We start from the raw sequence: 72,089 nt of genomic DNA, 5'->3' as shown, positions 1-72,089 counted from the left end.
TTTTTGTCATTTTAATCTTTTGTAATATAGTTGTCAATATCTAAATATTTCAAAGACATTTTTTATAGTTTGCTCTTATTATATTTTGAAAAGCCTATCCAAACTCTTGGGAGAATCCGACTTATTTCCAAAAAAAAAAAATAAGTAAGGAGGTAGTATAACAAAAATCATTTTTAATGACAAATTTTTTAGTGGCAATAATATAATGGTCACTATTTATTTTATTTAATTTGTTTTTTGGCCACAATTGTATATTTATTGTTATTACTATATTTTACAATGACAATAATATACTTTTTGCAGTCATTAAAATGGTTTTTATCGACAATTGCATAATTTTTGCTATAATCTTTTCGCGACAAAGCATAAGACGACTAATCTTTAATTTTCAGTAAATATATTAACGCTTAATTTTATTGTTGCTAAAAGTGATTTTTCTAGTAATAAATATAGCGGTCCTAAAAGTCTAAAGGCTAAATTCTAAAGCTTAAATTGATCGAAAAAATATATAAACCTTAAACTCTGAATCCTAGATTATAAATTTTAAACTCCAAATCTGAACTATTTATCACTAATTAAAATTTCTATTGAATACAATATTTAAAATAATATTGGTATAAAAAAGGATAGACCGTATCATTTTAAAAAAAGACAAGTTAAATGCTACCACTTTTATAACCCATTAAACGAATATTTGAACGTTGTGACAAAAGCTCAATCAAAATATACTTAAATAAATAAGATGTACTTAGTTGTACTTAGTTGTATTAGCAAGAGTTACAAATAGAAAATAAATGGAGATCACAGTTTTTTATTATTAGCAAAGGTTCTAAAAGGACAAAAACAAATATTTTTAGAGTATACTCTTCATCATCAAATCCAAAAAAAAAAAGAAACTAATGAAGTTGACGTAGATTTTTCAGTTCGTCCAATAAGTACTAAAGCGATGAAGAAGAAGGATAAGGGAAAACTAAAAGTGCAAGAGAAACAATTCCAATTTACTGTTATAACTTGGTGAAATTAAGTCTAATATTTCTAGAAAATTAGAATTTGTTGGGAACTTTAAGATTACTGAGGAAAGGAAAATAGCGGCAAGAAAAAAAATTGGTAGCTGCAAAGGAGATGGAAATAGAAATGCAAATCCTTAATGCGGATACATTTTAAATAACTAAACAATGTCGAACCATTCATGGTAAGATAGTGGAAAGAATTCGTGCAAATTATTTTTAGGTTATTGCGTTTACTAGCTTATTTTTAACTGTCATGTTTGTTTTTTCTGTTCATGTATTATTTATTTTGTTATTTGAGTGTCGTTGTAATTTTTAATTTATTTTAATATTTTAATTATGTAATGTTGGTGATAATTTGTTAAGTTATTTTGTTAAATCTTTTTCTATTTAAAAATTATCTATTTGAAATATTTGTTAAGTACTAGCAGTTTGATATTAGTCGTTAAATACTAGTTGTTTGAAACAAATCATTAAAAAGTGGTTATTGAAAACTAGTTAAAGCTAGCCATTACAAACACCAATATAAATATAAATATGAGACAAGTCCTCAATATATGTGCTCATACTTTTTTGTCTGACTTTTACAGTTCTTTGATCATATCTACTCCTATTATCTCCTTTTAAAATATTCTTTTATTTTCTATATTCATTCAAGTTTCAGTCGTTAACCATGGATGGGAACTATAATGATTTCGATGACAAATCTTTGGATGACTTGGCTGAGGAAATTGTGTTCACTGACTCAGACGATTCTGATTGAATGAATATGAGTGATTAGATTAGAAAATTTTAGTTTGATGACTCAAATGAACGCCAACTTGAAATTGTTTTGTAATTGTACGAAGAAGGGTTCTTCGCTGAAAACTCGTAGAAGGAAGATAGAGGTCGTGAAGATGGACATGAACGACTTTTCAATGATTACTTTGCACCTGACCTGGTACACTCTGTTGATATATTTCGACAAAAATTTCGAATGGAAAAATATATCTTACTTCACATTGTGGAAGCCCTTTCTAAAGTAGATCTATATTTCCTTCAAAGAGTCTCGGCTAATATTGTTGACGACCACGTGTGAATAGGTGAAAGCACTGCAATTGAATGTTTGAAAAAATTTGTTGAAGATGTAGTTTCAGTTTTTGAGTGTGAATACTTATGTACTCCAAACTCGAATGATGTATAATGCCCTCTAAAGATAAGAGAGTACTGTGGCTTTCTGAGCATGATGGGAAGCATTGACTGCATGCATTGGAAGTGAAAAATTTTATCCAAAAACTTGGAAAAGTATGTTTCTAAATGGTTACCGTGAAGTTTTCACTGTTGTACTTGAAGTTATTGTATCTTCTAACCTTTGGATATGACATACTTTCTTTGGAGTAGCTGGTTCCAATAATGATATCAATGTGTTAAATCGTTCACCGGTATTTCACGATATTTTACAAGGTTGCGCTCCAGAGATAAATTACACTATAACTAGTAACTTGTACAATATTGGATACTATTTATCAGATAGTATATACCCTAAATGGGTAACGTTTGTTAAAACAATATCCCGATCACAAGGAAATAAATGAAAATTGTTGGCACAATATCAAGAAAGGCAATAGAAGGATGTACAATGAGCATTTAGAGTGTTGCAAGCACGTTTCGTAATCATTCGTAGCCTAACAAGATTTTGGGATAAAGAAAAGCTTAGATAGATAATGAGAGCTTGCATCATATTGCTTAAACATAGGGGTAGTTTCACTTAAGATTCTCTCAAACTCCTCCCAAGGAGAGGGAAGCACCACTTGATGGAGTTGTAACCTTATCGTCATCTTTGCCATGATGTCCGCCACCATGTTTGCATCTATCACTACAAGAAAATGGAATATTTGTAACAAAAATTTTGTATCAAATTTAAAATTGTTACAAAAAATATTTTTTTGTAATAATAATTAGTAATTGTTACAAAAGAATAATTTTTTGTAATAACATTACAAGTTATTACAAAACATGCTAATATTTTGTAACAACCTAATTTTTGTTGTTACAAATTATGTTAGTTTTTCTAACGAACCTTTGTTTTGTTACGAAATATTATAATATTTTGTAACAAAAAACAAACAAGTTGTAAAAATTTGTAATATTTTGTAACAAAATATCTTTTTGTTTCAAAACTCTAATTGTTTTGTAACAAAAAATTAATTTGTCACAAATTCAACATTATTTATAATAAGTTATTTGTTTATCACAAAATGTAAATATATTTTATAACAATTTTTTTTTCAAAATGTTAAACACGCTAAAAAAAATTGTTTATATAATTTTTTCCGAATAATTTTATTTTATTTCAAAACTAAATTTTTTTACATATTGTTCATATTCATTAATTTTTATTCATAATAAGATTTTTAATGTTAACTTAAAATTAATTTGTGAAAGCATACAAAAATTTAGAATTATATTTATAAAGAATAATAATTAAATATAAAAGAAAAAAACTAAGACACTAAGTTAGCTTAATGTAAAAAGTAATAGGGTGAAGCAGTAAAAAAACTTTAATTGCTCACCCTCTAACTCGCGTCTCACTCATCTCTGCGCCGTCTATTCCACCAAGCACAATATGTAAGACTCCTAATTTTAAAAAGTTATTAATTAATTATTTATGATCTATTATATTTATTTAAAATTATATTTTTAGAAATTTTTATATATAAGTTGAGTAAATTTTTATTTATTATTTAGAATTTTTATAAAAGAAAATAAATAAATAAATAAATAATGAATATTTTATATATTTTACTTTTAAATATTTAGATTTTTAATCTTATTTTATAAATAAAAAAAAATTAATTTAATTATTATAAATTTTTATTAAATTAATATTTATTCGAAGATAGATTTCAAGTTAGTAATTAAACGGCATTTGAAAGATAATTACTTTATATTTAATTTAGTTTTAAATTATTACTTTATTTTATTATTTTATTAATAATTTTATTCTAAACAAAACTTTAATTTACATTCCCAAAACACTAAACCCTAACTTAATCCCAATTTTACTTAAACCTAATTTTCTACCATAACCCTCTGACACACAAACAGCAGCCACACAGCGGCTACACCCCTCACTCACTCACCCACGGTCACACACTCACACTCAATACACACAAAAAGAAACCTAACAGCAATTAGAAAAGAAATAAAAGAAAGAAAGGGGAAGAGGGGAAGCACGAAGAGGGAGAAAGGGGAGAGAGAAGAAAGGAGATCCGACGATGAGAGAGGACTGCGCTGCTGCCACCGCCAGAACCGCGAGGAGAGGGAGTCGCGCCGTCAGCCGTGTCGCCATCCGTTAAGCCATCGCAGTCCGTGAAGCCATCGCCGTCATCCGCGTCGTTACTGTCGTCGCCGATTTTCACCACGCTTCGTCACCACCGCCGCGCCGTGCTCCATGACGTTGCCGCCACTGTTCTGTAAAACCTGGTTAATTAACGGCTAACCCATAAATGAGAGTTTATTCTTGAAAGCCCTAAATGCGATTTTTATGGCTAGATGTGATAGAGGAGATTGAGACGAGAATTTCGGTACCAATTTTATAGAATTCGGACCAAAATTGGACCGAACGGGCCAAACCGGGCCAACCGGACCCAAAGTGGGCCCTTGGCCCAACTAAACTAAACCAAAACCCTAGTTTTCAGCACTCTCTCTCCTCACATAACACTCTTACACGCTGAAATTGGAGGCACAATGGGGAAAAACACTCTCTCAAACTTCTATCTCTCACTTGATCTTCAAACCACCATAACTTTTGATCTAGAGCTCCGATTGCCGCTCTGTTTGCGGCCACGCGTTCACCACAAAGAGCTCTACAAAACCCATATAATTAATCTTGAGGTAAGTCACGTTTTGCTCTTCGAATTTTCAGCTTTAATTTCGAGTTTCATGAGCAAAAATGTTGAGATTTTGGGCTCTTTGATGTTATAGGACCCAACTCTCTTGAAGGAGAAGGTTAATCTTGTCTCCTTGGACCTTGGGTGTGGTAAGATTCTCAACCCTAGTGTAATTTGTGGATCTATGATGTTTAGGTATTGAGATGTTGTGTATGGGTATGATGATTGTGGCTTAGGTTGTGTATATGTGAATATTGGAGCTTGATTGGTGATATTGAAAAGCTTGAAAAGGGTTTAGTGGTAAAAAATCTGTTCTTGGAGGTGTTGAGACCTTGAGAGCTTGGGGAAAAGTGGTTTGGAAGTACTCCGGTTGAGCTTGGAAAATCGGCTAAGGTATGGTTTCGATTTTTCGTATCTAATATGTAATGTGGTAGGAAATACTTAGGCTAGAGGCCCTAAGATAGACATTGAATTGTTGATGTTGTTGGATGGTTAAAATATATGATGTGGTCATATATGTGATGATGATTATTGATGCCTTGATGGTATGATGTATGAGAAATATGCATGTTGTGATATATGCTTGATGATTGGTTATGGTTGAATTGTGGATTGAACCATGTTGATGGTGAGCATGATATTGATTGTGTACAAGGATGATTTATTGGAATTGGTGTTGTTGAAAATTAGCATGAGGAAGAGTATATGATATGTCAATGTGTTTGGGTTCGAGCCACTTGGGTGAAGTGGGTTAAAATGATGGGATAGTGATTTTTGTGAATTGTGGTAAAGTGTCAATGTGTGAGTTGAGGAGGCTTGATGTTGAATTTGATATATTTTGATTGATTTCAAAGAAAAAGGATGAAATTGGCATGTTTTGATTGATTTTGAAAAGAGTTGAAAATGGCTTGTTTTGAAAATGGCATGTTGTGGTTTTGTATGAAAAACATGGTTTTTGGGTATACTTTGACGGGACATAACTTGGACTACGGATCTCTGTTTTGTGCCAAATCTGTTTAGAAATGAAATTTGATCCGGGATGTCCACGCCATTCGAAGAACGGGTGAAAAACGATTTAAAATGAGGAAGTTATGTCCGTCGGAAGATTGGGGTTTGAATCTGTGAATTCTGCAGCTTTTAACTTAGAAAATTTTTAGCAGAACGACCCCTCGCGCGTAGGCGCACTTGGCGCGTACGCGCCGTTCTTCCAGAAAGCGCCATCCACGCGTGCGCGTGGTGTGTGCGGGCGCGCCGATGTGCTGCACCCAATGCCCAGCCATTTTCCAGAAAGTTGTGCCAAAACTGTGCCAGATTTGTGCCTGGGGTACGAGAGTACCCACGCGTACGCGTGGCTGACGCGTGCACGTCGATTGGCTAATTTTCAATCCACGCGTTAGCGTTCATGACGCATACGCGTCGATGAGTTTTGTGGCCATCCATGCGTGCGCGTGGAGTACGCGTACGCGTGGCCCTGTTTTCATCCCAAAGTTAATTTTTGAGTTTTAAAAGCCAAATCTCATACTTCTAAGCCTCCGATCTCACCATTTATGTCTTAAGTCATCATGATATGCCTAGCAATGGGAAGAGGAGCTAGGGGATGTGGTAACTTGCGAGTGAAGCAAGGGAAAAATGAATTATCAATGAGGATCAAAGATGATTATGTGAGAGGCGGAGGGTGGTGGTGGAAGTGCTTGTTATGCCATGGGCCGAAAGGCGGTAATTGTTAATGAAACGGCTGGTTATGGATTTAACCATGAGCCGGATGGCTAGATTATTGCCGTGTTACGGCGGAGCCATGATTATGGCCAAGTATAATGCATATATATGCTGTTGAATGAATTGTGAATGTTGCACTTTTATTATCAGAGATGAGAGTTTCCCTGGGAGAAAGCAGTGGCTAGCCACCACGTGCTCCAGGTTGAGACTTGAAGCTCTTTTGACCCTATGTCGTCAGGGTGGCTGGGCAGTGTGAAAGCCCCGGATGAGCTCACCCCCATAAATATTCACCAGTGAGGGTGATGGATATGGATCATGATTATGATCAAGTTTATATTGAGTATAACTCGAGTTGGGGAGACACGACAGAGGGACAGTCCAATGGTTAGCTACCAGGACTTGTCGGGTTGGCTCTATAACCGACAGATGATATCATCAGCCACTAGGGACAGGCATTCATCATATGCATACTATATGAATTGTTTGAGATTGCCTATTTGACTGCATATTATTTGCTAATTGTCTAAATGCCTTAATTGTTCCTATTTTTATATTTCTTGTTTGATATAACTGTGTTTGCTACATTATACTTCTGCTGGTGGTTGGGAGGTCTGAAAGAATTGGAAAGGGAAGTATTAGTTAGACTGAAGAAGCTTTAATCAGTCGCCACTTATGGTTTAGCTTGTTTATAAGCTTTGAATTATCTGGAGGAAGTTCTAGGATTGCCTTTGGCTTTCCTCTATTATTATGTATTATATATGTGGAAGCTGTTACCATGCTGAGGACCTCTGGTTCTCACCCATGCGGATTTTGTGGTTTTCAGATGCAGGACGTGAGGTTTCCCGCTGAGGCATGCTGGAGACTTCTAGATTTGCGAAGATCCTTTGTTCTTGGGACTATGAATTGGTTTATATGTTTTGATTAGATACTTTTATCTCCATTAAATAATACAAACTGTGATGACTCCTCTTATGGGAGATTTTGGAGAATAGGTTTTCTGTATTTGTGTCCCTTTGGGTTTCCTTTGGGGTTTTCCTTATTTTATCATATGTATATATTGCTATGCTCGGACCGGTTATCTTTGCAGCCGGATTTTGAGTCTTGATATTCCTATTTTTGACACTCCCTTGTATATATATAATCTCACGTTGGTTATCCTTGTTTGTTACGTTATCGATCGGAGTGTTGCGCTTTCGAGTTGCGATTTTTGTTTACCCCTTTTTTCTACAAAGGCTCCTAGTTATAATCAATCATTCATACTACTATATTTCTAAATTTTTATTTTAGAGGTCGTAATACATTGCCATCTCTGAATTATGACTTAAGCATAAGACTCTGTATGGTAGGGTGTTACATGTTCTGTCACAAGAGAAGGACGCACGAGGGAGGAAACGGAACCGCGAGGGAGCTCAGCCACGGAGAGAGAAGACGCGCGTCAGATCTATCGCCACCGGTCTGCCCATCTCCAAACCACATAGCCGTCTGTGAAGCTGTCTCCGTCGCCGCTGCCGGAGGTCGCCATCAGAGCCGCCGCTCCACTTCTGTCATTCTTCTTTTTACAGTGAGTTGTCCGCGCCTTGAACCGTGTTTTCTTTTTGTAGTTCCACCTTGTCCTAGGTTCCCAGCAGTAATGTCTGTGTTGTTTTTCATGCTTGGTTTTTGGAACAAAGAGCTTCCAACAGTTGCTCTAGTTCTTAGTCTTAATCTTACTATATTTTTCTGCTGCCGTCTAAAATTAGAACAATCGGATGATTAGTATTTTAAATCTTTTTTGTATATATAGTAATATGGACTGGTAACTGGCAATATCGCAGGGCTTATGTTTTATTGGGTAAACTTTCAGTTTTTGCATTGTTGACGAGGAAATCTTAGGTTCATTTTAAATTTTTAACCATGGAACATCAAGATTTAGTGGATAAGAATGAAGAGAGCGTTCAATCGATCGAAAAGGTTAGCAATACTGAAGTTCGGGATAAGATGAATGAGGTTGAAGGTGTGAAATCTGAGTTAATGTTGATGAGAGCAAGGATTTGCAATTTGAAACTAGTTCTATTCAAGAAGTGCAAAGGAGTAATTCCAAGGGATTTGAAGCTGAAATTAAAGTCAATACTAATGCACAAGAGTACTCTGGTGATAAAGAGGGTGCCAATGGAGATTGTGAGCCTGAAAGACTATAGCCAAATCTGGATAAAGATTGATGAACTTGCAGTAATTGTCCGCAAAATGGTAGAGTTTATTCCTGGGAAGGACAAATTTCACAAAATGCGCAGGTTCACTAATTGTTTTCTTGAGTCAGAAGTTGTAGATTTCTTGTCTGAAGGTCAGTATCTAGAAAGCCCAGAGGTATGGATTGAATTACCCTATATACAACTAAAACCCATGCAGAAATCCTCATATGTAGTCATTGTTTCATATTCTTTGATCATTTTATATTTGTTAATCATATGATCAGACAAATCTGCTGAATATTTTAATTGATTATCTTGGTACAATTCTTAGGTGTCATTACTATATATCTTTATCTTTGTGATTGTTGTCTGGTGGTGTAGGCTGTTGAGTTTGGAAGAAAGCTTGCTAGCAAACTCTTCTTTTATAATGTTCTTGAGTATGTTCAAGCATTTTATTTGACGCTTTCAATTTCTATTGTTTCAATTATGTTTTATCATAAAGTTGACAATTCTATGGTGCCTTATTATTTTACTCTAGTGCATTATTATTTTGATTCTATTTTTTACATTTTTTTGGTGATTTTGATACTTTTGTTTTCTTAAATTTTTGTGTTTTTAGGTAACTACATCATCATTATTAACATAGAAATATTAATTCAATTTTGTTATTGATTTTGTGTTTTTTACAATGCATTGAATTAGGATAGTTTGTATTGTGGAGTTATAGAGAGCCGCCTTGGAATTTAGTTTACATAGAGCCCTTTGAAAGTGATAGTCATTGTGATGCTAGGTTATGGCATCAAGGCTTAGAAATCTAAGTTAAGGATTCAAGTACAACTTCAAGAGGCAATGCAAGACTGTGAGGAGCTAACAAAGGAAATAGATGTGCTCAAAGAAAAACTTAAAAAGCAACAAACACGCCAAAAGGAAGAATAAGCTCGAGTGAAAGCTCAATTAGAAGCTCAACAAGCTGTTCTGAACTCTCTCATAGCGCGCTTTGACAATGAAACAAACTAGACCCTAAAGGTACTCCTAAAGTTGCTTATGGTTTTAATAAATTTTCGTAGATGATTTCCATTTTATATTAGTATACTTTAATTTGTATATGAATCTATTTATCACATTTTACTTGTGTCATGGTTGAAAAATGACAAATGTCCTATTATTTGGTTTGATAAATTTGGTTGGGTATGACTGAGACATAAGTTGTGAATTGGTTGTGTTTGTTGGAACTATGGACGGTGGAAATATCCAAGTTTTAGGGGAGGTTTTGCCGAAATATTTCTAAACATTTTGGATAAAACTTAGTGAAAAAATTATAATTAGTGTTATATCTTGTTTCTAACTTTTTTGTTTCGGTTTTTCTTATTTATAAGAGTGCTGAAATGGTGACCATATACTACCTTGAGGGCTCAAGAATATTTTGATGCATAGAGACACTAATCTATGTTAGAACTTTTATCTTTTGGTTGAACTTTTATGTTAGAACTTTTATGTTTTGGTTGAACTAGTCAATGTACTCACTAGCTAATGTTATTTTGTTTCAAGACAATTTTAGCTAAAAGGATCTTGTTTGACTTATGTATGTTTTTGCATATTATATACATGTAAACTTGCTTATTAAAATTGTTAATATATTAGTTAATTTAAAAAATAATTTAGTAAATTATGCATGTAATTTGTAATAAAAAAAAGTTGTTACAAAATAATTAATTTGCTTTCGTAACTAAAGAAAAAAAATGTTACAAAATTATGTTACATTTTGTAACAAAATTTTTTGATAGGAAAAAAATTGACTGTCACGAAAAATACCTTCAAGATCAAAATTTGTTACCACTTTTGTAACGGCTTCTGGTTTTTTGTATCAGAAAAAATTGTTACAAAATATGGTATTGAATTGTAACAGTTCCATTTTTCGTTACAAAAACTTTTTGTAACGGGACTTACTGCAATGGACCCTTTTTTTGTTACAAAAAACTTTTGTTTCAAAATTTCGACGTTTTGTAACAATATTTTTTGTTACAAATGCGCCTTTTTCTTGTAGTGTATCATAATCAAATAAAATTCAACACGCCAATTCCAATTCATGATATCCCTTATTTTGAACATCAACGGATCAATAAACCCAAAATCATCTTGATGATTAGTAACAAGATTAAACACCTCCACACAATCCGTCTCACAAATAATATCTCATTGACCCACATCCCAAGCTAAGAGATAACCTCTCCAAATAGCAAATAATTCTCCTTGAAGTATACTATTACTCTCAGTCATTCTCAAACACCCCCTTTGCCAATACCCATTACAATATATGATAACACAAGCAAAACCAATACTATCACCAGAACCAGGATAACAAGCATCACATCTAATCTTGAAAGTACCTATGGATGGAGGATTCTAAGAACTACTTAAAATAGAGGGGAGGGACATATGTTGTAATTCAAAAACACTCTTAGGCTCTTTTTCTGAAGCTAAAGCCAAACAAATCACATTTTTCGGAGGCCAAGTCTCATGAGAATTAAAGATGTCATTATTCCTTTCTCACCATATCCACCAAAGTCCCAAAAAGGACATATGTTGTAATTCAAAAACACTCTTAAGCCCTTTTTCTGAAGCTAAAGCCAGACACATCACCTTTTTCGGAGGCCAAGTCTCATGAGAATTAAAGATGTCATTATTTCTTACTCGCCATATCCACCAAAGTCTCGAAAAGAACCTGAACGGATGCTCTATGCTATGATACAAGAACTAGTTCTTCAAATCCATAGGATGACAAGAAATATCCAACATGTGCCATACAAGCTGAGCTTTTGGACAATCCTAAATATAATGTAAAATTGATTCCTAGCTAGAAAGACATCTTGGGTACCTATCCGATGATGACATCCATCTTCTGAAACGAAAATTTGCAATAAGAAGAGCCTTCCTAAGACACATTCAAGTAAACATTTGTGCTTTTTCGGAACAAGTTGGCGCCAAAGCCAAGGCCAATTTTCCCGCTCCTCCCATCTAAAAAGTTGCTTACACAACCATAATTAACTATTGCATGAGTTATAAACTTTGGATGTAACCCCAGACCAATACCAACCCACCCCCAAATCTGTTTGCACATTTGAGTAAAGTGCTTTAAACTTCTCCACATTAATCTTCATCCCAGATGTTTTGCAAAAATTCTCCAAAACTACCATTATATTTTGCACTTGTCTCTTTGTAGTTTAACAGAATAAAAACAAATCATTCGCAAACATTAAGTGGGATATTCTTGGTCCCCCTCTAGAAACAGCAACCGACTCCCGCAAGCCCAGATCAACCTAATGACTAAAATAGTATGCCAATCTCTTTATACACAACAAAAAAAAGATAAGGTGATATAGGGTCTCCTTACCTAAGACCCCGACTAAGAGTCAAATCATTCATACGATTCCCATTCTAAAGAATAGACAAGCAGAAAGTAGTGACATAATTCATAATCAAATTAATTGTAGGACTGAAAAAACTAAAGTTCTGAAGGGTATGGGCAAAAAATCTCCAGTCAACTCTGTCATAAATTTTCTCCAAATCAATCTTAAAGGTCAAGGTGCCTTTCTTGGATTTAGTCTTCTTTATAAAGTGGAGAACTTCTTGCGCAATAATGATGTTGTCAGGAGTTCCTCGTTTCGGAATAAACCCGTCTTGAAGCGGGCCAACAATCTCCATAAGATGAGGGCGTAGCTTATTAACAAGGACTTTCATGATGATCTTGTAAATCACATTGCAGAGACGAATCTGCCTGAAGTCCTTCATAGATACCGACTTTTTAACCTTCGAAATAAGAACCAGTAGAGTCTCCATCATCCTTGTATCAAGAACAATACCGGAGAACGCCTGCTTAATCATATTCCAAACATCAGGACCAATGATCTCCCAATATTCTTTGAAGACAAAAGCTTGAAACCTATCAGGACTCTAAACTTCAAAAGAATTTATGTGAAAGCACAATATGATTGTTGAAGAGAAAAGAGACACGTATTTTGGTAACTTCACTGAATTCCTTACTAATGACGATGTTGAGAATGACATCTTACAGCCGGAGTTAGGCGAAGAGCTTTTTACTCCTAAGAAATACATTTAAAGAAATGTCAAACTTCGTGATAGATAAAAATATCATAACTACAAGCAGACTTGGTTGAGCATATCTAGTAGTTCACAATGCTTAATAAGTTAAGTTTAGGATTTTATATATATTATGTTGTATTTGTTATTATTTTATTTATGTAATATCTCAAATATGCTATGTATTTTTTAATGTTGTTATGCTTGATTAGATAATATATTTAAAGTCTATTTTATTAGTGCGTAATATCTTTTATATATAGTACATAATTATTAATTCGAATAAATGACCATTTGTACCCATGAGAGATGAAAACACAGACATTTGTACCCGTGAAAGCTAGAAACTAATCTTGTACCCATGATAGATGCTGTCCGTCTGACAAAAGTACCCTGACTTGGATCTGAGCTTGGTTCGTGGATTTTTGAACCTACGTGGCACTCCCACCCCCACCCCCAAAGCCATATCTGAGCCAACCATTCACCATCATCATCTTCATCTTCTTCACCATCATCCCCATCCATCACTGTCTCTTCCCAGCCACCATAACCTCCATCACCATCACCTCAGCACCGCCACAGCCACCTCCCTTCACCACAACCTCCGGCGACAACCCACACTGCCGCGCCCTTTTCTCTTCTTCCCCTCTTCTCACCTCCGCTAAGCCTAGAAACCACAGCGCCAGCTCCTCCTCTCCACCAAAGCCCAGAGTGGCAGCGGCCACCTTCTCCATTCCTGGGTCTCCTCTCGTCTGCCACCAAACAGTCGCGACACCCAACCTTTTTCGCAGCGTCCTTACGGCGTTCCAACCCGTCACCACTCCCCTGTCCGAACCCTAGCCCCGCCATCCATCACCGTCGGCCTCTACGAGCCACCGCAACCCTCTTTCCTTTTCTCCCCTTTGCGTGTTCTTTGTCTTCCTCAGCCACACCAACGAACCGGCCACCTTCTCCTCCCTCTCTCTCACTGGCCGAACCGCCGCACCGTCGACGAGCCACAGCGACACCGACGATGAGCCCCTTTTCCCCTTTCTTCTTCCTTCTCTGTCATCCCATCTCACCATCGCGAACCAGCCTAGCACCTTCGCAATTCCAACCCCGTTTCCCGTTCTCCCATGGAACGACCAAAACAGGGTGCAGCCCCTGTGTCTTCCATCCCCTCCATTTTTCCCTGTTTCATGGCTGCGTTCACTCTCCACTACTGCAATTGAAGCAGTGCCACTACCAGGCCAGCGCTTCTGTTTGTTTTGATTTAGGTTTGTTTTGATTCATGCTACTGTTTGAAAAGTTTGCTGTTTTGATTCTGCTGTTTGAAAATTTTGGCTTGTCTGATGCTGCTGGGAGCTTTGGTGGGGTGGGAGTGCCACATAGGTTCGAAAACCCACGAACCAAACTCAGATCCAAGCCAGGGTATTTTTGTCAGACGGACAGCATCTATCATGGGTACAAGATTAGTTTCGAGCTTTCATGGATACAAATGTCAGTGTTTTCATCTCTCATGAGTACAAATGGCCATTTATTCTTATTAATTCTGTAATTTTATATTTTTATTTTAGTTAAGTTTTTGTAATTTAATTAAAATTATTTGATTTAATTAAAAATAATATAAATTTTAAATTAAAACAAGATCGAATATTAAAATGACAAATTTTATAGAGTTTAAAATTAATTTTTATAATATATAATTTTATAAATATTTATGTAATATTTTATGCGACTTAAAATAAAATTGAATTAAAATTGAACATTAAAGATGTTTTAAAAATGACCTTCAAACTCTATTTATTCTTCTAATCTGTTTTCATATAGTTTTTTTTCCCTTAGAGGTTAATGGAAGGTCTAATTATAAGTAAAACACTAAAAGAATACTAAAAGTAAAAGAAGTGTGTGGAGGCAAAGAATTTTAGTTTAGTGCAAGATCTACTTATAAGTAAAACGATTAAAAATTAATCGTAAAAGAAGTGTGCGGAGGGGATTTAGATTTTTTAAAATTTAAATTTTATTTTATAGAGTAAAGTGTAATTTTTTATCTTTGAATAATTTTTTTTTAATATTTATTTTTGGTCCCACCTATAAAATTAGTGATAAAAAATCACACTTTACTTTATAAAGTAAAATTCAAATTTTAAAGGTCATGCAGAAATCGGAAAAAAAATCCTTAGTCGCTTAGTTCCATGGAGAGGAAAAAGATATTCTCTTGCGAGCATTATTATTATTATTATTGGAAGAGTCCAAGTTTGACTATTGCACTGTTTTTTTCTGGGGCTCAAATACGTACCCAAACCAAGAAAAGAAATTAACGCCAAATATGTCATGTACAAAGAAAAGGCGCGTTTTCTTGTTTGGATGCAGAAAGAAAGACAAGAGGAAAATGATGATAGGGGTAAAGAAAACGAATATGAATTTTGATTTTGGTACTTCAGAGTGGTTAAGATGTGTTTACAACTTTTTATTAGCCAAGCTTGACCAGGCAACGTCAATAATGCATGAACCTATTCTAAGTAACCACAATTTAGTGGATACCAATTTCCGTGTAAGACAATGTGGTTCCGCGTCACTCGTTATCGTAGATTAATAGTTACGATAACCGAATGGATAATTGATCTGATCGTATAATTGGATTATTGGAATTTGGATCACTGATTTATTCGCTTGATGGGGTTATAATTTAATAAAAATGTAAAATTTAAAAAATAAATTTAAAAATAAATATTAGAATACATCCCTTTACAATAAAACATATTAGTAAAATTCAAGTATTACTATTTAGATATAATTGGTAAAAAAAATAATAAATTAGTCATTAATATAAAATATTTTCTCAATTTAAATGAATAAGAGATAACAAAAGATAACATAATCGATTTCTAAATGTATTTGTGATGAAGATATTTTCAAATTAAAATTCTAGCAAAAAAAAAAGAAAAATTCATCTAAAAAATTTTTAACAACAAATTCAACAACAAAATTTAACTCAATGATGATTTAAAAAAAAAAGTTTAGCTAAGTGATTATTTCAGCAAGTCAACAACAGGTTCCAGATTTAGTGATGATAATGAGTAATAAATTCAACGTTAATGATTTTTAGCAACAAACTCAATGTTCAATCACTAATAAATTCAAGCTTCAACCACTAACAAATATTTAACTAAGTGATTCTTCAGTAAGACAGCAACAAAAGTTCAATCACTAACGAATTCAACTTAGTGATGATTTTCAGCAATAATAAAAAACTAGCTCAGTAATATTTTTGGTAACAAATTATTCAAGGTAACAATTCATGTCAGTGATGATTTTCAACAAAAAAACTAATTCAGTGATATTTTTAGCAATAAATACACCTTTCAGCAACAAAATCAAAGTGCAGTGATAAATTATAGCAACAAAACTAAAACAGAAAGAACAGGAAAATTTTTTGGAACTCACTAAATTGGGTTCTGGTTGTGTGAAGGAAGCTGACGGCGGGGAGGAAGCTGGCAGTGAGGAGGAAGCTGACGGCGAGACTCGTAGCGAGAAGACGACAACGGCAACCAGTCCCGAAACCTGCTGCTTCTGCTTCTGGAGATGACAGCGCAAGGAAGGTGCGCGATTGAGTGCGAAACGGTGACGAGACAGAGAGCGACAAAAACGACCAATCCTGAGACCTACTTCTTCTGCTGCGGGCAACGATGAGCGCAGGGAAGATGCGCTAGCACGACCCAGTGCGACAAGGTGACGATTGACAACACAAAGACTGATGACGAGCTTGAGGGGAGACTGGAGACGAGAGAGGAAGAGAGCTTGAGTGCGAGAGCCAGTGAGCCATAGTGAAAGAAATGAGAGAGCTCGAGCTTCAGGCCTCAAGGAGAGTGCGATGAGACGAAGGAGGAGAGGGCTAGGTTAAAAGCGTTTGAACTTTTGATGAAGGAAAACGGCTTCATTTTCGAAATTTTTAAAAAAAGAATTAAGCATGACCTGGTCTGGATTATGTAAACCGACCATATCACCGATTTTGATGAAAACCACATGGGTCAAACTGATTTTAACTAGGTCTGTTGCTTGGATAGTTCGAAGGGTGACTTGACCTAACTAGATAATCGGGTGATCGGGTTTTCAGTCGAACCGATTGGGTTGGGCTAGATTTGATAACTATGCTCCTAATTACACTTATACTTTTTTAAAGAAAGTACAAGAGCAACTCCATAGGTAGAAATAGATAAGGTCTTGCCACACTTTACTCTTAACATATAAGTCTGTAAGTCTAGTATATAGTTCGTTATAAATTATGTTTTAAATATTAAATTTGGCTTGTTATTGAATTTAACCTAACTTAAAGTCTATTAAAAAGTTTGATATATACAATTTTTTATTAAAAATAAAATAAAATTAAAAGTTTTATTTTTAATTTTAAAAAATTATTTATATGCACTACCATCGTGGTATCACGATCGAACGACTTAGACTACACATGTTGAAATAATATGTTAAATCAAGTAGTAGTGACATTATATTTCAAAGACAAATGAACTAAATAACAAAATGAAACAAGTCATATACCAGCCTGGCCTTTGTTTTCATCAAAGTCGCTGACCCATTAGTATACTTCGATGACCTGGGTGATGCCTTGTTGGCTCTGTTTGTGAGATGACAATACCTGAATCCGTCATCAGTCTCCCAATGGACGTACAATTCCTTCTTAATGTTTGGAGGGAGCCAAATAGTAAGGTGGTCACGCCTCTCACGTACGTTCTCCATCATCTACTGAAGTCGCCTAACCATATGATGGTCGAAGATCTTTTTCATTATGGTATCGTGAGTCTTGTCCCATGTAAAATTTTCATGTTCAAAGAAGTATTTATCACTAGTTAATCGAAGTATACCGTATTAAACAAAATAGAAGATGTAAAGTAGCTAAGGCTTAAATATGTTGAGTTCTCACCGTCTACTTCTGAAACCATCGCTCTCTGGTCTTAGCAGGAATTTTTTTGTAGCTCGGTCATGGGTGGTCGTACATCAACTTAATGACATTGGTTCACTCCTGTGTACATGCATTATTATTTGGCATAAACCTATCAATGAAAAACTTAAGATTAGTAGTTTAACTGAAATTTGAACTTCAATCATATTTAGAATTTTTAGAAATTTCGACAGAGTTTCGTCTATAATTAGAAGGCGCCTGCAACTTTATCCGTTAAAAATTCTCTTAAACAATTCACAAACAAACCATTATGGTAATATACAACACAAAATCATCAGCAATATCCATCAATAATCAGGAATTCTCACACTTTCAGAAGTTTAAACCTACTAACATAAATCGAACCTATCTTAACAACCTAAATCCATTAAAATTAGAAAATTGAATCTAACTAAAGTAAACTAACTACACTGTATTTAAGACACATTAAAAGAATACACAAGCCATCAAAACGTCAGGCCAAATCGTCATCCATACTACAGGTGGTGGTAGAGGCAAATCTGGCTGGGATCCGTGAGACAAATCTGGCACTGTGATGTCGATCGCTGGAGGTGTCATCGCCATCGAAGTCATGGGCTGCTGAGCGGATGGAGGTGGTTGAGGAGTCCACACTAGTGAATTTGTCGGACAACTTCCTAGTGGTGGGGTGGCGCAGCAGAAGGAGCCATGTAGTTGGGGTTAGGGACCAGGATGAATGGCTGATCATGTGGCCCCATTACCTGTGACATCCCAAGGATAGTTGGCGTAAAGGACAATGACCGAGAAGTCCTGAAGGTACCAGTAGACACCCTCCCTCTACCCCCAACCACAAGGTCGATTCGTGACACATCTACCTGTCGTCATGTCTATAAAGAATTGGAAAAACAAAAATAATAACGAACAAAAATAATATAAAGGAAAAACAAGAACATTCGCAAGTTAAAACAAACAAAGAAGTCAACAAAAAGTAAAACGAAATTCATGCATCATAATCGAGTGTTTGTGAAGTGGAGTGATGAATGACAAACAAAGAAGTATATCAAAGCAAAGTGCACAAACTTAATAATCAAAGCAATAATCAATACGAACAAGTATCACCATGTATTGGTGTTCATACATCAATAGTATCAAAGGAGTACAATATTCATTTGATTTAATTTTAAAACAAACTTACATAGCATAAAGTACAAATTTTGGGTACACTTAACAAATTATGAATATGTGTTAGCTGAGTTTATAAAATAAACAAATTGCAATAAACATCCAAAAGCATGAGCATTTGTCATTCACTATAAATTTTGACAATTTAATTCTCAAATCCAATTTTATGTGGACCTATTATGACTACTTAGCTCTTATCCAACAAAAGCTAATCAACATATAACGAGAGATAAGGACATTTTTTACCATAAAAAGGACACGTAGATTATTATTCATTGACATTTCAACTCTAGCCCTTCCCTAATCTACAAAAAACACTTATAAAGAACCCCGACAAGAATAAAGGAACCATGTGAAAACCAAGTTCACAGATCCTAAATCTTAACTCATTCATTAATTAAAATCGTGTCAACAAGAACACCGTAACAATAGAAAATAATATATAATATAAAGAGGAAACAAGAAAATCTAAAAGCAGAAAAACAAAAGTGAAAAACGAATACCTAAAATGACAAGGGGTACTCTGGATGAGCGTGATGTCGCTACCGTTCTTGGAGGTGTAGGAGGTGAATGTTGGACAGTCACCACGACTATTCCTTCTGATGTCGTTGATGCAAGACGCTCACTGTCGAAGTTTCATCGAAGCTCGCCTGAGAGGGGGTTGCCGAATGAGGGGACTGCTATCGGAAATAGGAGAGGCGAGAGGGTTAGAGAGAGTGAGAAACGAAAGGGTGAGAAAAGATAGTCTAATTCAAAATCAGTGGGAGAGGAGGTTACTGGAGGGGGCTGCAGGAGATGGGGGAGAGAGAGAGAGAGAGAGAGAGAGAGAGATTGTAATTCAAAATGAGGGGGAGGGGGGAGAGGGTTCCCGACTCAAATTCAGCGAGTGACCAAAACACAACAATCCATTAATTAGGTTTACCATCGGAAAAAACTGACGGTAATTATCGTGCCAATTTTTCTTTTTTTTCCTCCCTCTATTACGGACAAATTTGCCATCGAAAACTCGAATTCGTCGGTAATTGTTTGCCTAATGAATTTATTGTCAAAATTTTCGATAAATCTACCGCTAACTTGTGACACTAAATCCTACTATACTCAGCGTTATTGTAACACCCTCTCTATCAGAAGTCACGCTTCCGGCTGCGCTACTCTAATAGCAAGAAGTATTACGACCACTTTACATACTAAATAATAAAATAGGAGCCTGTGATTCGACACTATATCGTTGATTTCTTTGAAAACCATAAATAAATACTTTATCTTAAGAAAAATACAAAACAGGCATACATTCATATACAAGACTCCTTACATAATAGTTCAATATATTATACATATAAAACATACAATTCCTATCCCTCTTACAAACTTGTAATAACAAAGACGAGGGAAGAAAAATAATCTAATCAATACAACAGCATATAAACCAAACGCAGTATAACTCTTCTTAATGCTTCTTCACCCGGTTCCTGAAAAGGTAAACCTGTAGGGGGTGAGAACCTAACCACACGGTCTCACCACGGAGTTTCAAAGTTGTCATAAGAAGATATTCAATAAGAAAGCTGTTTTTAAGCTCAGTGATTATCATTGCCTTATGAATCTTTTAAAAACCAATGAATAATCGTTCATAACCTTTTCAAAGAAATAACTTTTAATCTTTTAGAAATCCGAAACCTTTCCTTTCCTATAAGAGAATCTCAATCAAAAACCAAACACACAATCAAACAGCACAATCAATAATTCAGCACCAAAGTTCATTCTCAAATGTAGCACGGCAGAACAAACACAGGCAAAACAGACAAGGAAAACACAAGTAGGTAGCAATTACAGCAAATAGTTCAAGTAACAGTTAAGAACAGTTTAGCAATTAGGCAAACCAAAACAAGTTCAAACTCAAGCAAAGCATACAAATGCATATGATGCATGCCTGTCCTATGGCTGATGAGGCTCATCTGTCGGTTATCCAGCCAACCCGACAAGTCTGAATTGTCCTTAGACTGTCCCCCGACGTGCATCCCCAAGAGTCTATGCATAGCTTTTTCTCAAATAACCAATATTGCTCAATGGGGGTAACATTCCCGGGAATTTATATAGTGCCCGGTCACACTTACGTCGTAGGGTCAACAGAGTATCGAATTTTCTACCTGGTACACATGGTGGCAAGCCACAGCACTTTATCCAGGGAAACTCGTGTCTCAGATATTTCAATTTCATAAGCCATATAAATAATTCATTCAACATTCATCAATGTCTAAGTCATTCTCAACATCATTATCATTCATCAATCATACCTCATTTCCAATTTTATCGGATTTCATTCAAAATCATATTTCAAAGAAAATCCTCATCGTCCTTCTTTCCATTCCGTTCACTAACAATTCCCAATTCAAACATAACTTTTCCTTTGATAAATAAAGTAATCTTAAACTATATAATGCTTAAAATTAAACCTTTTTAAAATAACTAATTCAAATAAAACTTCTATTTTTATAAAATTTCGGCAGCATCTCCTCTAAAACTCGGACACTGCCACCCTTTCCGGGTCCCAACCAAACCAAACCAAGTGCCTGTTAATCATTCAAATCATTTCTAATAACCATTTTCACAACCATACTGAAATCCAAGAAAACTGTAAAATCCAAAATCCAATCAATGATTAAGAACTCTCGGTTTTCTCAAACAGTTTCAAACCAAACCATTCCTCAAACCTTGTTCGCACCTTTTTCAAAATAGTAAATTATTCTCAGTAAACAAGCCATTTTCAAATATCAGGTCCTTTCCAAATTTGTTTTTAAAATCAGATTCCGGCATCAAATCAGATTTCAATATTCAATCTTTTCTAAAATCAAACCTTTTCTAAAGTTAAACTAAATGCCAATAATAAATCTCATCCGATAATTCAAGAAAAACCACTTTAACAATATCATTCAACTAATCAAAACACCCAATTTTCTCAATCGATCAATCTGTCAATCAAATTAATAATCTCGTTCATTCAAAACAGCTCAATCCAATTCATAAGACTTACGAAATCACAGAAATGTATTTCACGCATTAATATCGATTTATCACAACTCTGAAAAGGAAAACAAATTTAAGAAAGACATCCCTACCTCAACTAGCTGAGTTCGCGTAATTTATCGTGGTAATTCCCTTTTCTTTCAATTCATGGCGACAGTGACAACAATAACCCCCATGGAAATAACAACAGCCCGACACCTCTTATAACAACCGTGTCAATATGAATTGCAATGACAGTGATGCAGCTACAGAGAAACAGAACGGTGGAGCCACAAGAAGCAGAAATTAGACCAGGAAACCCGTTCTGGCGGCAGTAGCATTAATCTGAGTGTTTAAGGCAGCAGAGAGCATTAATCGGTGAATCTAGCCTGGAAGGCAGCAGCGTAGGCAAGGTTTTCCCTTGGCGGTGAGAAGCGGCGGTGGCATGCGGCGGTGGCAGCTCTAGCGATGACAAGGTGTGGCGGTGGCTGCACAGTAAAGAACGGCGGCGCAACACCTTTCTCTCTCACATGCAACTCTCTTTCTCTCACTTGTGAGCTCGACGGCAACGACCATGGAAGCTTCTCGGACGGCGATAGAGGCGCGAATGGCGGCGATAGGCTTCGGTGGCGACGTCTTGACTCAGCAGCGGCGCAGGAAACGATGGTGCTGGTTGCGGCAAAGCGCGGCGGCTCCTCTTCCTCGCATCTCCTGGGTGCTTCCCTCAGTCACGTGTTTTCCCCCTCCATCAATCGGCGACGGCGAGGCAATAACAGCAGCGGCGCCTCCTCTCCCTCGCAACGGCGTAGCAGCTCCCTCTGACTCTCTCTCTCTCAGACGCCTCACTCTCTCTCTCCCCTCGGTTCTTTCCTGCGCTGGTGATGTGGTCAGCCCTCCCCTTTTCTTCTTCTTTCTTTTGGTTCTTTTTTTTTATTATTTTGGAGTTACGTTGGGTACTTGGGTATTGCTGGGTATTGGGAAAAAGAGTGTGGCGGTGGAGGGTAAGCTTAGAAGGGGTTAGGGTTTTGTTTAGCGTGAAAAGGAAAAGGGAAGAAGTGAGTGATAATTAACTCCCAATCTTTTCTTAGTTAAAATCAGAACCAGAATTGCTAAATCTAGTTATCATAACAATTATTAAATAAAATAAAGTGCTATGTCTTGTTTATATTTCCAAAGCAGCAGCATTAAAGCATTCAAATAATTTCCTTACGGTTGAATAAAGTTTTATAAAACAAGCTATTTATGATTTAAATAAAAAGTAGGATAATAATAGAAATCAAATTAAATATAAATATCCATCTTTAAAAATGTCTTCTAATTAATAATTTTTAAATAATTTTCAGTTAAATACTAATTTAGTAAAAATTAGAGATAAGTAAATTAATTCTCTTTTATTTATAAAATAAGGTTAAAAATCTATATATTAAAATTAAGGCATATAAACTATTCATTATTTTTCAATTATAAGAACTCTAAATAATAAATAAGGGTTTACTCAACTTTTATATAAAAATCTCTAAAAATATAATCTTAAATAAATATAATATATCATAAATAATTTATTAATAATTTTTAAAAATTTAGGAGTCTTACATCCTACCCCACTTATAAAAATTTTCGTCCTCGAAAATTAACTTAATACTTAAAATACTAAAACAGTTTTGAATACTTTACTTTTGTATATTTTAGAAAAGCAGAGGTCATGGCGTATTCATGTATATAATTTTCTAAATACCAAATATTTTGCAAAACTTAGGTGTAAAGAAAGAAAAAAAAAGTGTGGTCTAAAGCAAAAGTTACAAGATGGTTCAAAACAAAGATGTCACAAGAAGTGCAAGTGTCCTAGTTAGGCCTTTGTTAAAATAAAGGGGTATCTAGAAGGCAAAAGTTTGAAAATAGGCTGACGTAAACAAACAAACAAGATAACGTCTGCGCACGGACCTCGTACCAATTCAAAACTTCCGCTTCCTAACTCCATCAGTCACTTCACAACTCCCTGACCGACGATAAGCCTAACATCTGCAAACCCTTCCGCGAGAAAGGAAATTTTCACAACTCCTCACAACGTCGTACACTTACCACTTCACCTTCCATATCCATAAACACATCTTAAGGAACAAACGTATCGTATTACTATACTTAAAGGTCGCACGTGACATTAAAACAATTTTCGAGTTTATTCAGAAGAACACAAAACCTTAGAAAAGAAGGACAACATTCATAAGAGTTTGAAAGAATTGTTGAGACCACAAGTAAACAAGGATATACAAGCAATGAAGGGTGCTAAAAAGAGAATCAACTGACAACTACAAGGGTAACTCTTGAATCAAAGGAATTCGATAAGACCAATAAGATGAAACCCAATGCAGTATTTTGAAACGAATTCAAGCTAAATCAAGAGATATGAGGTTTACAGAAGAAGGATATCCAAACCAAAGACAGTGTATAGAACTCAAGAGTATGGTTTAAAAATATTCTCGAATGCATTGTTCGTAAAGAATGGAAAACTTAAGGAGAAATCATTTCATGTTCTAAAAGAGAAAATGGGTAACAAACATCCTTCAAAAGATTAATAAAAGCGTAAATGTGACATTATTTCAATATAAATTAAAGTGGAAATAGATTACACAAACTTTGTAAATAAAAAGATTAATTTGGCCAAGAGCAAAATTGTATTTTCTCTTCTTTTTCAAGCATGTATGAAAACTACAATCTTGTTGGAAGAAAACCTAAGATAAAGTTTTACTCATAAAAGGAAAAGATGATACACTATAATCGAACGATTTAAATCACATACAGAATTTTTCAGAGTATAAGGTAAAGGAGTATAAGCTGAATTGAAAGCGATTTTATTAAAACTTCAATAGACGGTTATATCGTCTCAAAACAAGTTCAAATCACATCAAAGAGAGACACTGTTCAAGTAAAGCAATTCAAAGTCAGGGACAACTTTGCATAAGAATAACTCAAAACTTGTTTAAAAAGGTTTAAAACAAAACTCCAATAATATACTTGAATTCACAACCTTATAAAGATGTTCAATAATATTAAGATGTGAAAAAGGAAACTAACTCATTTTAAGAAAGGAACTTAAATCAAAGGATTTCGGTTAGGATTCATAAAGCATGTCACTCATAGAAACGAAAAGCTTAAGAAGGAACTCAGCAACTTAAAAAGTCGATTCAAAACTTAAATTTCTTTAAAAGAACTCAAAACTTCGTCAAAATGGTCCAGAACAAAATTTTGAGAGTATACTTAGAATAACCACCTCGCAAAATCATTTAAGAAAATTATGGTGCGCTTAAAAGGAAATTAGTCCATGGAAGAAAGAATCTTCAAATCAAGAGAATTCAACAAGAACTCACTAGATATGGATTATTAAATGAGTTTTCAATTGGTCCAAAGGAATACAAAACGCGTCAGGAAAGGTAACTTAATCAATAGAAAATTCTCAAGAAAGAATCTTTGACTAAAGAAAGACAAATAAAAGGACAAATGGTGCATCAGATGGAAACGAATTCAAGTTGACTCGGATGAGCATGAGATTCATAAGAAATGAAAAACTAAGACTAATGATGATGTTCAAAAAAAAAGGTAAGAGAGTAATTAAAAACAGAATCAAATATGACATTCTCAGAAACGAAAAGCTTAAGAAAGAAATTGGTCTATTCACAAGAAGAAAGACATGAGTCCAACATTTTTTTTCTAAACGAACAACAATTGTATAAACAATGTAATATGCTAAATCAAATTCAAATTAAAAATAAATTAGGTGAAGTTTACCAAACAAAAACCAACTAGGAAGAGATAAAAATCTTTCTTTAAAAAAAATATCTACATATATAGTCTAATAAGGATATTTGTAAAAACAGTAATAAAATTGTTAGAAAATCAAATTGCATTTAAAGTATATTTACATTTCCATAAATCAGTGAAAAAACAGGCAAGGTATTGGAAACAATTAATTTTTTAAACTGTATAAGAAACTTTCAATGTTTAAATAAAGAAGTATATATCAAATTAAAAGAGGTTGTATATTTCAAATCAAAAGTGGTTTTATTAAGATTTAAAGAATGACTGTAATTATCATCAAATAAGAGGAAAACTAAATTACAATTTGTTTACAAAGGACTCGAAATATGAACTTAAAAAGGTGTACTGCATCAAACAGATTCAAAGCTATATAAAAAAAATACATGATTCAAAAGGAAGTGCTTAAATAAAGAAGGTAAATACACCAAGGATTTTAAACAGGCATAGGCAGTTAGGATCAAACAAGAGCGTACGTGAACAAGAGTAGGATTGAAAGATAATCTGATCACTTTTCAAGAAAAGTATCGCAGACAAGAACCTTAGAGCATACAAAGCAGGAATAAGATACGTGATATTCGCAGAGTTCAAGACACTTAACCGCGTAACTTCGAGAAATAATCTCTAACATTCACAAAACCCGCGACTCACGTTATCTATGACTCCATATCGTCTATGATAAACCATTGGTGCTTCCATATACATAATTTACTAGTGTTAAGCCGGCCAAACTTAATACCAGGAATTATGCAATGCGAGACTAATGGCATTAATCAATAGACCGTCATGTACTTAAAGCTCTATTCTCGTTATTCAAACAAGACCTACTACATGACAGACTCTCAGAATATGCAATTGAAGCATAGTCGGTTCATTCCTCAGGCTCTACAGGAAAGACCGCTCTGATACCATAATGTAACACCCTCTCTATCAGAAGTCACGCTTCCGGCTGCGCTACTCTAATAGCAAGAAGTATTACGACCACTTTACATACTAAATAATAAAATAGGAGCCTGTGATTCGACACTATATCGTTGATTTCTTTGAAAACCATAAATAAATACTTTATCTTAAGAAAAATACAAAACAGGCATACATTCATATACAAGACTCCTTACATAATAGTTCAATATATTATACATATAAAACATACAATTCCTATCCCTCTTACAAACTTGTAATAACAAAGACGAGGGAAGAAAAATAATCTAATCAATACAACAGCATATAAACCAAACGCAGTATAACTCTTCTTAATGCTTCTTCACCCGGTTCCTGAAAAGGTAAACCTGTAGGGGGGTGAGAACCTAACCACACGGTCTCACCACGGAGTTTCAAAGTTTTCATAAGAAGATATTCAATAAGAAAGCTGTTTTTAAGCTCAGTGATTATCATTGCCTTATGAATCTTTTAAAAACCAATGAATAATCGTTCAGAACCTTTTCAAAGAAATAACTTTTAATCTTTTAGAAATCCGAAACCTTTCCTTTCCTATAAGAGAATCTCAATCAAAAACCAAACACACAATCAAACAGCACAATCAATAATTCAGCACCAAAGTTCATTCTCAAATGTAGCACGGCAGAACAAACACAGGCAAAACAGACAAGGAAAACACAAGTAGGTAGCAATTACAGCAAATAGTTCAAGTAACAGTTAAGAACAGTTTAGCAATTAGGCAAACCAAAACAAGTTCAAACTCAAGCAAAGCATACAAATGCATATGATGCATGCCTGTCCTATGGCTGATGAGACTCATCTGTCGGTTATCCAGCCAACCCGACAAGTCTGAATTGTCCTTAGACTGTCCCCCGACGTGCATCCCCAAGAGTCTATGCATAGCTTTTTCTCAAATAACCAATATTGCTCAATGGGGGTAACATTCCCGAGAATTTATATAGTGCCCGGTCACACTTACGTCGTAGGGTCAACAGAGTATCGAATTTTCTACCTGGTACACATGGTGGCAAGCCACAGCACTTTATCCAGGGAAACTCGTGTCTCAGATATTTCAATTTCATAAGCCATATAAATAATTCATTCAACATTCATCAATGTCTAAGTCATTCTCAACATCATTATCATTCATCAATCATACCTCATTTCCAATTTTATCGGATTTCATTCAAAATCATATTTCAAAGAAAATCCTCATCGTCCTTCTTTCCATTCCGTTCACTAACAATTCCCAATTCAAACATAACTTTTCCTTTGATAAATAAAGTAATCTTAAACTATATAATGCTTAAAATTAAACCTTTTTAAAATAACTAATTCAAATAAAACTTCTATTTTTATAAAATTTCGGCAGCATCTCCTCTAAAACTCGGACACTGCCACCCTTTCCGGGTCCCAACCAAACCAAACCAAGTGCCTGTTAATCATTCAAATCATTTCTAATAACCATTTTCACAACCATACTGAAATCCAAGAAAACTGTAAAATCCAAAATCCAATCAATGATTAAGAACTCTCGGTTTTCTCAAACAGTTTCAAACCAAACCATTCCTCAAACCTTGTTCGCACCTTTTTCAAAATAGTAAATTATTCTCAGTAAACAAGCCATTTTCAAATATCAGGTCCTTTCCAAATTTGTTTTTAAAATCAGATTCCGGCATCAAATCAGATTTCAATATTCAATCTTTTCTAAAATCAAACCTTTTCTAAAGTTAAACTAAATGCCAATAATAAATCTCATCCGATAATTCAAGAAAAACCACTTTAACAATATCATTCAACTAATCAAAACACCCAATTTTCTCAATCGATCAATCTGTCAATCAAATTAATAATCTCGTTCATTCAAAACAGCTCAATCCAATTCATAAGACTTACGAAATCACAGAAATGTATTTCACGCATTAATATCGATTTATCACAACTCTGAAAAGGAAAACAAATTTAAGAAAGACATCCCTACCTCAACTAGCTGAGTTCGCGTAATTTATCGTGGTAATTCCCTTTTCTTTCAATTCATGGCGACAGTGACAACAATAACCCCCATGGAAATAACAACAGCCCGACACCTCTTATAACAACCGTGTCAATATGAATTGCAATGACAGTGATGCAGCTACAGAGAAACAGAACGGTGGAGCCACAAGAAGCAGAAATTAGACCAGGAAACCCGTTCTGGCGGCAGTAGCATTAATCTGAGTGTTTAAGGCAGCAGAGAGCATTAATCGGTGAATCTAGCCTGGAAGGCAGCAGCGTAGGCAAGGTTTTCCCTTGGCGGTGAGAAGCGGCGGTGGCATGCGGCGGTGGCAGCTCTAGCGATGACAAGGTGTGGCGGTGGCTGCACAGTAAAGAACGGCGGCGCAACACCTTTCTCTCTCACATGCAACTCTCTTTCTCTCACTTGTGAGCTCGACGGCAACGACCATGGAAGCTTCTCGGACGGCGATAGAGGCGCGAATGGCGGCGATAGGCTTCGGTGGCGACGTCTTGACTCAGCAGCGGCGCAGGAAACGATGGTGCTGGTTGCGGCAAAGCGCGGCGGCTCCTCTTCCTCGCATCTCCTGGGTGCTTCCCTCAGTCACGTGTTTTCCCCCTCCATCAATCGGCGACGGCGAGGCAATAACAGCAGCGGCGCCTCCTCTCCCTCGCAACGGCGTAGCAGCTCCCTCTGACTCTCTCTCTCTCAGACGCCTCACTCTCTCTCTCCCCTCGGTTCTTTCCTGCGCTGGTGATGTGGTCAGCCCTCCCCTTTTCTTCTTCTTTCTTTTGGTTCTTTTTTTTATTATTTTGGAGTTACGTTGGGTACTTGGGTATTGCTGGGTATTGGGAAAAAGAGTGTGGCGGTGGAGGGTAAGCTTAGAAGGGGTTAGGGTTTTGTTTAGCGTGAAAAGGAAAAGGGAAGAAGTGAGTGATAATTAACTCCCAATCTTTTCTTAGTTAAAATCAGAACCAGAATTGCTAAATCTAGTTATCATAACAATTATTAAATAAAATAAAGTGCTATGTCTTGTTTATATTTCCAAAGCAGCAGCATTAAAGCATTCAAATAATTTCCTTACGGTTGAATAAAGTTTTATAAAACAAGCTATTTATGATTTAAATAAAAAGTAGGATAATAATAGAAATCAAATTAAATATAAATATCCATCTTTAAAAATGTCTTCTAATTAATAATTTTTAAATAATTTTCAGTTAAATACTAATTTAGTAAAAATTAGAGATAAGTAAATTAATTCTCTTTTATTTATAAAATAAGGTTAAAAATCTATATATTAAAATTAAGGCATATAAACTATTCATTATTTTTCAATTATAAGAACTCTAAATAATAAATAAGGGTTTACTCAACTTTTATATAAAAATCTCTAAAAATATAATCTTAAATAAATATAATATATCATAAATAATTTATTAATAATTTTTAAAAATTTAGGAGTCTTACATCCTACCCCACTTATAAAAATTTTCGTCCTCGAAAATTAACTTAATACTTAAAATACTAAAACAGTTTTGAATACTTTACTTTTGTATATTTTAGAAAAGCAGAGGTCATGGCGTATTCATGTATATAATTTTCTAAATACCAAATATTTTGCAAAACTTAGGTGTAAAGAAAGAAAAAAAAAGTGTGGTCTAAAGCAAAAGTTACAAGATGGTTCAAAACAAAGATGTCACAAGAAGTGCAAGTGTCCTAGTTAGGCCTTTGTTAAAATAAAGGGGTATCTAGAAGGCAAAAGTTTGAAAATAGGCTGACGTAAACAAACAAACAAGATAACGTCTGCGCACGGACCTCGTACCAATTCAAAACTTCCGCTTCCTAACTCCATCAGTCACTTCACAACTCCCTGACCGACGATAAGCCTAACATCTGCAAACCCTTCCGCGAGAAAGGAAATTTTCACAACTCCTCACAACGTCGTACACTTACCACTTCACCTTCCATATCCATAAACACATCTTAAGGAACAAACGTATCGTATTACTATACTTAAAGGTCGCACGTGACATTAAAACAATTTTCGAGTTTATTCAGAAGAACACAAAACCTTAGAAAAGAAGGACAACATTCATAAGAGTTTGAAAGAATTGTTGAGACCACAAGTAAACAAGGATATACAAGCAATGAAGGGTGCTAAAAAGAGAATCAACTGACAACTACAAGGGTAACTCTTGAATCAAAGGAATTCGATAAGACCAATAAGATGAAACCCAATGCAGTATTTTGAAACGAATTCAAGCTAAATCAAGAGATATGAGGTTTACAGAAGAAGGATATCCAAACCAAAGACAGTGTATAGAACTCAAGAGTATGGTTTAAAAATATTCTCGAATGCATTGTTCGTAAAGAATGGAAAACTTAAGGAGAAATCATTTCATGTTCTAAAAGAGAAAATGGGTAACAAACATCCTTCAAAAGATTAATAAAAGCGTAAATGTGACATTATTTCAATATAAATTAAAGTGGAAATAGATTACACAAACTTTGTAAATAAAAAGATTAATTTGGCCAAGAGCAAAATTGTATTTTCTCTTCTTTTTCAAGCATGTATGAAAACTACAATCTTGTTGGAAGAAAACCTAAGATAAAGTTTTACTCATAAAAGGAAAAGATGATACACTATAATCGAACGATTTAAATCACATACAGAATTTTTCAGAGTATAAGGTAAAGGAGTATAAGCTGAATTGAAAGCGATTTTATTAAAACTTCAATAGACGGTTATATCGTCTCAAAACAAGTTCAAATCACATCAAAGAGAGACACTGTTCAAGTAAAGCAATTCAAAGTCAGGGACAACTTTGCATAAGAATAACTCAAAACTTGTTTAAAAAGGTTTAAAACAAAACTCCAATAATATACTTGAATTCACAACCTTATAAAGATGTTCAATAATATTAAGATGTGAAAAAGGAAACTAACTCATTTTAAGAAAGGAACTTAAATCAAAGGATTTCGGTTAGGATTCATAAAGCATGTCACTCATAGAAACGAAAAGCTTAAGAAGGAACTCAGCAACTTAAAAAGTCGATTCAAAACTTAAATTTCTTTAAAAGAACTCAAAACTTCGTCAAAATGGTCCAGAACAAAATTTTGAGAGTATACTTAGAATAACCACCTCGCAAAATCATTTAAGAAAATTATGGTGCGCTTAAAAGGAAATTAGTCCATGGAAGAAAGAATCTTCAAATCAAGAGAATTCAACAAGAACTCACTAGATATGGATTATTAAATGAGTTTTCAATTGGTCCAAAGGAATACAAAACGCGTCAGGAAAGGTAACTTAATCAATAGAAAATTCTCAAGAAAGAATCTTTGACTAAAGAAAGACAAATAAAAGGACAAATGGTGCATCAGATGGAAACGAATTCAAGTTGACTCGGATGAGCATGAGATTCATAAGAAATGAAAAACTAAGACTAATGATGATGTTCAAAAAAAAAGGTAAGAGAGTAATTAAAAACAGAATCAAATATGACATTCTCAGAAACGAAAAGCTTAAGAAAGAAATTGGTCTATTCACAAGAAGAAAGACATGAGTCCAACATTTTTTTTCTAAACGAACAACAATTGTATAAACAATGTAATATGCTAAATCAAATTCAAATTAAAAATAAATTAGGTGAAGTTTACCAAACAAAAACCAACTAGGAAGAGATAAAAATCTTTCTTTAAAAAAATATCTACATATATAGTCTAATAAGGATATTTGTAAAAACAGTAATAAAATTGTTAGAAAATCAAATTGCATTTAAAGTATATTTACATTTCCATAAATCAGTGAAAAAACAGGCAAGGTATTGGAAACAATTAATTTTTTAAACTGTATAAGAAACTTTCAATGTTTAAATAAAGAAGTATATATCAAATTAAAAGAGGTTGTATATTTCAAATCAAAAGTGGTTTTATTAAGATTTAAAGAATGACTGTAATTATCATCAAATAAGAGGAAAACTAAATTACAATTTGTTTACAAAGGACTCGAAATATGAACTTAAAAAGGTGTACTGCATCAAACAGATTCAAAGCTATATAAAAAAAATACATGATTCAAAAGGAAGTGCTTAAATAAAGAAGGTAAATACACCAAGGATTTTAAACAGGCATAGGCAGTTAGGATCAAACAAGAGCGTACGTGAACAAGAGTAGGATTGAAAGATAATCTGATCACTTTTCAAGAAAAGTATCGCAGACAAGAACCTTAGAGCATACAAAGCAGGAATAAGATACGTGATATTCGCAGAGTTCAAGACACTTAACCGCGTAACTTCGAGAAATAATCTCTAACATTCACAAAACCCGCGACTCACGTTATCTATGACTCCATATCGTCTATGATAAACCATTGGTGCTTCCATATACATAATTTACTAGTGTTAAGCCGGCCAAACTTAATACCAGGAATTATGCAATGCGAGACTAATGGCATTAATCAATAGACCGTCATGTACTTAAAGCTCTATTCTCGTTATTCAAACAAGACCTACTACATGACAGACTCTCAGAATATGCAATTGAAGCATAGTCGGTTCATTCCTCAGGCTCTACAGGAAAGACCGCTCTGATACCATAATGTAACACCCTCTCTATCAGAAGTCACGCTTCCGGCTGCGCTACTCTAATAGCAAGAAGTATTACGACCACTTTACATACTAAATAATAAAATAGGAGCCTGTGATTCGACACTATATCGTTGATTTCTTTGAAAACCATAAATAAATACTTTATCTTAAGAAAAATACAAAACAGGCATACATTCATATACAAGACTCCTTACATAATAGTTCAATATATTATACATATAAAACATACAATTCCTATCCCTCTTACAAACTTGTAATAACAAAGACGAGGGAAGAAAAATAATCTAATCAATACAACAGCATATAAACCAAACGCAGTATAACTCTTCTTAATGCTTCTTCACCCGGTTCCTGAAAAGGTAAACCTGTAGGGGGGTGAGAACCTAACCACACGGTCTCACCACGGAGTTTCAAAGTTTTCATAAGAAGATATTCAATAAGAAAGCTGTTTTTAAGCTCAGTGATTATCATTGCCTTATGAATCTTTTAAAAACCAATGAATAATCGTTCAGAACCTTTTCAAAGAAATAACTTTTAATCTTTTAGAAATCCGAAACCTTTCCTTTCCTATAAGAGAATCTCAATCAAAAACCAAACACACAATCAAACAGCACAATCAATAATTCAGCACCAAAGTTCATTCTCAAATGTAGCACGGCAGAACAAACACAGGCAAAACAGACAAGGAAAACACAAGTAGGTAGCAATTACAGCAAATAGTTCAAGTAACAGTTAAGAACAGTTTAGCAATTAGGCAAACCAAAACAAGTTCAAACTCAAGCAAAGCATACAAATGCATATGATGCATGCCTGTCCTATGGCTGATGAGGCTCATCTGTCGGTTATCCAGCCAACCCGACAAGTCTGAATTGTCCTTAGACTGTCCCCCGACGTGCATCCCCAAGAGTCTATGCATAGCTTTTTCTCAAATAACCAATATTGCTCAATGGGGGTAACATTCCCGAGAATTTATATAGTGCCCGGTCACACTTACGTCGTAGGGTCAACAGAGTATCGAATTTTCTACCTGGTACACATGGTGGCAAGCCACAGCACTTTATCCAGGGAAACTCGTGTCTCAGATATTTCAATTTCATAAGCCATATAAATAATTCATTCAACATTCATCAATGTCTAAGTCATTCTCAACATCATTATCATTCATCAATCATACCTCATTTCCAATTTTATCGGATTTCATTCAAAATCATATTTCAAAGAAAATCCTCATCGTCCTTCTTTCCATTCCGTTCACTAACAATTCCCAATTCAAACATAACTTTTCCTTTGATAAATAAAGTAATCTTAAACTATATAATGCTTAAAATTAAACCTTTTTAAAATAACTAATTCAAATAAAACTTCTATTTTTATAAAATTTCGGCAGCATCTCCTCTAAAACTCGGACACTGCCACCCTTTCCGGGTCCCAACCAAACCAAACCAAGTGCCTGTTAATCATTCAAATCATTTCTAATAACCATTTTCACAACCATACTGAAATCCAAGAAAACTGTAAAATCCAAAATCCAATCAATGATTAAGAACTCTCGGTTTTCTCAAACAGTTTCAAACCAAACCATTCCTCAAACCTTGTTCGCACCTTTTTCAAAATAGTAAATTATTCTCAGTAAACAAGCCATTTTCAAATATCAGGTCCTTTCCAAATTTGTTTTTAAAATCAGATTCCGGCATCAAATCAGATTTCAATATTCAATCTTTTCTAAAATCAAACCTTTTCTAAAGTTAAACTAAATGCCAATAATAAATCTCATCCGATAATTCAAGAAAAACCACTTTAACAATATCATTCAACTAATCAAAACACCCAATTTTCTCAATCGATCAATCTGTCAATCAAATTAATAATCTCGTTCATTCAAAACAGCTCAATCCAATTCATAAGACTTACGAAATCACAGAAATGTATTTCACGCATTAATATCGATTTATCACAACTCTGAAAAGGAAAACAAATTTAAGAAAGACATCCCTACCTCAACTAGCTGAGTTCGCGTAATTTATCGTGGTAATTCCCTTTTCTTTCAATTCATGGCGACAGTGACAACAATAACCCCCATGGAAATAACAACAGCCCGACACCTCTTATAACAACCGTGTCAATATGAATTGCAATGACAGTGATGCAGCTACAGAGAAACAGAACGGTGGAGCCACAAGAAGCAGAAATTAGACCAGGAAACCCGTTCTGGCGGCAGTAGCATTAATCTGAGTGTTTAAGGCAGCAGAGAGCATTAATCGGTGAATCTAGCCTGGAAGGCAGCAGCGTAGGCAAGGTTTTCCCTTGGCGGTGAGAAGCGGCGGTGGCATGCGGCGGTGGCAGCTCTAGCGATGACAAGGTGTGGCGGTGGCTGCACAGTAAAGAACGGCGGCGCAACACCTTTCTCTCTCACATGCAACTCTCTTTCTCTCACTTGTGAGCTCGACGGCAACGACCATGGAAGCTTCTCGGACGGCGATAGAGGCGCGAATGGCGGCGATAGGCTTCGGTGGCGACGTCTTGACTCAGCAGCGGCGCAGGAAACGATGGTGCTGGTTGCGGCAAAGCGCGGCGGCTCCTCTTCCTCGCATCTCCTGGGTGCTTCCCTCAGTCACGTGTTTTCCCCCTCCATCAATCGGCGACGGCGAGGCAATAACAGCAGCGGCGCCTCCTCTCCCTCGCAACGGCGTAGCAGCTCCCTCTGACTCTCTCTCTCTCAGACGCCTCACTCTCTCTCTCCCCTCGGTTCTTTCCTGCGCTGGTGATGTGGTCAGCCCTCCCCTTTTCTTCTTCTTTCTTTTGGTTCTTTTTTTTTATTATTTTGGAGTTACGTTGGGTACTTGGGTATTGCTGGGTATTGGGAAAAAGAGTGTGGCGGTGGAGGGTAAGCTTAGAAGGGGTTAGGGTTTTGTTTAGCGTGAAAAGGAAAAGGGAAGAAGTGAGTGATAATTAACTCCCAATCTTTTCTTAGTTAAAATCAGAACCAGAATTGCTAAATCTAGTTATCATAACAATTATTAAATAAAATAAAGTGCTATGTCTTGTTTATATTTCCAAAGCAGCAGCATTAAAGCATTCAAATAATTTCCTTACGGTTGAATAAAGTTTTATAAAACAAGCTATTTATGATTTAAATAAAAAGTAGGATAATAATAGAAATCAAATTAAATATAAATATCCATCTTTAAAAATGTCTTCTAATTAATAATTTTTAAATAATTTTCAGTTAAATACTAATTTAGTAAAAATTAGAGATAAGTAAATTAATTCTCTTTTATTTATAAAATAAGGTTAAAAATCTATATATTAAAATTAAGGCATATAAACTATTCATTATTTTTCAATTATAAGAACTCTAAATAATAAATAAGGGTTTACTCAACTTTTATATAAAAATCTCTAAAAATATAATCTTAAATAAATATAATATATCATAAATAATTTATTAATAATTTTTAAAAATTTAGGAGTCTTACAGTTATCCTTGTTGTGATCTTCCCTCATTTTTTCGTCTTCATTCTCTTGAAGTATCACTTTCAACAATTGAATTCCTCACTCCATAACTACTGAGCTCTCGCACAAAACGTTAGGAGAGACTAAATCACAAACTTAACCATTAAATACACACAAGTTATTTATTTATTATTGTTATTATTTAGTTATTGTAATTATTTAATTTTCTTAAGATGAAATTATTAAAAAACAGTATATAATTTATTAATATTATTTTCTAGCTTTGATTAGTATTAATCAAATTAGTTGTTAGTTGATTATGATTAGTTAAAAAATATGATTTGTTGTAGTAGCTATAGTAATAGTACTACTGTTAGTGTTAGTTAATTGTTGTTAGTATATATTATTAATTAATTATTAGTATATATTTTTAATAATTTTAGTTTTATTTATAATTTTTTTTCAAAAACAGAATTATTTAATAGTTGCTATTACATATTTTTAGTGATTTAGCTTTTATGTTAAAAAATTATTAAAATATATTAGCTTTGATTATTATTAATGATTAGTATTTATTTTTAGAATTTTTTGTTTTACATAAAATATTAGAAGTTTCAATTATTATTGATTTATATTTTTAGTTATTTTAGTTTTATTTAAAATATTTATTAATAAGCCAACGAGTTATAGCTCAAATGGCATAATTTTTCATACTCATTTAGAAGTTGCAGGTTCGAATTTTCCTATTTTTTTTAAAAAAAATTATTTATCAATAAAACTGAACTATTATCAATTGTATGTTACATATTTTTAGGGTTTTGTCTTGTATTTTACTTATTTATTAAAAAAACATAATTATTATTAATTTTAGCATATATTTTTACTAATTTTAGCTTTATTCAAAATATTTATTAAAAAAAAGAAAAGCAAAATTCTTATTATTAATGGTTAGGATATATTTAGTAAATTATATTTTATTTTAAATCCTTAATTAAAAAACAACAGTATTATTAATTATTAGCATATGTTGTTAACTAGGGTTAGTTTTACTTTCAATATTTGTTAAAAAATAATAAAATTATTAATTGTTATTCTTAGCAACGATTAGTGTACATTTTTAGTAATTTTAGTTTTATTTTGCATATTTATTAAAAAAATAAAATTATTATTAATTTTTTGTATATGTTTTTATATATTAATTATAAAAGATTAATCACTAGTAAATAGAATAGAGTTATCATTAATTATTAGTATAAAATTTTTTATTGTAAAATTAAAAAAAAAACAAAGATGAGAAACATGATACATGTTAAAAATTACATTATAGAATATCTTCGATATCCTGTATATATAAATAACTTTCGTATTTACAATAGCAGTTAATAATTAACAATTAATTTAGTAATACCAATTATTAGAGTTTGTAATAATTTAGCAATTATTAATTATAGTTGTTACTAAATTGAGTAGTTAGTAATTAATATGAATATTAATTTATAATGGTTATTAATTAGTTACAATTATTGACTGATAATTATGATTTTTGTTTCATAGCACTAAGAAATGTGTACAATAAACACCTAAATTAAATAGACTCATATAATGTCAAGTTGGAGGAACAATTATGAGAGAGTGAATTTTATCATATATTTTATATTGGGAGGATTATAACTCACAGAGTTTGATAATAAATACATTAGTTGAAAGGTGGCGTCCTAGAACCACACTTTTCATCTTCCAAACTACAAGTGTACGATTGCATTGGAAAATATCGCCATGATTCTTTGACTCTAACTTCTCGGCCGAACGACCACAGAGAAAATGAAATCAAGTTGTCATGGTTCCACAACTTAAAATAGTGCCTATGTAGCGCCTTCATTTGACTAAGTGACTGAGTAAGGAAATGTATGTAAAATTCCACATAATATTACTATTTGGTATGACATTATTTAGTGCCAAATTTGATATAATTGTGTACTGAAAGTATTTTTCATTGTTTCACCAGTTTTTTTTAGATTAAGAAATCTAATTAGAGTTCTGCATGCCTTGCACACATGTATCGTTTATTATGTCGGATGGTCTTCTGGCGTTGCTCCTTTTATAGGCCTGGTTACGCATGCTGTCAATAGAATATCTGCATATTAACTTTCTACTTGCTTGTATAATAATAATAATAATAATAATAATAATAATAATAATAATAATAATAATCTGTTGACATATTTAGGCTTGGTTTGGTAAAATTTTTTGAACATGTGCTTGTGCTTTTTAAAAGTTCAAGCTCCTCATTTTGTGTTTGGTAAATAAAAAAGATCATGTGTTTGTGCTTGCAGCTTTTAAAAGATCCGGATACTTTTGAAAGCATCTAGGATAGAGCTTTTCAAAGTTTGCTTGTACTTTTCAAAATTTAAAAGTCTAATATAACCTCATATATTAACTAATTTTTAAATTTAATACTTGCATTTATGTCTATTATAGTATTTTTAAATTTTAAAAGCTATTTTACCAAACACAATTGATGTTGCTTATGTTATTAAAAGCTATTTTTGATTTGATTTACCAAACATAAATGCTACAACTTTTAAAAAGTCATCTTTTAAAAGTTAACTTTTATAAGCTACTCTTGAAAAGTAAAAATTTTATCAAATTAAGCCTTAGAAAACTCCAGTACATGTATGGCATCAAAATTCAATGTATGCATAAAAAATGGTCTACTAATACATTTGCAACATCTGTCACATTTCTCTCAACTATTATGTCATCTTTCTTTACATTTTTAGTTGGACCAACAATTTGATAATTGCTTTCAAACTCTTTCTCGCTTTCAGTATTATAACACGTCGAGTCTACGTTAGGCTTCGAAAAATCAACATTAACGATTTCCTCAAATTCAACATATAACTAGATAAATGAAGCTTTTATGCTCTAGTTTGATGATAGGTTTAAAACATCCATTACATACTTGCTTCATCAGCTACTTGCATTATTTAAAATTGAATGAGACCACCAAATAGTCAAATACTAACACAAGTTGTGTGTACAAAATATTTGTCACTTTCTTCAACACTTGATGATTTACGCTTTAAGAGAGTACACTCTTAAGTCCTTCATATATTATGGAAAAATGAACAACAATAACACATGACCATTATAGTATATTTTTAAACTAATATAATCCTCTATTTTATACATTCTTTAACTCATTCAAAAGTTTTTCACTCTCTCAACATGCAGAATAACCCAAGACTTCTTTCAAAATGAAAAACAACTCTACCTCTATTTTCCACAATGCATTTCTGTAGGGTTTTTTTCAATAACAAAATAAAAAATTTATTATTTTTCCAAACATGATTTTTGCATTTCAATTTTTTAAATACGATTTTTTTTGGCATTTAAGGAAGTTCGTCGGACCTCAGCGAACTCTATAAAAATTTGCAAGTTCGCCTAACTCCCGACGAACTTTATAAATTTTATAGAGCCGGCGAACTCCACTCAAATTTTTTAAAACACGCACTTTTAATCTATATCATTGTCTAAAAAATAGTATATAGATCTACAAACAATATATAAGAGTATACAAAAATACACGCACAACAAGCATGGCTTCTTCAAGGATTTTTTAAATTATAAATTAAAAAAATAAGTCATGACAATGACAACCATTGTTATCGTCTCTAAAAATACATAGGTACATCGGAAAAAATCATATTTAACAAAAAAAATTTTAATTGTAAATTAAAAAAATAACTATTTTCCAAAAATAATGCACTTCAAATATATCAAATTGGAAAGTTAACAATGGTAACCATTATCATTATTTCTAGAGTACATAAGGCTGCGTTTGTTTACAGAGACAGGACACTAAGACACAAAATCGTGTTTGGCAGAGGAGACATGGACAGAGACAATGTGTCCAGAGACACTGAATTAGTGTATTTTGTGTCCATCCTGACAGAAAGGACACGAAAACACTAATCAGGGACACAACTTATTTTTTATTTTTTCTTTCATTATTCTTGTTAATTTTTCATAATTATATTTTTTATTGTTATATTTTTCATCTCAAATTTTTTGAATAAAAAAATGAGAATAAATTGAATTTTCATAATTTTTTCTAGTTTATCACCAAATAGAATATAAGAACACAAAATTTTGTGTCTCTGTCTTGTCCATCAGTGTCTTGTCCTGTCTTGTTCTCAATGTCTTGTCCTATCTTGTTCTTAAAAATAAACGTAGCCTAAGAGTACACAAAAGTATACAGGAATAACAATCCTTGTTATTTTTGGAAAATAGTTATTTTTTTAATTTATAATTAAAAAAATTCTTGTTAAATAGAGCTTATTCGGTTGTACCTATGTATTTTTAGAGACGATAACAATGGTTGTCATTGTTAAATATGGATTATTTTTTTTAATTTATAGTTAAAAAATCCTTGAAGAAGTCATGTTTGTTGTGCGTGTATTTTTGTGTACTCCTGTTGACCTATGTATTGGTTGTAGATCTATATATCTATTTTCTAGACAATGATATGAATTAAAAGTGTGTTTCAAAAAACTTGAGTGGAGTTCGCCAGGGTTAGGCGAACTATATAAAATTTAGGGTAAAAAACCCTAATAAGCCAAGGCAAGAATCGTGTAACGTAAATACGCCAATTCGAAAATCGTTTCAGCAATAAGCCAAACGCTATCTTAATGTAATTCAAACCAGGGTGATTTGAACTACAAACGTTAGTAAATCGAACCAGGGTGGTTCAAATTAGGCGGAGAGAAACGTTGATCGTAATTTGAACCATGGTGGTTCGAACTCGAAATCAATGTAATTTGAACTGGGGTAGTTCGAATTATGCATTCGAAATCAAAGCATGTAATTCAAACCAACCTGGTTTGAATTACCCTTGGCGTGCTCCTTCATAATTCGAACCAACCTGGTTCGAATTAGTGGTGATTCGGCTATATAAGGAGTTCGAATCACCCTCATTCGAACTATTCTTCCTTCCCCCTACCCCATCAAATCTCAGAGAAAACGACCCAGATCCTCTCCGAGGAAGACCTGAATGGAATACTCTACAGATGGGAGACGATCTGGAACGTTTGTATCGCTTGGACGGAGTTACTCATATAGCCGGGGTCATCAACGACGAGGTTAGTACGGAAATATTTCTGATTCTAGCGGTATTTGCGAGTTAGCGGTTTTGCATGTGTGTTAGATGGTGGTTTATGTTAGTGGTTTATGTAGGTGGTTTATGTGAGTGGTTTATGTTGTTGGTTTATGTTAGTGGTTTTAGTTAGTGGTTTAAGTTAGTTGTTTATGTTACTGGTTTAGGTTGGTTGTTTATGTTAGTGGTTTATGTTAGTGGTTTAAGTTAGTGGTTTATGTTGGTGGTTTATGTTGGTGGTTTATGTTAGCGGTTTTTGTGAGTGGTTTATGCAAGCGGTTTATGTTAGTGGTATATGTAAGTGATTTTTGTTAGTGGTTTTATGTTGATGGTTTGTGTTAGTTATTTTATGCTAGCTATTTTATGTTAACCGTTTTAGGTAAGCTGTTTTATGTTAGTGGTTCTCCTGAAGCTGTTTTATCTTAGCGGTTTAGTTGTGCGGTCTATGGGTTTGTTTTACATGCAGTTATCTTTCATGTAATTTTATGCGGTTTTATTTAGTCCATTGTTTTGTTCATGTGTTATCGTGCTGGTTACGCTTGTCGTTGGTTATTAAGCTGGTTCTAACTATGCGGTGCATTTCATGGATAGCCCCAGCGATGCATCAGGAGCATGCGGCGGTAGCAGGGCATGCGACTCGATGACAGATACGTTCCGTACTTGCAGATGGCCGGTCTATACCATCTTGCAAGGCTGAACGACAGATGGTTCCGGTTAGACGAGGCCCTTGTCAGTGCATTCGTGGAGCGATGGCGTCCGGAAACGCACACGTTTCACATGCCGTTCGGAGAGTGCACGATCACACTCCAGGACGTGGCATACCAGCTGGGTTTGCCAGTGGACGGTCGTTACGTGAGCGGGTGCCTATCAGAGTTCCATATATACATCCAGGGTGGCCGTCCAGCCTGGGTCTGGTTCCAGGAGTTGCTCGGAGTGATACCTCCTCCTAGCCAGGTTCAGAAGTACGCAGTGAACTGCAGCTGGTTTCAGGAGACTTTTGGTGAGTGCCTTGAGGGGGCCGATGAGGAGACTGTGCGCCGATATGCCCGTGCGTACATCATGATGTTGTTGGGCACGCAGCTGTTTGCGGACAAGTCCGGGAACCGCATTCACATTAGATGGCTTCCGTACGTAGCTAGGCTGGAGGAGATGGGTACCTACAGCTGGGGTTCTGCAGCACTGGCATGGTTGTACCGGTGCATGTGCTGAGTGGCGAACATACATGTTGTCAAGTTAGCGGGCCCACTTCAGCTACTTCAGTCTTGGATCTTTTGGCGCTTTCCTCGGTTTAAGCTTGTAGGGTATGAGACGTTCAGCTGGCCATTGGCCTCGAGGTACTCTACTAAGCCTTCCTTATTTCAATTTAATATACATAACTCCGTATTCATTAATAGTCTATCACATACTCTAAACACATATTTCAGTAGATGTAACACATGTGTATGGTGCAGATGGTCAGGTTAAAACCCTTCCGAGAGCGAGAAGGGTCCTAGAGTGCAGATGTGAAGGCTCAGGATAGACCGGTTACAGGACAAGGAGGTGAGTATGCTAGTTAAAAAGTTTCTTTTTATAATCAAACTTTTCGAGTTGGTTCCAACAGCTGCCCTGACAATGGAGAGATCTTTGTGCAGTTTATATGGATGCTGTACAGTAGCCCCGACGTACTTCAGGTTGTGCATCCAGAGGTTTTAGAGCCCCGACATATGGCGTTGTGGCGCTCTGTGACCGCGCTGATCTACTTTGCCGTCATAGAGTGGCATCAGATAGATCGGGTTCTTTCGCAGTTCGGAGGGATGCAGCCCCGTCCGCATCCCGCCCTGAACATCGACTTTCTGATGTCCAAGAACGGGAGAGACGGAGATCGATGGTTCCCGTATTATTTGCAGAAGTGGCATCTCCTTTGGGACTCTCGTGCGGAGAGTGTGCTGAAGTTCGACGTTGTTGCCGACCCCGGACCGTCGCATGAGTTCCTGGAGTGGTAAAGTCAGCATGGGAAGGGGTTCTTGTCTCCAGAGATGCACCTGGGTGATGAGTGTTGGGAGACAAGAACCTTTTCCCATGCTGACTCCACCACTCCAGGAACTCATGCGATGGTCCGGGGTCGACAATAATGTCGAACCTCAGCACACTCTCTGCACGAGAGTCCCAAAGGAGATGCCACTTCTGCAAATAATACGGGAACCATTGATCGCCGCCTCTCCCGTCCTTGGACATCAGAAAGTCGATGTTCAGAGCGGGATGCGGACGGGGCTGCACCCCTCCGAACTACGGAAGAACCCGATCTATCTGATGCCACTCTATGACGGCAAAGTAGATCAGCGCGGTCACAGAGCGCCACAACGCCATATGTCGGGGCTCTAAAACCTCTGGATGCACAACCTGAAGTACGTCGGGGCTACTGTACGGCATCCATATAAACTGCACAAAGATCTCTCCATTGTCAGGGCAGCTATTGGAACCAACTCGAAAAGTTTGATTATAAAAAGAAACTTATTAACTAGCATACTCACCTCCCTGTCCTGTAACCGGTCTATCCTGAGCCTCCACATCTGCACTCTAGGACCCTTCTCGCTCCCGGAAGGGTTGTAACCTGACCATCTGCACCATACACATGTGTTACATCTACTGAAATATGTGTTTAGAGTATGCGATAGACTATTAATGAATACGGAGTTATGTATATTAAATTGAAATAAGGAAGGCTTAGTAGAGTACCTCGAGGCCAATGGCCAGCTGAACGTCTCATACCCTGCAGGCTTAAAAACCGAGGAAAGCGCCAAAAGATCCAAGATTGAAGTAGCTGAAGTGGGCCCGCTAACTTGACGATATGTTTATTCGCCACTCGGCACATGCACCGGTACAACCATGCCAGTGCTGCAGAACCCCAGCTGTAGGTACCCATCTCCTCCAGCCTAGCTATGTACAGAAGCCATCTAATGGACTTGTCCGCAAACAGCTGCGTGCCCAACAACATCATGATGTATGCACGGGCATATCGGCGCACAGTCTCCTCATCGGCCTCCTCAAGGCACTCACCAAAAGTCTCCTGAAACCAGCTGCAATTCACTGCGTACTTCTGAACCTGGCTAGGAGGAGGTATCACTCCGAGCAACTCCTGGAACCAGACCCAGGCTGGACGGCCACCCTGGATGTATATATAGAACTCTGATAGGCACCCGCTCACGTAACGACCGTCCACTGGCAAACCCAGCTAGTATGACACGTCCTGGAGTGTGATCGTGCACTCTCCGAACGGCATGTGAAACGTGTGCATTTCCGGACGCCATCGCTCCACGAATGCACTGACAAGGGCCTCGTCTAACCGGAACCATCTGTCGTTTAGCCTTGCAAGATGGTATAGACCGGCCATCTGCAAGTACGGAACGTATCTGTCATCGAGTCGCATGCCCTGCTGCCGCCGCATGCTCCTGATGCATCGCTGGGGCTGTCCATGAAATGCACCGCATAGTTAGAACCAGCTTAATAACCAACAACAAGCGTAACCAGCACGATAACACATGAACAAAACAATGGACTAAATAAAACCGCATAAAATTACATGAAAGATAACCGCATGTAAAACAAACACATAGACCGCACAACTAAACCGCTAAGATAAAACAGCTTCAGGAGAACCACTAACATAAAACAGCTTACCTAAAACGGTTAACATAAAACAGCTAGCATAAAACAACTAACACAAACCATCAACATAAAACCACTAACGAAAACCACTTACATATACCACTAACATAAACCGCTTGCATAAACCACTCACAAAAACCGCTAACATAAACCACCAACACAAACCACTAATACAAACCACTAACTTAAACCACTAACTAAAACCACTAACATAAACCAACAACATAAACCACTCACATAAACCACCTACATAAACCACTAACATAAACCACCATCTAACCCACATGCAAAACCGCTAACTCGCAAATACCGCTAGAATCAGAAATATTTCCGTACTAACCTCGTCGTTGATGACCCCGGCTATATGAGCAACTCCGTCCAAGCGATACAAACGTTCCGGATCGTCTCCCATCTGCAGAGTATTCCGTTCAGGTCTTCCTCGGAGAGAATCTGGGTCGTTTTCTCTGAGATTTGGTGGGGTAGGGGGAAGGAAGAATAGTTCGAATGAGGGTGATTTGAACTCCTTATATAGCCGAATCACCACTAATTCGAACCAGGTTGGTTCGAATTACATGCTTTGATTTCGAATGCATAATTCGAACTACCCCAGTTTGAATTACATTGATTTTGAGTTCGAACCACCATGGTTCGAATTACGTTCAACGTTTCTCTCCGCCTAATTCGAACCACCCTGGTTCGATTTACTAACGTTTGTAGTTCGAACCACCCTGGTTCGAATTACATTAAGATAGCGTTTGGCTTATTGCTGAAACGATTTTCGAATTGGCGTATTTACGTTACACGATTCTTGCTTTGGCTAATTAGGATTTTTTACCCTAAAATTTATAAAGTTCGCCCCGTCGAACTTGTCAATTTTTATAGAGTTCGTCGGGGTCCGACGAACTTGCTTAAATGCAAAAAAAAATCGTATTTAAAGAATTAAAGTCTAAAAATCATATTTAAGTAAATAATAAATTCTTTTTATTTTATTATAGAAAAAAATCCCATTTCTATACAACACCATCACTTCTTTTATAGTTAGTTTTATATTTTCTTATGTATGCGAATAAAAAATACCATTGACTTTTTCACTTTTACTGCAAATATGTTAGTAACATTTTAACCAATTTTTATTTTGAAATTCATTAAACTAACAAAACGAGAGTGCCACTTTTTATTTTCATAATTTATAAAAAAAGTTAACCACAAAAGGGCAATGCCATTTTTTTATTATAAATTTTTTAAAAAATGTTTTTCTATGCAAAATGGCGATGTCGTTTTTTTAATTAATTCAAAAAAATTGCTTCACACAAAACAACACTAACGTTGTGTCTTTTGAGCATAATAGTGTTAAACTCACATGAAACAAAAAACAACGTAGAATACACATCTTTTCAGCAATATCAAAAAAATTGAGCCATCATTTTCTGCTTTGACTAGCATGATTATAAACTTGGAATGAAAAAAAAAAAAAAAACATGTAAGAGAATATTTTCCAATATATATATAGTGGTTAACTCAATGTATTCATATAATGGACACTATAAATGACGCTTGAAACCAAAAGCTTTATCCTCTGAGCCGCTGGATAAGGCACTGAACAACATTGTAGTTTGGTACCAAGAAACACTTGGTACAAAGACCTTTATATAAAATGAGTCTATTTAAGTTGCACGCTACATGCCTATAATGTAACTAATCCACATTAGCTTAGGTTCAAAACCCATTAGTATTGTTTCTGGTTGTAGCCATAGCAATTAGCAAGCTCCTTTAGATTTTAATTCCGTTACCTTAAAGGTGCGTTTTCTGTATAAACAATATGGCATAAATCCCTTTCTGTTTTAGTTTATCACTAAGTGCCACCATGATCTAAATGCGACAGGTTGCAAACACAATCATGCTGTTAGTGCCCTCTTGCTACAGAACCACACCACTATTAGAATTTGGGATTGTTTATAAGAGTTGGGCTCACCACTACTTATTGAGCATAAACTAAACCATAATGTGTCTTTCTCAAAGCAACTAGAAAGTAAACGAGGGATTGTAAAAGCGAGAAGGTAAACATCATAAACTAAGTTTTTTTTTAAATAAAAAATAAAAGAACAGGACAACTAAATCTCTGAAAAATTGTGTAAACCACTAATACATCTTTGATCTTTCTGTTAGTCATTCTTTAACTTCCGTCAAACTCATGCCTATATCTATATGTGTAAACTGTAAAGTGTAAACACATGACTTGACAAATGTCGATGGAGGACTAACTAAAGAATGTGACATGACCAACGTTAACAATCTCTAGGGACTCAAATCTCCTATTATTTTTTCAGCAGACGTAATATATTTCACAAAATTCTTCAAGGATTTAATTGTCGTATTAGTTATTACTCCTTTTTTTCCCTTAACCCCTGCGATTAAAAAAGGCACAATTCTATTGATGTCTCGCATAGAAATTCTATTAAACCCAAAAGTGCTCTTAATCAAGCGCAATCGAATACATCATAATACATAGTGCAAAATTTCTACCATAGATTGATAAAAGCAAAGCTGTTTCCTTGAAGAAATAAGTAACCATAAGACTCTAATCAAAAAGTGACATTCCAAAATCTTCATCGTCTTCTTCCTCAACCTTCTCTTCCTTCTTCGCTGCAGCCGGGGCGGCCTCAGCAGCTGGGGCAGCTCCTCCTGCGGGAGCAGCTGCAGCCGCTGCACCACCTCCAACAAACACCGCACCACCCACAACCACCTGAGTAAAACAAGGCCAAATTCACATCCTAACATTATTCATCAAGCATATTCACACAGAACAGACTGCAAATTGCACTTTCAGTTATACAGGAGAATGAAAAAAGGACAAAGGAACAAATATAATACACACAAAAACAGAGCAAAGGAAACCAGCTTCACTATAGCCGTAGAGCAGTTTTTCGAAAATGTGGTGTAGCACCAATATGGCAGCTCTTTGACAACACAGTTGATTTTAAATTGCAATCCACACACAATCCAAATTTAAAACCATCCCAGTTGCAGTTACCAAAACTGGACATAGTTGCAGGAGAAAACATGCTATATTATAAACAAGTCAAGATTTTAGGAGTGATTTGGATAAAAAGGCACAGGCTTTCACAAGACAGTTCTACTGTGCCTAAAATACTAAAACTATTATTATCGATTTGGTTCTAAACCTCAATTTCACACCAGAGGCATTCCATTCTATTCCTATGAATCCTATAACATGACACACAAAACATAAGAATAACTTCTTACTCTTTTTTCACTTTAAAGATAGCTCATACTAGTAATTTCATGACACAACAAAATTCACCCAAAAAAAAAAGTTTCATTCTTAGTCCCTGAAATTTTGAAATATAAATTTAGTCTCTGAAGTCACATTTCACAGATCAATTTGGTCCCTAAAATGACCCGTGAAAGGACTAAATTGACCTGCAAAGACTAATTTATCAATGCTTCATAGAACTTACAATTTATCTACGATTCACAAAATCCATCAAATCATCAACGAAAATCAGCATGATAAAAACCTAATTATCTTTTTTCCTAAAAAAATTCTAAGAATCAAAACCAGCTAATAGAAACAAACAAAAAAAAGGTTGATTGATTCGAATAGAACATTCCAGAAGATGCAAAACGAGATCGAGAAAGAGTACCTGGAAAACGGCGGAGGAAGGGGTAACTGTGGAGAAAGAGGATTGAACGGCGCCAGATGAATCGACTGCGCAGACGGCCTTAACGAGCTTCCGTTGGATTTCGAAGGTGTCGGAAGACGATTCCTCGATGTCGCCGTTATGCTGCTTCGCCGTCCATTCTCCGCCGGATTTGCGAAGCACGAAAGTGAAAACTCCCATTGCTGTCTGCTCTTTTCTTTTGCGAGAAAACGAAAGAAACCTTCTCAGTCACAGTGTTACGCCTCTCTCGAGAGCGGGTTTATTATGAGCTGGGAACCCTAATACATTGGAGTTAAATGACGGTTTAGCCCCTAGTTTCTGTTAAGGAAAAAATAAACGCCGTCTGTGGGGATCGAACCCACGACCACGTGGTTAAAAACCACGCGCTCTACCGCTGAGCTAAGACGGCTCATATTTATGTTTTGATTGTTACTTATATTTAACTCCAACAGTTTCATGGGCCTGCTAAACTCCATTATTAGAAAACTAGTTGACCTTCTCTTTAGATTTAGATCCAGAAGAAAATACGTTTAATTTTATTATATCTTGTAAATATAATATTCAATATTTATTTATAATAACTCAAATGACATAATCTCCTTGTATTTAATTAAGAGATTGTCGAATCTTTTATCTTTGGTAAAAAAAAAAACTTACAGATGAATGCTCAGAAAACAAAAAAGATATTGAAAGTTAGGTAGTGGTTTTCCATCTTTGACAAAGAAAAAGTTGTCCTTGTTAAAAAGTGTTTGAAAGTAGAGATATGAACACTTAACACATTGTTTTCGAGATAGTTTTTTATACTTTTGTGTCCATTTTTTGACATTGAATTCGATAGTTCTATAAAGTTTGGACTATTAAACGGTCCCATAACAAAACATATTTTTTAAGTTTTTCAATAACTGTTAAATAGTCTATTTCTAATTTTAATTATAAATTAACTCTATATATTTTATTTAATTATAAAAATTATTTTTTATTTTATAAATTATTATTTTATTATTCATCTATTATGTTTATTAATAATAAAAAATAAAAACAATAACGAATTAGATCTTCCATTAATCATAATAATTTTTTTGGCAATATACCACATCGGTTTGTTCTGGAGGTGGAAGCGTGTAATGCTAAGCATGAAGAACTTTTTTTAGAAGGTAATACTGCTTCAGATCTTTTATTAGAAACTCGAACTTGATTGTGTCTGACGAATTGAGGACCATACTTGCGAAGCTCTCTAATCGACAGGACGGTGTTACCCTTTATAGTAAAAATAAAAGATGATATTGATTAATAGTAGAGGAAAATTAACAACAAAAGTACACAGCTGAAAAATCAATCCATCGAATTATAAAAAATCCACATTTTAGTCATCATTCAATTGATTGGGTAATATGACCAATCGATTGATTTTTGCGAAAATCATACTGTCTTGCAACTTTCAATCGATTGAGTTATGTGAAATTCAATCGATTGTTTTGTTGATATTTTAAGAAATACGATTTCAAAATTTTCGACGGATGTAATAAATCAAAGACTTTTAATCGATTGGGATTGTCAAAAAGTTATTACGATCAATGGAAGATATAATTCGTTATTGTTATTGTTTTTTATTATTAATAAACATAATAGATGAATAATAAAATAATAATTTATAAAATAAAAATAGTTTTTATGATTAAATAAAATATATGGGATTAATTTGTAATTAAAATTGGAAACGAACTATTTAGCAGTATTGAAAAACTTAAAAAACATGTTTTGTTATGAGATCATTTTAATGGTACAAACGTTCTGGCACCATCGAATCCTTTGCCCACTCTTTTATAAATGACAATGATGGACACGGAATTTAGAAGAGTGAACACAAACCTTTTTATAAATTTTATTTTTCTTTTTGTTTATAGATATTTTTTATTATTCCACTATTAATCTTTTTTATTTTTCTTATTATGAAAAGAAAAATCAATTTTTAGATAAAAAAATTAATTTTTTAAATAAAAATAAATTTTTATGTGCAAAAACTAAGTTTTTTTCATGTAAAAAAGGATTCTTCTTAAAACTGTTTTTTTATTTAAAATTAATTTGGCTTATTAACCTAAACAAAATTTTTTATTAATGAAATTCATATTTATTTTTTTGTTAATCATAACCATATATATTTTTACATATTAATAATAATTTAAAAATAAAATAATTATATTTATAAATTTTATTTTAATATAAATACTATTATATATTTTTTTATTAAAATTTTTGGCCAATTTAAACATTTTTTTCAAGTTCCGTTTATATTTCTAGGTACTCTCATTTTTTATTAAATTAGTTTGTACTTTGGAATCACATGTTTATTTTAATTATTTTATATAATATTTTAGTTTTATCCATCAGACATTACATTAGTGTTTTGTACATAGTATCTAAAAATAATACACAAAAATAATTTTTAGTGTCTCCGTCTGTCTAGTATCATGTTCTGTCTTATCTCTACAAACAAATGCAGCCAAGAGACATGCGCGTGTGTCTCTTGATTAATGAATGTCTTGATTTATTGTTAATGATAGAAGATATGTTAAGTAGATTTCAAGTACTCTGCTAAGGTTAGGCAAAAGTAATTCTAATTATTCAAATTTCACAGTCTCAATTGACTGATGTCGATCCAAACTCAATATGGCCACGAATGTTGTTCAGAGGCAGACAGAGAAGGAGTATGAAGGAAGAAGAGGATATTGTCAACGTTAATGAAGAAGATAATTCAAGTTGGGGTAAAAATATGTTTTAAGAGTCTTCTCGGAAGGATTCTTGCAGACCGATCTTTCTCAAGAGACACCATAGACGCAACATGCAAGTTATATGGAGACAGTAAGAGGGGTTTAGGGTTACAGACCATGGAGGAAATCTATTTCAATTTTTCTTCGGTGATAATAAAGATAGAGAACACAACAATTAAGAGGTTCAAATTAGCGTTGACATCACAAAACCGGGAATAGTTGCTGCCAAATGCATCAGCCCATAATCGTGTTAATCACCCCATCTTATTATAACTGTGAAAAATACAACTCTGGTAACTTGTCTTATTTCACATTTCAAATTTTTGCAAATAATTACAAAAAAAAGGAAGAAATTAGGCATCAGCAGTGACAACCATTTTTATTTTCTTCTTGGGACTGCAGCTTAGTACAAATAGCGCACTTCCATGCGCTTCAACCGCCGTTGATAACGCACCCTGTGATATTACCACGTCACTTCCACTCCACAATTCAGTGCCCTCACAAGAACTTAAGTCTGTGCCTGGAAGAACTTTAGCAATGTCTGATATCTGGGCAGATATCACAGTCTTCTGCTCATTTAGATTGAAGAAAACAACATAGACTTCTCCTACACATAGATTATACAATATAATATAAAATAGTAGTTAGAAAAGATTGTTGAAAGCATAAACCAATCTAATTTGAGTATTTGACCAAGTTTTTGCTAACACCTACACGGGTAATATGGTAATATGCAAAATTATCTTTTGGCAAAACTGGAAAAGGGTAAAGTATGTTTTGTCATTGAGTTGTGATTTTCTTCAAAAATACTTATAATGTTTAATTTCATTCAATTTTCTCATTAACGTTTTCGATTTGTGTCAAAATTACTCCTAAACATCAATTCCATCGAAAACGTTAGGGATAAAACAAAAATATTCAAGAATAATTTTGACACGAATTGGAAACATTTGGGACTGAATTAAACTAAATGTTTATGGATATTTTTAAAAAACATTACAAACAAAAAGTATATTTTACTCTTTGGAAAAAAATTATTTTGTTTAAGTGCTTGTATTTTATTTTGGCAGCAACAAACCATTTCTTCCGGTTGCAATCCAAGAGCGAAGCCCATCGGAGTTAATAGTAGCTGCAAGAATGACACACTTGCTCCATGAATAATAAATATAAAAGGAAAGAAAAAATCACAACTTGAACATCTAGCACAAATCATAATCATTATAGAAAGTGCTTTCTATACATATATATACAGATTTTCACCTTTGACAGGCTCCATTGTTGCACATAGGCCATAATAACTATTTTCCAGCGTCCCATTAGAGTTCAGTTCCCACATCTGTCAAAGACTGCATAACTCAGCTTCCAATAGAATCCACAAATATGAAGAAAATATAAAAAAACAAGGCTATTTAATAGTCAGAGGAGAAAAAACTAAAAATAAAAAACAGCAGGCATGATTGGGACAAAAATCGCAGTACACAGAGACATGATTATCCAGAGAAGAGTGCAGTAATTGCACATTGGCTAACAGGTTACGAGATTCTTACCCAGGAGTATTCCTAAAGGAAAAAAGGACGTGCATGTTACAGTAGTACAGATTAAGTGTGGAGTGTGGACTATATAAGATACCTGATTTGCATCCCATTTGCACGGAGAAAATGCGCGTCTAACGAACTCGTTAGAAGTAACCTTTCGTCTAGGAGAAGCATCCAAGCAAAATTTTATTCTATTGGTTGCAACTAAATGATATTTCCTTCCAAGGTTCAGTTGGGACAAACTCTCTTCAATGCTGTAACCAAAATAGAACAATAATGATGCAGTTAATAATAAGTAATAAAAAAATCAAAGTTGAGCACATGGAACAGAGAAGACTAAAGCATGATTACATTTTGAAGTGAAGTTTTCTCTTGTTTACACAGAAAGCTGCCAAAGGCTTGTTTCTGAAAGTCCCTTTCCAACAGATCCTTTCAACATCTTGGTCAACAGTTTCACTAGTCCAAGCACTTGCCTTCGGATCAGAGCAGTTAGTGAGACCTAATGAATGTGTATATAAGGTCTTTGTTTCTTTGATATATCTTCTCATTTGCCCCCCAAGATCTTGACCTTCACTCCTCAAGCTTGTGATATAAGGAAACTGTCATCATAACAAAAGTGATATAATGATAATATTCGAGAAATGCTAGATAAACAAATCATTTTTACAACCAAGCCCAACCAGGTCTTTCTTCTTAAGAAAAACAAGAAGCGTGAATTCACGATCCCATGTGTGGGTGATTTTTGTTGTGCCAATAAGCTATTGGACCAACTTGGTTGAACTTGATTACCAAAATGACTTGTTTATGTAGCATCGCTGATTATACTGATTCGATCTCCCTCCCCAAAGAATAATCAGAAGGCTCACATGCCTCCATATTGTTTGAGCTAAAAGAGTTGATCTCCAGAAGGGTAGGGTTTGTGATAAGGCCATATGTTGTAGGATCAATTTTTCGCAGGTCCCCTCCATACATTAGGGGAGACTTTGCTATCGCCCAAAGTGTTATCTGTAAGTCAATACAACCAGTCAGTGTGTACTGATAATACATGTCACACATCAAAATTTGCATGACAATATGGGAAAGCAACTTAATTGTGCTTTTACAAATACCTGTGTCTTTTGCTCTTCTAGATTGAGTCTACAATACCTGTGTGGACCTTCATTTACACCTACGGATTTTGATGATCATCAACATTACCATGAGTATCATTTTTAAAACGAGTTTGTAACAATTATCAATGATAGATGATTTTAAACATCTTTTGTGTTTGTAAACAAACAGAATCAGTGAACCAACAATATCTTCATATTAACAGAATAAATATGTCTGATGAGAATCCTCCATAGTTCTAGTGCTTTATGATTCGGGTATCTAACAAAAACTAATTTCTATATAATACCAGGATCTGTTAGCCATCCAAATGGAAGCATGTCCAAATCAGGCCAGGATTTCCCATTTAAGCCTGTTGCTCCTATCAGATTAGCAGTTGCAAAATCCCTAATTCAGAATTGAATAAACTAACTTTATTGTATAGCCGAGGATGGAGAAGCATCATTATTGAAAGGTAATATGAAGTGATACAATGCAAGCACCCAAACTGAAATAGATCAATTTAATAACCTCGTTACGTTGAAGTGACCTTTTACATCCCACCATGTATCCCAGTCATCTCCTGTAATACGATACATGTTGACCAGTCCAATGACATCCTTGGCCATGGCTGGGGTCACACTAGTTCCAGGAGACAAGGAATATACAATGGAGCGATCAAGCTTCCTTAGAACCTGAAATGACATGTCCCATTGTAAATTGGTCAATGAATCTGCCAAGATATTTACTGATCAGGAGTAAAGGAAACTGCATAATACCTCTGATACATAGCTTATTTCACTTAAATCCAAGTCATCACCAAATACACAGTCATGTTTCACTGCAAGTATAAAACAAATTACTGGTTGCTAAATTTTAAATACCGTTGAGTAATTTCTTCATACATGAATAAACAAATATAATCTTCTTTACCTTTTTTAATTCAGAGTATCCCCTAATTAGTACATCAAAAAATAATCAATCTAATCTTCAAGATTTACTCACCTCTCTAACAAATGAAAACATAATCCATGGTTGACTATTTTTAAAAGTGTGGCCAAAAGATAATCTTTTTCTTAATTTTAGTTGAACCAGAAGCTTTGAAAATTGATATATGAAAACACTGACTGAAAGTTGTAGAACCACTAAAATATCAACTCTATCTCACTCTTCCTAAACAACAATCTCCCAAAAACAAATAGTGCACATAGTGTATAGAAGGAAAGCTGATGCATTATATTGCTTAAATTTAACCGAGACATGAGTATGATGATATATCACATATATAAACTGACTATAAATTGTATCTCACTTGCCAAAATCAACACCCCATGAAGCATACTGCTCATAAAGGGATCTCAAAAAAGCTTTCCCAGCTCCCAATGATGTATTTACACTCATGAAACCATTCGGCATCCATGCACAAGCCCTTGCTGGGATTGCTATGTCTTTGGCACCCCAAACTCGACCAGATTCTTGATAAGCACCTCCCTTATAAATTGAAAGAAGAGGAATTGAAGGTCAGCAACAAAATTTAGCTTAAGGTAAAAACAACATTCCCAAATCTTTTTTTCAGCGTTCGTATCAGATGTTAATGAATATATTACAATTTACAACCTTCAGTTATTTACCAAAGTAGGAAAGGATATAAAGTTATAGCAGAAACAAAAAGCAATACCGTTGCTGTATCTAGGATAGCAGTGTTTGCATTGACGGCTTGTGTGCTTATCCCTCTCATAACATGAATCCCAAATTTCAAACCCATGCTATGTACCTTATTAGCAACTTCAATGAACCCTTTTCCACCTAGGGAAGAAGGCCACCTTCCAGGGTCAGGAATCACTCTTCCCCATTCATCAATCACATCAAACCCGAGAGAATCATGTCCAGCCCCCTTGACTTTCCTTCTATACCAAAGGTAATCCACCACAGCATACTACAAGGGTTTGAATTAAATAAATCAAATGTTCATAAGATTGAAAGAAGTAAAAACATATTCAAACACATCAATAAATGACAGTTCCATGGAAAACCTATACCTCATATCCATGATCATGTAGTGTTTGAGACACTATTTCAGCATTTTGTAAGAATTCCTGTTCAGAAACTGTCCAACAAAAAGAATCGTAGGAATTCCAACCTCTTGGTGGGATGCTAGCTTGCTGTAGGTCATTTCCGGATACATTTTCAGATGATACACTGAAATGACAGACTCAGATATTATGTTTGAGTTATGTCTAATTGTTTGTAACATCTCGAAGTAATGGCAAAGCAAAGTCGCAAAAGGTAAAGGCAGTAAGTATTCAAATCAATGCAGCTTTTGTGATGCACTCCTCAAAAACACTATTAAAAAATTTAAAGCAGCTTATAAAATCAACCTTTAAACACACATATACACAGAGCATAGAAAGAGGTACTTTCTTGTTGTTTCCTGTTTTAAAGATTTTGTACAGAAGAAGCAGAAAACAGGAACAAGGCTACCTTTTTTTTTAAAAAAAATCCCTTCACAAATTAAAAAGCAACGGTTGAGTTGTCTCCTTGTAACCCCAAGGGCACGGGTTCAAACTGTGGAAACAGCCAAATTATCAGGTTAGGCTGCGTGCATTGCGTTCTTTGGATGCGGCCCTTCCCTTAATACCGGATGCTTGCGCACCGGACTGTCTTTTTTATGAAATTAAAAAGCAAGCAAAAGAGAAAACAAACATAAACCGATCTCTGTTTTGTAATATTTAGTGAAAGCAAAGTAATTACTAATTAGTAAGTGAAAATCGAAATAGAAAATAATGCAAGCAATAGCATCACTCTATCCATTTTTTTATTTGAGTATTCGACAATACTGATCGAGCAGAAACATCACCTAAGAATTAGTCACTAATCATGTTTGTTGTAAAATAAAAACAAAATAAAGTTTAAAAAAAAAAAACAAAAGAAGAATCCCGTGATAACAGTAACATACCTCTGAAAACAGAAACAAATAAGAAGGCAGATAGAGAGGAAGGACATGGTGAAACACTTGATTCGCTCACTTTTGTTAATCAATCAATCTGCGACAGAATTAGCAACATGGAGCAAGGGTTAATGATGAGAGCTTACGCTAAAACAGAAGCAGTCCTAACCCGTAAGGAAGCACTTCTGGGAAAGGGAAACCTATCTGCTGCTGCTTAGTGGTCACTGCTTGGAGCCTTGAAGTTTCAACTTTCAATTCAATTATTAAAAAATTAAAAAAAATAAAAATATTTTTTTTTATTTAATTTTCTTTATTATTGGATAAGGTCGTTTGAAGAGTGTGCAGACTGAGCAGACCGGTTAGATAGATTGGATGGAGTCATGATTTGGGTTGAACGACTTGTTTTGGTGTTGAAGAAAAGTGTTTTGTACTTTGGTTTTGGCTGGATATTTTGGTTGAGTCAACACTTGAAGAATCTGGGTGGTGATTGTTGAAGCTTGAGAAATGACTAACGAGAATAACGAGCGCCGGCGCGTGGGCGCACTATCCCCGTCGTAGACTCGTAGGTGCAATTACAACCTTGTCAAGCGAATCGAATAACCTATGAAACAAGTACACTTTGTTGAATACTATACTTACTTATTGATACTTATTCAATGTCAATATATCATATGTAAGTTGTGTGAATTATATCTTAATAAAAAAATAAGAAATTATATTTTTAATATATTTAAATAAATTTAAATATTATTATGTATTAGTATATTCAGCTTTATTTTTAAAAGTAATATATATTATTATTTTTTAAAATAAAAAATATTTTAAATATTATATATTATTAAAATAAAATATTAAAAATAATTACAAAAGTTAATATTTTAATATCAATAAAATAATAAAATATTATTATGATTTATTTAAAAAATATTTTATATTTCATATATATGTGTATCTTCATATTTTATAAAATGTTAAAATTTATGTGTCCGTATATTCTGTGTCGTGTCGTCTATTATGTCCGTATAAGTGTTCGTGCATCATAGCAAATAACTAATAAGAGTTATTTGGAGGATTTTTTCTTAAATAAATATTTTAATTCTTTTATTTATCAACATACGTAATTTGAAAAAAAATTTATGTTTTTAGGTCACATTACTTATTTCGTTTATACTATGGTTCTGAAAATTGAATCGGATTGATCGGTTCAACCGGGTTAACTGGAAACCAGTTAATTAGCCAGTCCGGATAAGTTTAGAAATTGTTTAGCAAAAAACGGGTAAAAAATCAGTCGAACTGACAATTAATCAGTGAACTAGTAGAACCGTCCAGTTCTTTAGAGAGTTTTCGGTTCGAAAATATACCCTCTAAAACGTCGCCGTTTTATGTATAAAAATTAAATAAAAAAAAAAGAAGAAAGGCAAGTGCTGAAGTACTCTGAACCTAAATCACCAATTCAAGCCACTCATCTTTTCTCTCTTCTCTGAGAAGTGAGAACCATTGTAGCCACCACCACCAATCGAGCAGCCTGCAGCCACCGCGTCCTGCAGCCTCCGCGTCCCGCAGCCACAGCAGCGACGGGTTTGACCACGGCAGCCTCCACCGCGTTTCTCAGCCGGTAAGTAATACTCTGTTATTCTATTCCTCCTCGCCGCCTCCTGATTTTCTGTTTCATGATTTTCTGATTTATTTTTTTGCTGGATTCATGATTTGATTTATTTGTTATTTGTTCATGATTTACTTGTTTGCTGGACTTCATGATTTTGGTTGCTGAATTCATGATTTTCTGAGGTTATTTGGGATTCATGATTTGCTGTTTTCTAAGGTTATTTATTTGTTTTTGATTTTCTGAGGTTATTTGTTCATGATTTATTTGTTTGCTGGACTTCATGATTTGGGTTGCTGAATTCATGATTTTCTGAGGTTATTTTGGATTCATGATTTGCTGTTTTCTGAGGTTATTTTGGTTGCTAAATTTATTTGTTTGTAAATTTGTATGTTACAGATGGAACAATCACAAAATAACCCATCAAGAAGGAGTAACATTTTGAAGGTCTAAATAGGATCAATGAATAGAAAGGAGAAGTGAGTTTCTCATCCATCAATAAGTAAGCTAGTAAATGATGCATAGTTGTTACTTTTTATATATTATGCATTACAAAGAAGATACTGATAATATTTTCAAGATGAATAGGAGTCAAAATCATTAAAACAGATTTATTCCTTTATCTGGAGGAGTTATTTCATGTGCTGCACATCCTTTATATAATGCCATGGTAATTGAATCACGATTGTTAATTTAAGATATAATAAAGTATTTGGTATTTGATTATTGACAGATTTCCATTGTTTACAAGTCATATGACATTTTTTTTTTATTTTAATGTGGTTTACGCATTTGATTCTCCTTCATTGTTTTTGTTTTTAGCCATTTGCTTGTCTTTCTTCTTTTGATTGTGAATTGAATATTGCAGAGGATCATGATGAGAGGATATCCTTGTATTAAATAGGAATGAAAGTGTTGTTCAATATTAAGTTTTCTATTTTTCTGGAATTAAACAGGATCATGATAGATTGAAATTTTTAAGTGTAAGTATAAGTTTGTGATTCTAAATTTTTTGAGTTTTATTGTTGAATAGATTGAAAGGTTGTTGTTGAAATTTGCTGTAACTCTGAATTTTTTCGTTGCTGATGGATTAAAATTTTTAAGTGTATGTTTGTGATTCTAAACTTTTATTACAATGACCAATTTTTAATTTTCTGCCTAACTTCTTTTTTTATTGAAGTCGATACTCAGAGAGCAGAGATAAGATCTCTAACCAGTTTTGAGTGTTGGATTACCTTTTTATAGACATTGTCTAGCTTAGAATGAACTTTAGACATAGATCATTGATTTAAACCAACATCTTATTCTGTATTAAAGCATTCTCTGAGTTAAAAGATGAATTTTCTTACCGATTATTTTGTTATAATTTAGAACTTAGTTAAAAAAAAATTATTTTATAGAATTTTAATAATTAAAAAATTATTGAATTTGTATATTTAAAATTTTATATTGAATTTTTAATAATTATATTATATATTTAATGAAACTGGTTCAATCTCGGTTAGACTCCGATTAGACTATTGAACCATTAAACCTGTCACCTGACCGGTTCAATGACCGGTCCAGTTCTCGCAACCTTAGTTTATACTGTTCTACCTACCGGAGTCTCTAGTACAAACTCTTCATTTTCAGAAGAACCACTTTTATCAATGTTGGCGACATATTTTTCATCTGAATTTTTACTATCGACATTCTGTATTATATTGGACTAGCACATTGCCAGAGGCGGAGCCTCGTGTAAAAAAAGGGGACAATGGTCTCCCTAAATCTCGGTTTTCTTTTATAAATTATATAAAAATTTTAATTTAGCTCCCAAAAATATTTAGTTTAACCCTATCTTCTATATTACAAAATTAATTCTTGTTTCTCCCTAAAGTTTAGTCTAACTCTGCCCCTATATACTGTGAAGGTGGTGGTGCAAGAGGTGGGTCATCTTAGACAAAATTCGATCACCTTCTATGTCACTAACTTCTGCAGAAAACTCCATTACATCACTTGCTGGGCTATAATTCTTCCGTGGATATCAAACATCAGACGCACATGATCATCGCCATCTAACGAAAAAACATGAAACTGAAATACTTTATTTTTCATCGGTGCTAACAACTTATACCCAACTCTTCCAACTTCTTTTTGTCTCGTTAGCACCCAAGCTCATTAATATTAGGCTCTTTAACTTAGACAAATAACCTAAACGAGTGCGTAATAGGATAAGACTATCACACTCGAAGATAACCCAATCGTCACTGTTTTTCATGTGACAATTAGGATATACATTCACAAAAATATATTCATTACTAGACATTTTCACTAAACCTATGGAAAGAACAGAGAAAAAATGGGTCAGAAAAAGTGATATGTTTGTGACTAAGGCTAATACTTACAAATTCTTTTATAACCGATTTAAATTTGTCATACTATATCTCACTTACAGTACAAATGAAGTTATTGTGTCCAATAAGTATATGTATATCTCATTTAGACTGTAAACGAAATGCATTAAGATCTTCGTCTGACATGTGTCACGTGTACACCCATTTTCTCTATTTAAAAACATGTATTATCCTATTTACACTGTAAACGAAATAAATAATGTGAAAACGTAAATTTCCTCCAAATTATATATTTCAATAAATAAAAGAATTAAAATATTTATTTAAAATAAATTCTTATTTAAAAGGTGAATTTTATCATGCTTTTTACTATGATTTTTAAATGGTCTAATTTATTTTTAAAAATAAAAAAATAAATATTTAAAATTTGTTAAATATTATCTATTTAATTTTTTTAATAAATTAGACATAATATTAAAAAAAATACTGCTACACATACAAGTTTTTTTGGTATACAAGTCATACAAGTTAATCCTAACCCAACAAAATTTACTTACGCACGTGAAAATCACGTTGTTCCTCTTTGTATCCTGTGTTCCTCATCTTCTTCCACATCTTCCTTCTTCTTCTTCTCCTTCTTCTTTGCGTTTCTCGTCCTTTTTCTTTGCGTGTTTCATCTTCATCGTCGTTTTTTTAATTACTGTTGTTGTTGCTACATTTTTTCCCTCCTCCTCTTTCTATTGATTTTGCAACATTATGTATTTTTTTCTTTGTTTGATTTTTTTTCCAAGAAGAATTATGAGAATATGAAATAAGAAGAAGTAGCAGAAGATGATAAGGAGGAAGATGAAGAATTTTGAATTATACAGAACTTATTAACACACATACATCGAAAATTCTTAAATAATATAATCAAATATCTCCGTGTTACATCCAAATTTGTTGCAAATACAGAAAAATATTTCCTCTAATGCTGCATTTTTTTCTTCTTTTTTTTTCGTATTTCTTTCTTTCTTTTAGTTGAATAAATATAAATTCATCATCTTCCAAGTAATTTTGTACCATTATGTGTTTTTTTTCTTTTTTGTTTGATTTTTTTGTTTTTATTCTTGTTAAGAGAGTAAAATAAGAAGAAACTCGAGAAGATAAAACAAGAAAAAAAAGATGAATAAGAAAAAAAACAGAAGATGATGATGATGATGATGATGATGAAAAAAAAGAAGAAACAGTAGAAGATGAGGAGGAAAGAGAAAAAGAGTTTTGAATTATGCAGAACTTATTAGCACACATACACTGAAAATTCTTAAACAATACACTCAAATATCTTCGTGTTACACTTAAATATTTTTGTGTTACACCCAAATTTGCTGCAAATATAGAAAAATATTTTCTTTAATGCAGAACTTTTATATTACATTCAATTCAAACTATCAACGATGAACAATAATTTTCACAAAAAAAAAACATTATTCACCTACATAATCATAAACTACTAATGAAAACATTAACTAGAATCGAACCACACCTCAGCCACTTGATTGGATTCAAAATAATAGTCAATTTCGTTCTGATTCAATTGACAATCTGAACTTGAATTATTTATTATCTTCAACAACGAGATAACTGACAATGGAGGAGAAAGAGGAAAAGAAATGAGGAGAAAAAATTCTAATAGAAAAAGAAGGAAGAGGAGGAGGTGGTGTTGTTCACGACGATAACGAAAGAGAAAGAAGAAGAAAAACGTGCAGTAACGGCACGAAAAAAAACATGCGAGTAAATATAAATAATTTATATAGACTCGAAAAATGACTTGTACGTGAAGAATAATACATATTAAAAATATTATAGCATTCATATATTTTTAATTGCTATATTCTATTAAATTAATTATGCGTGTTAAATAAAAATTTAGTTAATTATCACATATATTTAATTATTTAATTTTGTTGGTAGACAATTGACATATATTTAATTATCATCTTACTGTTCGTGTGTGTATATTTTGTATTTTATTGTATAGCCATCTGGATTAGGATTACATATGCATTTGTTTGTCGTCCTTTCTTGCCACTGTTATGGTTTCTATATTTTTTTTTTTGTTGTTCTTCCACCTCTTATCTCTCTCACACACACACAAATATATCAATGTTATGGTAATTATGATATTTTATGAAATATTGTTAAAATTAAAGTAACATTTTTTTATTATTAAAATTTTAATTTCTATTTTTAAAAATTGCATCTTTTGTGTTCTCACCTTTTAAAAATATTGAAGGGACTAAAATTTTATATTTCATAAATAAAATTTTAATTTTAATATTTGACCACCAAACACAATGCTAAATTCTAATATCTTAGTCGTTACATTAGATACGTGAAAAGTCTTAGATGTGTGAATTGTTCCATGTTTTACAAGATCCGATCTTTGAATTTGTCTAATGGATTCTTGTTAGAGACTTAAGGTAGTTTATTATGTATAATATTTTAAATATATGATCTTATTAGAAATATTTTAAGTACATTGGAGAGTATCAGTGCACCAGTTGTTTTAATCGTTGATTTTAATTAATATATATTATATATATTTTTTATAATTCAGATCAACGGTTAAAACAACTGGTGCACCAGTACTTCCGGTACACTTAAAATGTTTCCGATCTTATTAAACCTAAATGTTATATGGAGTTATTAGACCATACATTATTATTTATACTTAAACAGATTTTGGGGAGGAGAATGAATTCTCTCAATTTTTTTAACAATTGAAGAAGTAAAATATGATCTCTCACTATTAATTTTATAAGTGAAAGCAAAAATAAATGAGAGAAAGTAATAAAGGATTAGAGATCATATTTTACACTTTCATTTTTTTAGGGTAAAGTACTAAATTGGTCTCCTAGGTTTGGGCGTAATTCTGTTTTAGTCCTTAAGGTTTAAAGTGTTCTATTTGAATCCAAAAAAGTTTCATTTAACATGAATTTAGTTCCACAGTGAGGTCAAAATTAAATAATTAACAAATGTCCTACATAACAAAATACATTTATTGATGTAAGTTTGTACTTATTCTTCAAATTACAAAATAATTAAATCAATACATTTATTTATCATTTTCTTTAGTTTTATAGAAAATATTTTATTTATATTATAAAAAATAATAAATAAATATATTGATGTAAGTTTGTACTTATTCTCCAAATTATCGATTTTGTTCTTGTACTATTGTTATGTAGGACATTTTGTTAATTATTTAATTTTGACCTCACTGTGGGACTAAATTGATGCTAAATGAAACTTTTTTGGATTCAAATAAAACACTTTAAACCTTAAAGACCAAAACAAAATTACGCTCAAACCTAGAGGACCAATTTAGTACTTTACCCTTTTTTTTAACAATTGAAAAAATCTATTCCCTTTAAAGGGAATATGATGATTACTTGATAAATTTGGTATTTGAACATGTGTTAATATTATTTTAACAGATATTTGTTTGAGTAATGTTCATACCCTGACCCAATAATAAAGGCCCAGGTCCAAACGAAAGGCCTAGTCCAAAGGATTGAGCCTTGCTGAGCACCGACCTTCGTACTGAGAAGTCGGTCTTGACTACGATTCGCTCCAAAGAAGTCGGGACGGAGAATAGTTGGCAGATCAACATCAATCCAAATGAGTAACTGCCCCTAAAATCTCTCTAACCACTTCCAGGAGCCATATCTTAACCCCCCTAAGATAAAGGGACGGTTATCACCCTAAAAGGGTGGCACTACTTCAGCGGTGGTTATTGGCTCACCACTATAAATACACTGACACTCTTCAGGTATCTCTAAGCCCAATACATTTTAGACCTGCTCACACCCTTGCTAACTTAGGCATCGGAGTGTCTTTGCAGGTACCACCCCCCATTCACCCACGAACACAAGTCGGAAGGAGGCTCTAGCGCACCGACCTGCTCTGAGGCTACAATCCACTGACGATCGGGCCGGCTAATACAGTCCAGTCCATTAATCTCCGGTTACCCATCGTAACATTGGCGCCGTTGCCGGGGACCCGAGAGATCAACCAGTGATGACGGACAAATTCCCTGAAGAAGGACATGTGGAGACAGATTCTGAACAAGAGAATCAAGAAACTGGAAACAATAACCCAGATATGGCCCTCCACCAGGGAATCAGCGACTATCACAGGGAAGGCACCTCTGGAGTAAAAAATCCAAAGGTAAATTCCTCAGAAGGCCGCGAATCAGAAAAGGATGAACCATCCCATGCAACCGAACTCATGGGATTGGTCCACGTCCACCAAAACCGTTTGGAGCAGTTAGAACAGGAACGGGAGCGACAAAAGGGAGATTGAGAAGATCCTAAAAGAGGAGACGGAACGACGGAAAGAGTTAGAAAGAAAACTCTTGAAGTTGGAATCCTCCCTCAAAGGTCGGAACTCCCGCGACGAGCGTGCAGAAACACCCTTAGGAGGGGAGGATCCCTTCAGCGAGGATATAATGAGGGCAAAAGTTCCGAGGAACTTCAAAAGCCCAAACATGGACTCCTATGACGGAACCACAGATCCGAAGCATCACCTAAGCAATTTCAAAAGTCGGATGTATCTGGCTGATGCTTCTGACGCAACACGCTGCAAAGCCTTCCCGACCACTCTGTCAAAGGCAGCGATGAAGTGGTTCGAGGGCCTCCCTCCAAGATCAATCACCAGCTTTGAAGACCTATCAAGGAAGTTCTTGATGAGGTTCTCTATCCAGAAAGACAAAGTGAAACATGCACCAAGCCTCCTAGGAGTAAAACAGGAGGTCGGAGAGTCCCTACGAGCCTATATGGAAAGGTTCAACAAAGCATGTTTGGAGATTCAAGACCTGCCCACCGAGGCAGTAATAATGGGGTTAGTCAATGGGCTTAGAGAAGGTCCCTTCTCGCAGTCCATATCCAAAAGACACCCCATATCCTTGAGTGATGTGCAGGAAAGAGCTGAAAAGTACATCAACATGGAGGAAAATGCTAAGCTGAGAGACCTGAGTTGGCGACCTGGGCACCCTCCCTCAATAAAAAAGAGGGAGAGGGAGGCCAAGAAGAAGGAAGAACTCAGTCTCGACAGACCAAGGAAGTACCACTCTTACACTCCTCTAAAAGTTTCATTAGTGGATGTGTACAGAGAAATTTGCAACACTGAAAGGCTGCCACCCCCCAGACCCATCAAAAATAAAAAGGGGGGAAGCCGCAGCGACTACTGTGAGTACCATAAAATATATGGTCACTCCACGAACGATTGTTACGACCTTAAAAACGTGATAGAAAAGCTGGCTAGAGAAGGTCGGCTTGATAGATATCTCATAGAAAGGTCGGACAGTCATGGGAAGAGGAAGCGAGATGATATCGACAGAAGAGACCCACCACCACCGACTCCTGAGAGACATATCCATATGATCTCAGGGGGGTTCGCGGGAGGGGGACTCACAAAATCCTCTCGCAAAAGGCACCTCAAGAGAGTCTATCAGGTGGGAGGAGAGTCATCCGATCTCCCCACCATCTCATTCACTAAAGAAGATGGGCAAGGAATAACCCCTGGACATGATGATCCAGTGGTAATAACTATGATCCTAGCCAATGCCCATCTCCACAGAACCCTAGTAGACCAAGGAAGCTCAGGGGACATCCTTTTTAAGCCCGCTTTTGACAAGCTAGGGTTGGATGAGAAAGAATTAAGAGCCTACCCCGACACACTATACGGATTAGGGGACATAGCCAATAAAACCACTGGGATTTTTGCCCCTCCACACCACTTTTGGAAAAGGGGAAAAATCAAAGATTCTAAGTATAGACTTCATAGTCATTGATGTCGGGTCAGCATATAATGCTTTAATCGGCAGAGCTACCCTTAATCGACTCGGAGCAGTGGTATCCACTCCCCACCTCTGCATGAAATTCCCGACCTCAGCGGGAATAGCAACGGTGAGGGGAGGTCAGAAATTGGCAAGGAAATGCTACAATGAAAGCCTAAATCTGAGGGGAAAAGGCAGAGAAGTTCACACAATAGAGCTCGGAGGTGCAAGGGCCAGAGAAGAGCTGCGACCACAACCGGGAGGAAAAACGGAGGAGATACAGGTCGGCAAAGAGGAAGGAAAAAATACTCACATAGGAGCCAACCTAGGGGAAACCCTAAAACAAGGGTTGACTAAGCTCCTAAGAGACAACTCCGATCTCTTCGCCTGGAAGGCCTCCGACATGCCCGGGATAAATCCCGAGCTCATGTCACACAAGCTCTCGGTCTACCTGGGATCCCGACCTGTTCAACAGAGAAGACGCAAGCTCGGCCCTGAACGAGCTCTCGTAGTGGAAGAACAAGTACAGGCACTTTTAGAAGCTGGCTTCATCAGAGAAGTCAAGTACCCAACATGGCTAGCTAATGTAGTGCTAGTTAAGAAACAAAATGGTAAATGGAGAATGTGCGTTGACTATACTGACCTAAATAAGGCATGTCCCAAGGACCCTTATCCACTGCCAAGCATTGATACCCTAGTAGACTCTAGCTCGGGGTATCAATACTTATCGTTCATGGACGCCTACTCGGGATATAATCAAATCCCAATGTATGAGCCAGACCAAGAGAAGACATCATTCATCACACCCAGAGCTAATTTCTGCTACGTGGTCATGCCATTCAGATTGAAGAATGCGGGAGCCACATATCAAAGGTTGATGAATAAAGTGTTTTCTTCTCACCTCGGGAATCTAATGGAAGTATATGTCGACGACATGCTGGTAAAAACCAAGAAAGAAGTCGACCTCTTGTCCGACCTTTCACAAGTCTTTGACACCATAAGGCTGCACGGGATGAGGCTAAATCCCGCAAAGTGCGCCTTCGCGGTGGAGGCAGGAAAATTTCTAGGATTTATGCTAACACAAAGAGGGATCGAAGCCAATCCCGATAAGTGTAGAGCCATCCTAGAGATGAAAAGCCCGACTTGTTTGAGGAAAGTCCAGCAGCTGAATGGCCGACTTGCAGCCCTTTCCAGATTTTTGGCAGGATCGGCACTAAAATCCCTTGCTCTATTCTCCTTATTGAGAAAGGGATGTCAGTTTGAATGGACTCCTGAATGCGAGGAGGCGTTCCAGGAGTTCAAAAAGTTTTTAAGCCAACCTCCTATTCTGACTCGACCAGTATCTGAAAAAGACCTCGTCCTGTACTTATCCGTAGCGGACAAAGCTGTTTCATCAGCCCTGATAAGAGAAGACGAGGTCGGACAACATCCAGTTTATTTCATCAGTAAAGTTCTACAGGGCCCTGAGCTAAGGTACCACAAACTAGAGAAGTTCGCCTACTCCTTAGTAATAGCCTCACGAAGGCTACGACCTTACTTTCAGGCCCACACAATAAGAGTCCGTACGAACCAACCCATGAAGCAAATCCTCCAAAAGACGGATGTTGCAGGGAGAATGGTTCAATGGGCAATAGAGCTCTCCGAGTTTGACTTAAGATATGAAACTCGGACAGCGATTAAAGCCCAATGCCTCGCCGACTTCGTTGCAGAATACGCAGGAGATCAGGAAGAAAAACCAACTACATAGGAACTCTATGTAGATGGATCATCCAATAAAACAGGAAGCGGTGCAGGCATAATATTGGTAGATGAAAGAGGAACCCAGATAGAGGTTTCCCTAAAATTTGAATTTCCAGCTTCAAATAATCAGGCAGAATATGAAGCCTTGATTGCTGGATTGAAGTTGGCAGAAGAAGTCGGTGCTACAAAGGTGATGATATACAGCGACTCACAAGTGGTGACCTCCCAGATAAGTGGAGAGTATCAGGCAAAGGACCCAAATATGAAGAGGTACTTGGAGAAAACTCTGGAGCACCTTGGGCGCTTTGCAGAAACCGAGGTCAAACACATAACTCGGGATCTAAACAGCAGAGCGGACGCCCTATCCAAGTTAGCAAGTACCAAACCGGGAGGGAACAACAGAAGCCTGATCCAAGAAACCCTCCAAGAACCCTCAGTAGTAAAAACAGAAGACAAACAAGAAGTACTTGAGGTAGTCGGTTTAAACCTCGGATGGATGAGCCCATTGGTCGAATACATGAAATTCGACATCCTCCCTAAAGAGGAGAAAGAGGCAAAAAAGATCCGAAGGGAAGCACAACACTACACCCTGGTGAGAAATATTCTCTACAGAAGGGGGATATCAACACCATTATTAAAGTGTGTACCGACCTCAAGAACTGCCAAGGTATTAGAGGAAGTACATAATGGGATCTGCGGAAACCATCTCGGAGCAAGGTCACTAGCCAGGAAAGTAATCCGAGCTGGATTCTACTGGCCGACCTTGCAGAAAGATGCCACAGAGTTTGTGAAAAAGTGTCAACCATGTCAGATGCATGCAAATTTCCACGTGGCTCCACCAGAAGAGCTCATCAGTATCACTTCTCCATGGCCCTTTGCAAAATGGGGAATGGATTTATTAGGTCCTTTTCCCCAAGCACCAGGACAAGTTAAATACCTAATCGTGGGAATAGATTACTTCGCAAAGTGGATAGAAGCAGAACCATTGGCCACCATCATTGCTCAAAGAAGTCGGAGGTTCCTCTACAAAAATATCATCACAAGACATGGGATACCTTATTCCATTACTACAGACAATGGAACCCAGTTCACCGACTCTACCTTTAGAAGCCTAGTAGCCAGTATGAAAATCAAGCACCAGTTCACCTCGGTGGAACACCCGCAAGCCAATGGGCAAGCTGAGGCAGCCAACAAAGTCATACTGGCAGGGCTAAAGAAAAGGTTACAAGATGCAAAAGGAGTCTGGGCAGAAGAGCTCCCACAAGTGCTATGGGCTTACAGGACGACCCCCCAATCCGCCACGGGAGAAACACCCTTCCGACTAGTTTATGGCGTAGAAGCCATAATACCAATAGAAGTCAACGAACAAAGCCCAAGAGTGATTCTCCATGACGAGATCGGAAACATACAGGGGCACAAAGAAGAGCTCGACCTACTTTCCGAAGTACGAGAACTAGCCTGGATAAGAAAAGCAGCGCTGAAACAAAGGATGACTACAAGGTACAACAAAAAAGTCATTCGGAGAACATTTGCCCCGAACGACTTGGTCTTAATCAGAAACGACATTGGAGTCAACAAATCGGGGAAAGGAAAGTTCGCTGCAAATTGGAAGGGACCATACAAAGTCAATGAGGTCTTAGGAAAATGTTATTACAGAGTGACCGACCTGAACGGCACTGAGTTCCCAAGGTCGTGGCATGCTTGTAATATGAAAAGGTACTACAGCTAAAAGCGAACTCTACTCCCTGATGTACTCTTTTCCCAAATTCATGATTTTTTCCCAAAATCAAAGGGTTTTTTCTGGAGGAGAGTTTTTAACGAGGCATCATAGTAGAGGCTAAGGGAAAATAGGCTATTAAAAACCCTTAGTAGCAAGAAGGTACCTCCCCAATCAATAAAGATCTTTTTTCATTTACAATATCTCTTATAAACTCCTTTCTATTTTCTAAGTCTTTCTACGAAACGCGACGACTTAAGCTCGACAAAACGTGAAAATCCCATGAATCGATCTAGACGGTCGTCAGGATAAAACGACGAGGTACAAGTCGGTGTAAAGAGGTTATATAAGTTGATCGTAAAAACTCGGAAACAATTCGACTCGTAAGTCGAAATGAAAACCCGAGTAGAGAAGCTCGAAAACACTTCGACCCGTAAATCGGAGTGAAGAACCGAGTAGAAGAAAAACGCATCGCAAAAATAACCTAAGTCATAAGAACTCAATAAAGCAAAGTTGAGTATAAGGGGTAACAAAAAAGAGATTGAAAAACCTATGAAAAAGTTTAAAGGTTGTCCTAAAGTCCTTAAACAAAAAGGTTCAGAAAAACAGACAAGCCAAAGGGAAAGGTTTTCAGAAAAAGATCAAGGGGACTTCGAAAAATCAAAATCAGAAAAGCATACACGCATAAGGTAACTTAAACCCTTATCCAAAAAAGAGTATTTATTTTGTTAATTTAAAACCCTTATTAAAAAAAGGGTATTTTTAAATATTTTGTTTACGGCCTTGAAAGGCCAAAAGAAATTGTTCAACAAATACCACCAACCAAAAGCAAATAAAAGAGTTTAAAAATGGGGGACCCACAGCCCGGGCCCCCAAATAGCCCACAAATCATTTTTTAGGAAGAGGAGTAGACAGATCACCACCACCGGAGTCAGGAGGAGCGCCACCAGGACCGCGAAGAGAGGCATCCATAGGAGATGAAGAGGAAATAGGAGGAACTGCTGAAGAACTCGAAACATCCTTTCCACGAGGAGGAGACTCAATGATCCTCTGCCCTCGAGTCTTCAACTCTGATTCAGAAATGATCACAGGGACAGGAGGATCAACTATGGCTCCATCAATAACAACTTTGTCAGGATGTAAAGGAGAAAGATCCAAGTCGGGAGCAATAACTCTGACTTGCTCCAGGAAGATCCTCCAAGTCTCCTCGGCACCATCAGCAATAGAGTCCTCCAACTCATCGTATGCCTTCCGAGAATTCAGCAGATCATTCTTCACAGACACAAGATCATT

At 35.2% G+C, this 72,089-nt stretch overlaps 3 protein-coding genes, 3 long non-coding RNA genes and 1 other non-coding gene across 9 annotated transcripts; 1 reads left to right on the top strand and 6 right to left on the bottom strand.

The window, feature by feature from the left end:
* Positions 1–20,190: 20,190 nt before the first annotated feature.
* LOC140175934 (uncharacterized) lies at positions 20,191–23,060 on the bottom strand. Its single transcript, XR_011867058.1, has 2 exons — positions 22,072–23,060; positions 20,191–20,441 (listed from the first exon to the last, which is right to left on the bottom strand). It is a non-coding gene; the product is annotated as an uncharacterized lncRNA (long non-coding RNA).
* Positions 23,061–26,806: 3,746 nt separating this feature from the next.
* Positions 26,807–29,664, bottom strand: LOC140175932 (uncharacterized). Its single transcript, XR_011867056.1, has 2 exons — positions 28,689–29,664; positions 26,807–27,057 (listed from the first exon to the last, which is right to left on the bottom strand). It is a non-coding gene; the product is annotated as an uncharacterized lncRNA (long non-coding RNA).
* Positions 29,665–33,421: 3,757 nt separating this feature from the next.
* On the bottom strand, positions 33,422–36,292 carry LOC140175933 (uncharacterized). The gene is made up of 2 exons (XR_011867057.1): positions 35,304–36,292; positions 33,422–33,672 (listed from the first exon to the last, which is right to left on the bottom strand). It is a non-coding gene; the product is annotated as an uncharacterized lncRNA (long non-coding RNA).
* Positions 36,293–41,829: 5,537 nt separating this feature from the next.
* On the top strand, positions 41,830–43,124 carry LOC140175576 (protein MAIN-LIKE 1-like). Its single transcript, XM_072204090.1, has 2 exons — positions 41,830–41,931; positions 42,726–43,124. The coding sequence occupies exons 1-2, from the start codon at positions 41,830–41,832 to the stop codon at positions 43,122–43,124; spliced, it is 501 nt and encodes a 166-aa protein (XP_072060191.1).
* Positions 43,125–47,991: 4,867 nt separating this feature from the next.
* LOC112715134 (large ribosomal subunit protein P3z) lies at positions 47,992–49,649 on the bottom strand. The gene is made up of 2 exons (XM_025766891.2): positions 49,226–49,649; positions 47,992–48,303 (listed from the first exon to the last, which is right to left on the bottom strand). Exons 1-2 carry the CDS (start codon positions 49,421–49,423, stop codon positions 48,139–48,141), a joined length of 363 nt encoding a protein of 120 aa, XP_025622676.1. The 5' UTR covers positions 49,424–49,649; the 3' UTR covers positions 47,992–48,138.
* Positions 49,581–49,652, bottom strand: TRNAK-UUU (transfer RNA lysine (anticodon UUU)). Its single transcript has one exon. It is a non-coding gene; the product is annotated as a tRNA-Lys (tRNA).
* A 2,601-nt stretch (positions 49,653–52,253) lies between these two features.
* Positions 52,254–58,219, bottom strand: LOC112715133 (uncharacterized). Of its 3 annotated transcripts, none has more exons than XM_025766890.3 (15): positions 57,752–58,185; positions 57,592–57,679; positions 56,675–56,834; positions 56,314–56,571; positions 55,952–56,126; positions 55,415–55,476; positions 55,167–55,330; positions 54,946–55,043; positions 54,656–54,714; positions 54,417–54,551; positions 53,898–54,145; positions 53,641–53,800; positions 53,272–53,347; positions 53,090–53,140; positions 52,254–52,618 (listed from the first exon to the last, which is right to left on the bottom strand). In XM_025766890.3, the coding sequence occupies exons 2-15, from the start codon at positions 57,636–57,638 to the stop codon at positions 52,365–52,367; spliced, it is 1,947 nt and encodes a 648-aa protein (XP_025622675.1). In that variant the 5' UTR covers positions 57,639–57,679; positions 57,752–58,185; the 3' UTR covers positions 52,254–52,364. The 3 variants fall into 3 exon arrangements, 2 of the variants coding, with proteins under 2 accessions (XP_025622675.1, XP_072060696.1); XM_072204595.1 differs by having other exon boundaries at positions 57,783–58,022; XR_003811971.2 differs by having other exon boundaries at positions 53,272–53,357; positions 57,592–58,219.
* Positions 58,220–72,089: the final 13,870 nt, after the last annotated feature.

Source organism: Arachis hypogaea, chromosome 10 (assembly GCF_003086295.3).
Source record: "Arachis hypogaea cultivar Tifrunner chromosome 10, arahy.Tifrunner.gnm2.J5K5, whole genome shotgun sequence".
Classification (NCBI taxonomy): Eukaryota; Viridiplantae; Streptophyta; class Magnoliopsida; order Fabales; family Fabaceae; genus Arachis; species Arachis hypogaea.
Note: the sequence above shows the minus strand (reverse complement) of the source record. Positions and strands in the feature narration are given on the sequence as shown.

Excerpts from the sequence above, each read along its gene's own strand:
- LOC140175576 (XM_072204090.1), top strand. The coding sequence starts at position 41,830 with ATGGGAGACGATCTGGAACGTTTGTATCGCTTGGACGGAGTTACTCAT. Across the intron at positions 41,932-42,725 it reads AAATATTTCTGATTCTAGCG|GACGTGGCATACCAGCTGGG; the intron begins GTATTTGCGAGT and ends ATCACACTCCAG.
- LOC112715134 (XM_025766891.2), bottom strand. The coding sequence starts at position 49,423 with ATGGGAGTTTTCACTTTCGTGCTTCGCAAATCCGGCGGAGAATGGACG. Across the intron at positions 48,304-49,225 it reads CTTCCTCCGCCGTTTTCCAG|GTGGTTGTGGGTGGTGCGGT; the intron begins GTACTCTTTCTC and ends TGTTTTACTCAG.
- LOC112715133 (XM_025766890.3), bottom strand. The coding sequence starts at position 57,638 with ATGTCCTTCCTCTCTATCTGCCTTCTTATTTGTTTCTGTTTTCAGAG. Across the intron at positions 55,477-55,951 it reads TTCATGGGGTGTTGATTTTG|TGAAACATGACTGTGTATTT; the intron begins GCAAGTGAGATA and ends TTATACTTGCAG. Across the intron at positions 53,141-53,271 it reads AACAATGGAGCCTGTCAAAG|CTACTATTAACTCCGATGGG; the intron begins GTGAAAATCTGT and ends TCATTCTTGCAG.